General features: G+C 34.8%; 2 protein-coding genes across 5 annotated transcripts in view; both read left to right on the forward strand.

Annotated features, from left to right (window-relative positions):
• The first annotated feature begins 418 nt into the window (after positions 1-418).
• On the forward strand, positions 419-28,187 carry Ubc6 (ubiquitin conjugating enzyme 6). Of its 4 annotated transcripts, none has more exons than XM_089105663.1 (5): positions 419-479; positions 14,543-14,626; positions 15,476-15,556; positions 20,311-20,515; positions 27,895-28,187. In XM_089105663.1, exons 2-5 carry the CDS (start codon positions 14,583-14,585, stop codon positions 28,018-28,020), a joined length of 456 nt encoding a protein of 151 aa, XP_088961789.1. In that variant the 5' UTR covers positions 419-479; positions 14,543-14,582; the 3' UTR covers positions 28,021-28,187. The 4 variants fall into 4 exon arrangements, with proteins under 4 accessions (XP_088961789.1, XP_088961790.1, XP_088961791.1 ...); XM_089105664.1 differs by having other exon boundaries at positions 444-507; XM_089105665.1 differs by having other exon boundaries at positions 451-514.
• Positions 28,188-56,373: 28,186 nt separating this feature from the next.
• The window catches only part of LOC148940800 (guanylate cyclase soluble subunit beta-1-like), a 56,038-nt gene continuing 40,322 nt past the window's right edge, over positions 56,374-72,089 (forward strand). Inside the window, exons 1-2 of the mRNA XM_089105078.1 lie at positions 56,374-56,474; positions 67,815-67,980. The gene's annotated coding sequence lies outside the window, so the exon portion shown is untranslated. The remainder of the gene's footprint in view (positions 56,475-67,814; positions 67,981-72,089) is intronic.

Consider the following 72,089-nt stretch of genomic DNA (forward strand, 5'->3'; position numbering starts at 1 on the left):
TCTTCTTGCCAAGTAATTACCTCTAAAACATTATATGTTTATTGAATAGCAAGATATTTACTCTTTATCCTACAGATCTTTGAGTTTTGCTGCAAATGTCGTGTTTTCCCCTTATTTACATGTGGGATTATATAGGACCTATCTTTGAAATTATTAAGGACTTCAACAGACTCGTCTCTTTAGTCGCATTTTAACAATGTGTCAATCAAGGTGTTTTGCACAAGTCTGAAAATCCTTCCTGGTAAGAAAAATTGGCTTAAGCCGTTGGGGGGCCCCCAGAGAAAATGAACGGTGTGCAAAAACTTTTCGAAGGCACGCCACGGCGCGCTGCCATTGTTCCCTAAACATCAGCTATTCGCCTTCGAAAATAAAACCGGCGGGTGTCGGGCCCTATCTGGAACTATCGTTGAGGATTCAAGGAGCATTCTGGGAAGAAACAGAATTTCAATCCATGAAGTTTAGTCTCAACTGTAAATTTTGTGTGTAACTTTGGTGAAAGTTTCAAAAGTTTAGTGTGAATATTTTTTTTTCTTAAATAGGCTTTTTTAAATCTGTGGTAACAGTATAGAGCTACAGCTCTTCTAGGGGAGTACTTAATTAAAGTAGCGTAGTACCATTAGGCCTACATTCCTTGTTAAATTTCTAGGTGGCACTATAATTTAGCAAGGATGAAAGTGGAAACATCATTTGATGCCTTTTTTATGCTCTTTCATAATACAATATTACTTCTGTTGCAAATTGCATCTTGAGCCCTTAAAGGGGCCCCAATGGTATTTATATGACTTATGAAAGAGCCTAAAAAAGCATCAAATGATATTTTCACTTTCACCTTAGCTAAATTATAGGTAAATTTTTGGCAATTCATATTATTGACTTATGAATAAATTAAACATACTACTCAATGCCTTTTTTAATGCTCTTTCCAAATATAACAATCATTTTTGTCTGGAATGAATTTTACTCCCACCCCTATATATCCTAAGTCAGGGTATAATTGGTCATTAGAGGGCTAAAGTTTATTTCTGATGCAAATGAAAGGTAAGTTTAAACTTTACCCCACCCCCTAGGCTAATGTGCAAATAGCTATTTACCCCTAATTGGTAGGCCTATAGGGACTGAGACTCTTAGCAGGCATGCCTTTCCAAAAGCTAACAAACAAGTATGTGTGTGCCCAATAAAGGGGTCATGCCTATCCTGCCATTTACCCATGCCCCAGCCATTTAAACATTTGCCTCTCAATTACTTGGACTAGGCCTATCTGTCATGGCTTTTCTCTGTCTACAATTAGCCATGTCTTGATGCAACCTACTGCAAAATACTTGATAACTTCAATTCAATATTCAATTCTTATATAGGGGTGGGGGTAAAATTCATTTCTGACAAAAATGATTATTATATTTGTAAAAAGCATGAAAAAGTTATCAAGTAGTATTTTCACTTTATTTGTAAATCAATAATAGCCTATTAACTGCAAAAAAATTACCAAATTATATGGCCCACTGCAAATTTATTTTGAACTTTACCCCCTCCCACATCCCTAATGTGCAAATATATACCCTGAATTGGAATATATTCTGAATTGTTGAGGGCAAAGTTTCAAATTGCAAAATTCAGCTTTATTTTTGTTGATGGTATTTGAGGAAACTTGAGATAGTTTAAATTGAAAATCAAGTATTTTGTAGGTTAGGTTATAACTTATTTTTGTAGTTACAAAAATGAAATACCTTTGGGGCCCCTTTATTTTGCAACATAAGCAATTATTGTATTATGAAAGAGCATAAAAAAGGCATCAAATGATGTTTTTACTTTCATCCTAGCTAAATTATAGGGTAAAATTCTACTTTAGCAACTTTTGGCTATCTTGGAAAGTGGTTAGGCTAGGAAAATGAAACTTTCAGGGATGGGTCTACAGGCTAAAATATGTCACAGGAAGATATTTTGAAGTACCTACCTTGACTCCTTCTCCATCTAGTGGGTCCTGACCTTTAAAAGTATGTCTGTTATAAAAGTGAAACCTTGCAAAATAGATCTTCTGCTTAAATGAAGTACAACAAAGTTGTTTTCAGCTTCACAACTCTGCTCAATCCCAATTTATAATGTTTTAAAGATATGCAAATACATTTCATAAATTAAAAAAAACAACAACTTTGATATGGTTATAAATTCTACTCAAATAACAGGAATTGTATTTTCAGAACTAAAGCAAGAGAAAAAGAAACTGATACCTGAAAATTAAGGTAAAATATTGTTTTGTCAAAATTCCAATAGGTATAGACCTCTCATGTAGGCAAATTTCAGGACCCTCTAGAGAGAGAAGGAGTGAAGGTAGGTACTTCAAAAAACCTTCCTGGACATACTTTAGCCTGTAGACCCATCCCTGAAAGTTTCATTTTCCTAACCTAACCTCTTTCCAAGATAGGAAAAAGCAGCCAAAGTAGAATTTTACCAATTATAGTGCCACCTACAAATTTACCCATTCCTTAGCAAGGGTGCTGGCAGAAAATTTTACAGGGGGAGCCAGATGCCAAAATAATAGTGGTGGTTGGGTGACAGTTTAGGTGGTTTAGGGCATCAAACTACAACTTTATCCCAAAGAGGACAAATTTACAAACCAGTTTAGAAATCTGAAAAGCTTATTGAGTTAAAATATCAATAACTATATTTTAGGCTTCCCAATTGCAAAAAGAGTAATGCCACATGGTGGCAGTACTGGATTCAAATAAGTTGATTTGCTTTATTTGTTATTAAATTAGGCCATGTTTGGTGATCTGTAATTGCATATAAGTTATAATGAGGAGGAGGGGTGAGTCATTGTTTAGGCAGGGTTAGGATAGATTCCCACAAAAGTACATTTTAATGGACAAACTGCTTACTGCTTTATGAGGCTTCAGATAAATGTTGAAAGAGGTAGGGGAAGTTGGAATTAATTAATTGTTTCTCTGTACAGCTAATATGTTACATTCCCATATCTACCAGCACAGAGGTGGAAAAGGCAAAGCAGGTCATCATCAGCCCAGCCAGGAAATTTTTTTGGGGTGGCAAATACTGCTAGGAACTTGGTTTTCAGCAATTTTAAATGGAAATCTTTTTCTATTTATGTGAAGTACTTCAATGTGTTTAAAAAAATGTATATAATATATTTATTGATAAGAAAATCCTATTGTAAAGGTTGTGATGGCTTCAGTTATGTAGAGAATCAAGAGTTTCATAGAATGTCCATCCATACAAACAATAATACTCCTGTTCATCCAACCAAAATTCTTCAGTAGTAATATTAACAATGACTTTTCACCAAAATCACTATTCATCACCAATTTTTAAGTATATTCAAATTTTATCCAAAATTGAAATTGTAAAGTTAAACATAGGACAGTACTGATCAACATACAATTATTGATTTACTCATTTTAAAAGCAGCTAAACAGGGATATAAGGGACCAGTAACTCAAATTATATCTTAGTTAGGCCTGGGTATGATTTGGAAAACAATCAGAAATTAAACAAAAAAAGAGCTTTTCAACTGAAAGCAAGAACTGTTTTGAAACCTATTTGAACAGATTATTCTTGTATGGAGGGGGATGTCTCCTCCTTAGCTCCTTACTCTTTACTTTTAAGTTTGGCTTTTTTCCAATTTTTTTAATAAAAAGTACAATTGAAAAAAAAAAAAAATCAAATCACTAAAATACTTTTGTTTAATGAGCAAGTTGTTGAGTAGGGTGCAGTCTCCCTTATATACCGAGAAATTTAAATTTGTTTTAAGTTTTAAACTTGCTCCTTACTTTAGATAAAAAACCTTTTCTATTTGCTTAATTACATTTCATGAAACTGTAAAGTTTTATTAATACAATACTATTGGTAAGACAGAAAAAACAATCAATATTTCAATGATTTCTGTTTGGATTTTGATGAATAGTCAAACAGTTTGTGTTAATGACTTGTAAGTAAGGAGCAATCCAGATTAATATTAACCAGAACTATAAAAAACGGAATTTTGATGCCAATAAATATATCAAAAGAATTAACTTATTATGCATATTCAAAATATATAAGTTTCATTAAGTTTAGTCTTTCCCATTAAAAGTTACAAGCCTGAGAAAATTTTCAAAGAAAGGGGAAAGACTCCTTTGAAGTCATGGAATTTTAATGAAAATCACACTATCAGATTCAGCATATCAAAGAACCCTACCATAGAGGTTTCAAGCTCACATCTACAAAAATGTGGCATTTTGTAATTTTTGCCAGAAGAAAAAACATGGATGTGTTTTATTTTTCAGGGGTAATCTTTTCAACCCACTGGGCCTTTAATGTTGGGAGAGGGCTCATTCTAACAGAAATGAGAAGTTAAAATTCTAGTGCCCTTCTGGAATTCTACAAGAAATAAACATTATAGTGCCCTTTATAAGTGACCAAAAATAATTGGAGGGAAACTAGGCCTCCTCCCACACCACTTTTTCCCAGAGGACATTTCTATGGGGAAGGGGATCAGTCTGTGGAGGTGGAGCCCGGTATCCTGGCGTTATTTAAAAAACATTCAGAAAGTAAAAGAAAACAAGTTTTCTCAACTGAAAGTAAGGAGCAACATTAAAATTTAAAACAAACAGAAATTATTATTTGTATGAGGAAGTTTCCCCCCTCCTCAACACCTTGCTCTTTATGCTAAAGTTTAAATTTTGTCCCAATTCTTTAAAAACAACTCTTGAAACACAAGGGTTGTTTAATTAGAACAATAAGTAACTTTTTTTCAAAGTGCCAAAAAACTGTAATGTGAAGAGTGTGCTGTTTAGGAGAGGGGAAACCCCCCTCATATAAATAATTACATAATACATAAAACCCCCCTCATATATAATACAACATAATAACTTCTGTTTGTTTTAAGTTTTAGTGTTGCTCCTTACTTTTAGTTGAAAAAACTTATTTTTTTTTTTTTTTTTTTTAGTGAGGCTTAGAGACAAACATTTTTCTAAAGGCAATGGAAAAAGTATGTCACTTAAAGTAAAAGTATATGAACAGAAAAAAGTAAGTAATTACAAAAAATACACAAAACAATAACCTACTTGCAGAAACTAAGATATAAACTCCCAGCATTCAGTTCTGTTGAGCAATGCTGAAGTGTTACATGAATATTTTTTAACAATATTGACGGTTTTGAACTTGGTTATCAAACACCAAAATATTTAATACCTTTAGACTCAGTGTTTATAAAAAGTAATGCATTATCAAAGTAGTTTGTTCAAAGTTAAACATTAAAACAAAGATTAAGAATATCAAATAAAAATTTTTAATTCAATATTTTAAATTTAATTTTGAATACCAAAAGCCAATGTATTTGACCCCTTTATACACAACTACAAAAAATTAAATATTTTTCAAAGTGACAACTAGATAAATACAACTCACTCCTGAAAAAAAAAATTATAATAAAACACAAAAACGTATCTATTCAGGGGGAAACACGGAAATTCCCAGCATTCCATTCAGAGGAAACATTTCTTATTATAGTGGCCTCATATATCAGTTTGTGGGTACTCTTGTAATGCAAGTAAAAGTTGATGCAATATTCTTACCAAAATTGCCCCTTATTAAGTTGTGCTCCCTGTGTTTTCTATAATTATTCAAACTTTCTTGTGTTCTAATAACTGCACTAAATCCTAATAAATAAATACATATTTAGGATCACCATGAAAAGCTGATTCTTTGATTGAATGTTATCAATACTTAGGCTCTTATACTTTTATTTTTGACAAGGATTGTTATTTACTTACCATTCATTACTGTGAAGAATTTTTTTTTTTGCTCCAGCCAAATCATATAGAAAATAATGTTTGTGGAAAATTTGTTTAGCGTTACTCAGTCAAAAATTAAAATTTATATTTTCCTTATTGAGGGTCAAAGTCTATTGGCAGGCAGCCAACAATGGGGCAACACACAGTTTTTCCATGGTTTTCCCCTATTCTGCTCTATTTCCTTTGGTTTCCTTATAATCAATTTGTAGTTCGAAATTTCCAGGGGGGGGGGGCATGGCCCCCTGCCAGTGCCCATGTTCCTTAGCCTAATTTATGCTACTTTTGAATATAATGGTCATTACCCAGACAGTGCAACACCGCATCCCTTAGTGATCCCATAAAGAGCCCTAATATTGTGTTCTACTTGTAAATTTAATCTAGTTATAAGTATTAATGTGCATTTATGGATACTCAAAAGTAAAACTAGCCTATAAAATTTAGAAAACAACTTTAAAGACTTCTAAAATACTTATTTAGGACATATCATTCCTAATTATGTTTCATGTTATTTTATCCCCCCCCTTAACAGGCAAATATATAGCCCAGATTTGCCTATATGTTCTATGTATTTTGTTATAGCCTAGACTGCTTTACCCTTTTTTTGTCAAATAAATCTAATGGAAAGAAGCAACATTAATGAAATTAAGAAACAGAAAAATGGGCATTAGCATGAAATTGAGCCTATTGAGAAGGAAACATGCTAAGAAAACAATTTTTACATTATAATACTACTCTACTACTAGGGCTATGTTTACTTTTAATTCACTGTGAGATGGTTTGGGTCTCTGCTATGTCATAAGTTCCTTTACTGTCCTTATCCCTGACAGGAATATCCATGCTTATGTGACCTCTTAGTGCTATTGGAGTCATCAGTGGATCTAGAACAAAATCTTGGTGGCAGAGGCACACCTTTAGATGCATTCAAGCAGTTGTTTATCTCCCTAGAATTAAGGAGAGCCCAGTGTCTTTTTAATCTCAAGTGCTGGGTACATCATAGAAGTCTGCAGCTCTTTTATGACATTTGGGTTGTGGCTGACAAATGTTCTTTTGATGGTCCAAAGGCTTGTCAATGCATCTGCAGCAGCTAAGAGGGCACACTAGTGGAACTTCAGCTGGGAGTCAACTATGACACCAAATTTGTGCTCTTCCTCTGTTGGCATCAGCCTAGAGTGGCTACCTTTTCCAAGGCTGAGCAATGAGTATTGTTGCTTGTAGTTATTTGATCCAATGTTGAACACCTAATATTTTTAAGCCTTGTACTCTTGCAGCGACTTTTCTGACCAGTGTTCTAGGCTGTCCAGGTCTTCCTCCAGCAGACTCGTGCTTTAGCACTGAGAGGGTAAACTGGTGGAAATTTATCTGGTAGTCAACCTTGACAACAAGGCTGTGCTCTTCCTCTGTTGGTGTCAAGTTAGTGTCTGTGTTGTCCAATGCTGAGCAATGAGTATTGTTGCTTACAGTTATTTGGCTTAAGGTTGAGCACCTAGCATTTTTCAGCCTTGTCCTCTAGTAGCCACTTTTCTGACCAGTCTGCTAGACTGTCCAGGTCTTCCTGTGGGGGGACTCTTGCTTTATCACTATTTGCTGTCCCTGCCAGCCTGGGTAATCAGCATAAAAGGATATTTTATTCTTATATATAATCAGGGATATCACCAATATGAATATTGAACTGAGTTGGGTTGAGTAGAGTACCATGAGGTACTCCCCTCTTCGCTTGCTGAGGGTTAGAACAAACTAGTGAGCCATATGGGGAAGAAACAGTTATAACCTGTATTCTGTCCCTCAGGAAGGCCATGAGCCAGTTTGTGATGATTTCATTTAATTTCTGGAATTCCAGTTTAAGCCTCAGTCTCAGATGTAGGACCTTCACAATTGCCTTAGCTTGATCAAAGAGGAAAAGCTTTACTGGGATTGATTTGTCTGCAAGCAGATTATTGTCATTGTAGGCATTGATCAAGTTAGTGTCTATTGACCTGTCTTTCTGAGAACTGTTGACAGCTGGACAAGATAGATTGTTGCCTATCAGGTGTTGTTTGATGGCATCATTTATAAGTCTTCCATAAATTTTGAGGGAAAAAAAAGATCATAGTGATAGGTCTGTAGATCTTAGCATCTGTGTGCTTCTCTTTCTTGAAAACAGGTAGCATGCTAGCAGTTTGCCAATCTTTAGGCATCTGCACTGGTATTCATGGATGTCTGAAAAATGTTAGCTAATGTGAAGGCTATCTGGTTTGCCATTTCTTTCAGGAGCCTTGGATGGATTTCATCTAGACCTCTGGTTTTAGTTACATCAATCTTGGATGGACCCTTGCAGTAGCCTAATAAATGTAATTTGGGGTTGGAGATGTGCTTTGGCAGTAGGTTTGGTACTTGTCCATTGGGGTCTTCTTCACAGAAATTTTTGATAAAGGTTTGTTCACCTTATTTGGTATTTGGGTTCTAAGCATTTATTTATTTTTTTATTGAAAAACCCATCAAATCAACATACAACAAGACAGAGCACTTAAAAAAAAAATAAAAAAAAAAGACACAAACTATAACAAACTGAACCAATAAAGAAAACGAATCACTGATTCACTGAATGAGCAGATGGGACCATTTGTGTAGATTTCGGTGCATTTTTCTATTATGCTTTGCTATTCATCTAGCAACGGCGACGTCAGGGTCTGTGACTTTAAAATTTTCAATTACATGCAAATTCCTATACCATGGAGGTAGACCAAGCAAATACTTTGCAAAACGAAAATAGATTGCTCTGATTATATTCTGGTCAGTTTTAGTGGGAAGTTTCCTGAAGGGCGTGGCATATAAAATGTGAGGAAGAGCAATGGCGTTATACAAGCTTGCTAGAAGCAGCTGGTTGAATTGGAGTTTGCATGATACAACTGAAGCGTAATATGCTGAAATTTGTTGTTTTAAGCTGTTCGAGGAGAAGTTTTCAGGTATGATGGATAGACGAACCTATGGGTAAACCTAGATAAATGAGGTGATCCCCTGGCTGGAGAGAGCTAGGAAACAAAAATAGGAAAAAAGCTAGGACAGAGGTAGGAACACAAAAATCAGTTTTCCAATTGAATAGGACAATTTCCGATTTTGAAGAGTTGAACCAAAGTCCAACTTTAAGATATTCGGCTTCAAGGATTTCGAAGATATCAATTGCCCACTGAAGGGTTTGGCTAAGATTCAGGATGTCATCCACGTATCATACCAAAGACAAGTTAGCAGATGACAGAATCAGCGAAGATGGACATTGATGGACTTGTGCATCAGATGGCCTTGTGCATCAAGGACATAATTATTGAAAAGGTCTGGAGAGGTGACTGCTCCTTGATGCGCTCCTTTCTTGACTGGAACTAGCTGGGTGTGCGGAATGGGGGTCAAACCCTTGTCAGGAGGTAGCTTCAGTCGGATCCGTAATCTAGAATACAGATTCCTGAGAGAACAAATGACAGCTAGATTCAACCCACGTTTACCAGCCTTCAAAAGCATTGCAGCATGGATTAGAGAGTCGAATGCACGTCTAATGTCGTGTCCCGCCAAAGAAAGGCTCTCTCTAGAAGATTCGGCATCTATCAAGATATTAGCAATGACTGTTAAGGCATCAGCACATCCAGTTCCTTGCTTGAAGCCAAACTGATGCAGAGGAGTGTAGCATACTTTTTTGAGTTCCTGTATAAACAGTAACTCGAAGAGCTTGCACAGTGACGTAGCTACAGTTATCAGACAGAATGCTGTACATTGAGTTTCAGATTTTCCCTTTTTAGAAATGGGAGTCAGATCTCCAATGCAGAAAGAGGCAGGAACAATCCCTTGAGAGAAAATCATCTGCATAAGAAGAGAGAGATGTGCTGCAAAAAGTTTACCTTTGTGTTTCAAGTGGATTGCACTGACTTTGTTAATGCCTGATGAGCCTTTCCATTTGAGTCTACAGATGGCATCTTCAACAGAGCGGGTACTGACGATAAAATCTTCATCGGGATGAGAAGATAGAAACTGATCTAAGGCAGCCTCGTAAGATTGTTTGATGGAGGGGTCAGGAGCTGAGAACTCCGATTTGTAATGGGCATACCATTCATCTTCAGCAATGTCGGCTGGGGATGGTGAAGAAGGATTTTTTGCAGAACAAGAGACAAACTTGAAGATCATATTTCTATCTTGTTTGGCATGGGCAGAATAATGATTGACTAGATTTTTCTGATGCTGAGCCAGGGCCTTTTCACTTTCACTTTCACTTTCAACTTTCACTTCATGAAAATCCTTACGCTGTTCACAAGACCCATATTTGGCCGTCCACACTATTTCCATACTGAAACCAAAATTTTGCTTGACTACATGAAATAACGAAATCTGGATTTGACGATCAAATAGGAATAATTCCTTTTCGAATTTGTTGCTAATGAACAGCTTGTGTTTCTGCGAAGCGGAGAGCATGGCAGATTTCTGTGCAATATGTATCTAGACAAATTGAAACCTCTTTTTGAGGTAACTGGAGTGACTTCTGAAGGAGATGAAATGGGATGCTGATTTTATTCAGGACTGAATCTACCAACTTGATGAATAAGGCTTGATCAATTTTCGACCAGTTACAATGGTGTTGAGGTGCTGAAGGAGCAAGAGGTGTGGTTTGGTGATCAGAAGATGGCATACTGACAGAGCAAGTTATGGGAAGATGATTAGACAACTGATAATCAAACACAACCTTTACTATATCTGCTCGCAAATCTGACAATAATACAACGTGGTCCAGGTTGGAAGTTCGCGAGGACGTGTGAACATATGTAAAATTGGATGATTTATCTAAAACACACAAGAAATCCCTAAATAAGCCCTTAACTAGTTTTGTATGCAGTGAAGCTTGGGAATTTGGCTCGGACAGATTACAATTAAAGTCACCGGCTATAATGCAAGGTAAACCTAAGTGTTGAATTTTGTCTGTACATGAACCTAGTTTTTCACAAGATAGCACAAATTTACGCTCAGACTGGTCATTATTGTAGTCTGTGGGAAGATTCACACTAATACACACAGAACAATCCACTCTCACAGCTAGATAATAATCATTTGCTTCAAAGATACTAGAATGGAGAGCTGATTTCACAAACGCAATAAATCCACCCGAGGGTTGGCCTCTATTGTTCAGCTGTCTAGCAGGTACACAATAAGTTGTCATATCCTCAAGCTCAAGTATGTTCAGACCATGTTTAGTAACAAAATGTTCCTGGAGACAAATCACACTAAACTCAGAAAGGAGGCTTTCCAGAACCGGAAGTTTATTAATAAAAGAGCCGTTTATATTCCACAATAAAAGAGTTAGTGACAAGGTCATTAGTTCGAGGGTTTACGGTTTTTCGGGCACTTCACACTATAGCAAGTATGATCCTGCTTCTTGCAACCAACTCAAAAGGCTGCCTTCTGATACGGAATATCGAACGTGGATTTGTGATCAGTGGAGCCGCATTTGGAACATAATGAACCGTTCTTACAATCTGTGGCTAGGTGACCGATTGCGTGGCAATTAAAGCAGCGCTGAGGCAAGAACACAAACTCTTCGACTGGAAGGCGTCTATATCCAATTTTCACTGAGACTTTTAGAAAGGTTTCAAGGTCATTTTGTGTCGGAAAGTAGACTTTAAATGTTCGAGACTTGCCAAACCGTAGGGTTTTATTGCACTTGGAGATTAGCTCTTTAAGAGACTGTTCGTCTAGATCCTCCGGCACTCGCATGATCGCAGCTAAAAAAGCAGGTTCCTTGAGGGAGATGTTGAGCGACGGTTTTGCACATTTAGGTGCATCCACTATCTGGCTCGTGGTTTGCTTGGAATGAACCACGAGTTTCCACTCGGTATTAGAGCGGCGTAACTCGGTTATATCGCCGTCTGGAAGTGGGCACAGTTTGTCGATAAATGCTTTGCGTTTGCTTGGGCATTTTAAGTCTGTTGGAGGGTCTTTGAGTATCACAGAGTAAAGCGGCCTTGGGGGTGCGGTTTGGGACGATTGAGATTTATCTAGCAGGGTGACTGTAGAGCGGCTAGTATTTAGCATAACTCCGTCCAATTTTCTGGAGAGTTTGTTTACTTTGGACACCACTGTAGCGTGAAATGCCTCACCGATGGCAGGTGCTTCACATGGACTAAATATCACAAATTTTGGCATCAGGACATTTTGCTTTGCCGCAGAGACTAGCGACTTGCACATATCAGTAATGTTGTCCTCATCTTTGGCATACAAAACCATCCAGCTTTGAATGTCCAACTTGCTGTGAAGGGTCTTTTTAGCTTGTATGATTGTATCATGTTCGAAATAGTTTACTGTGCTTTTCACAATCTGATTGAATTTCACCCCTTCAGTGAGTGATCTGTTCAAAAAGTTCAGTACTGGGTTGAATACCAGCTTTTCATTCATCACTTTCACACAAAAACAGCAAAAGTCCACTGAATCACACAATACTAGGAACAAGGGAAGCGTCAGGACCTGCTCACCAATTCCCCGCTATTTAAGGGTAACTAAATACCGGCAGGTACATACAGCGCTTGCGGCAGGAACCCTCCCCTCTTCTACTTGTTGCCTAATATATGTTATCAGTATCACTGCTATGCACAAATAGTACAATCCTCTAAGGTAATTAAATCTTTCTGTCTGAATCTCAGTACTTACTAAGTCACTAAATTTCAAGGGAATTTAAGTTCAAGCAGCAAAAATGTCAATAGCAAGTAAATAAAATAAGCTGATTATTAATCTCTGTAGGGAATTGCACAGGTTGAAACCTTACTTTATTAAAAGGTTAATATCCAAAAGCAAGGTGTTAACACAACAAACTCTCACTCAAGACTGAAAGGGGACATTATTGTGTCCCCTTTTCCTAAGCTGAGACCTGGTATGAGGGCCCTGTGTGGGTTGTTGGAAGACACATATCTCCAGAAAACTTGGGTTTTCTATGCTATGGTTTGCCATTGTCTCTTCTTACTCAGTGAAGATAGATTTCACCAATGTTGTCACCTGATTTGTGTCGATTTTGTATTTGGCAAAATCCTCTTCTGTTTGAATTTTTATTATGTCTCGGCCATTTCTTTTCTTTTTGTTTCTTGTTTTTCTGATTTTGTCGAGGAATATAAGATAAAGTATAGTGTTTTAATCTACCATGATAAAACAACATTGCTATCAAATGGTTTTCGCAATGAACTGCAAATAAGGATCAATTTGGCCCAATAGTAGCCAAAACTCTAGAAAAGCTAAATTTTGATAACAATTGATACATCAAAATAATTGTATTTTTATTTTGATTCAAGCATTTTTCAGTCAAGAAATCTTAAAATATCCCACTATCAGATTCAGTATATCAGAGAAGCCTAGTGAAGAAGTTTCAAGCTTCTTTTTATAAAATGTGGAATTTTATAGCTTTTGCCCAGAAGAAAGATCATTGATGCATATTTAATTGTTGTTGTTTTTTCCCCAGGGTAATTGTATTAAACCAATGATCATAGAAAGTCAAGAAAAGGCTCAATCCAATGGAAATTCAAAGCTCCAGTGCCCCTTTTAAGTGACTAAAAAGATTGGGGGATCACTAGCCCCCTTCCCACACTCTTTTTCCTCAAAGACATCCAATCAGAATTGTGAGATAACCGTTTTCTCCAGTTTAATTGAAAGTCCAACAACTATGTCTCTGGGAATGACAAGGCCTCCTACTGGACCTGATGCTACACTGATTAACCACCAATTTAAGACATGCCAATGTAGAAAATTTTTGTTGGCATGCCAAAATGCTGCTGGTTTTTCCATATTAAGCTTAATGAGACAAGGCCATACTCTGAAAAATATAAATGGAAGAGAAACATAGTAGTTAGACTACTAAAGCAAGCTAGACATGTATGGACACCAAATGTTGGCTAAGTTGTCAGCCAGTGACCCGAGATAGTTCCATACAACTGTACAGAAACTAATGGGACAGCAGAAGTCTAAATCCATCCAGAGGGACCAGCAAGGAGAGAATATAACTGCAGAAGCAATTAATGCACTCTTTTCAAATATTTGCCGCCAACAGCATCCCCTTAAGACTTTGCAACAGAATGGCCCATTCAAAACCATCCCTATTATCGCAGTTTCCCAGGTCCAAGAAAAACTCGAAAACCTAGACATTAGGAAAGCCTTGTACCCTGGTGAAATTCCTATAAGGCTGATACATGCATGCTCCCCCTTAATGGCTACACCATTGGTTACGGTGTATAACCAGTGCCTACTGGATGGCATTTTCCCAAATAAGTTCAAAAAGGCATTTGTCACACCCTTTCCAAAGACAACATCACCAACCTCACCATCCAATCCCAGGCTAGTTTCAAAGACGCCCATCATTTCAAAGGTCTTTGAAGATTTTATTTTACAGTGGCTACTAGCAGAAGTACAAATTTTGGCTCTGATCTAAATTGAAAACTTTTTTCCTAAGAAGGTATATTCAATGTCCTGTCTCCCATTTCTGTAGCCTCTAAAAAGAGATTCTTGGAAATTATACACAAATTGAAAATCCTAGACTGTATTTTAAAGCTTGTATCCTAACCCTACCTCTACTTTCTAAACAATGACGCCTTTTCAAGTAATCAGACTTGTTGATACTGCACTTGATAATATATCAAGCTTGCCGTAAAATAACTTTTTTCTGCACCTCATAACCACAGTTTATATTTCCCAAATAGAATTATGCCTATGTAACTCTGCAAAGAGGCCATTATGTTCATTCGTTTCATATATTTATTTCTGTTCTTTCATAGAGACATTTGACAACTACCTTAACAGAAGTCATAAAAGAAAATGTCTACTCCTGCGAGAAGAAGATTAATGAGAGATTTCAAACGGTGAGTTCACTGTAATTTAGAGTACTTGTTTATCTAAACGTCAAAAAATAGCAGTTCTCATGACTTGCTGGGTTGATCAAGAAACCGCAAAATCACTGTCTAGCTCAGAAAAACATGACCACAACTATATAACACAGTAAACAGAACTAGAACTGAGTGTCTACTCATCAGATTCATAACTCCTTTCTAAGAGCAGTATCTTCACTTTTCTAAACTTTCTTTGATAGTCTTATTTTAGTACAGTGTTTGGAACCCCCAAACATATCTTTTTGTGAAATATTAAACATGCCTTTTTTCTTTCTGTATTTGATGCGCTTTAAAGAATAGTTAACAACAATCAGTTATTTAGATGTGGATTTCCAAATTTAGATTTTTTTATTCTTTTTTAGAAATATCAATAAAAAATGATCTTGTTGGGTTATTTTCCTTTCTTTCTCTCTCTTTATTTCGTTTACTTATTCCCCCTCTGTCAGGTCCTCCCCTTCTCTCCCTCTTCATGCCTTATCATAACTTTAAAGGTGGCTGCATATCTTTTAATTTATATATTTAAAAATGCAAGCATTATAAGAACTATTAAAATTAACTGTTCCTTCTTTTTAGGTAAAAATTCAGATTTGACACATGCGTTCTTTTTTCTATAAATAATTTAAACTTATTCAGACCCTGATAAGCATATCCAGTAGCATTTAAGTAATAATAAATAAGAGGTTTGAAAAAAAAAAGGAAAAGGGAAAAAAATAAGCAGATGATTTAATCTTTCATATTTATTTCTCTTCTTGTTTTTACCAAAGATATTATTTTCCATTAAATTTTGAAGAAGTTACTTACAGTGAATATACCTTTTTTTAGACTACAAGAAGATCCACCTGCTGGTGTAAGTGGTGCGCCCACTGACAATAACATTATGATATGGAATGCTGTTATATTTGGGTAAGTAGGTTATTCCTGTATGTATATGTAGACATAGCTGGAATTTAAGCTAAATAACTATTACTAATAATAATAACAAGTCACTGCAGCACTAAGCTGTCTGAGGCCAACACAGTTCAGCCTGGTCCTCCTCCATCCCAATATATACAAAAATTCATTTTTTACCTCCTAATAAGTTACAATTCTTTTAAATCCTTCTTTATGACCTTGTCTCATGCCATTTGGGGCACTTGTTTATTTTTGGTCCCATATGGATAGCCAAAAAAAATAATCTTTGATAATTTGTCATCGTCCATCAGTTTAACGTGTCCTACATATCTCGACCTTCCTTTTATTATAGTCCTTGAAAGTGGGATGAAACCACATTTTTTGTACAGCTTGTTATTTGACATATGATCAGCCAAACGGGCTCATAAAACTCTCAGTTGACAACAATCAATCAACTGTAGTGAAACGACAACTCCTCTGGAAAAGATTTAACAAATCTTCTTCCTCTGCCTTCTGATCGCCCACGTTTTAGAACCATACTTGACGGATGTCGGTACCTCAGCTTTCCGTAGTCTAGTCTTAGTTTTGTAGACTTATCTTCCTGTTGTTAGAAACCTTTTTCAGCTGTGGCAAAACCCTCTAGGCCTTGGCTACTCTACTTTTCAGATCTTCGCTGCATCCACCATCTTTACTAATAATACTACCCAGTTAAGCAAGGGTCAACATCATCTCATCTTCATTCAATCCTAGTCTTAAGTGAATTAGTTTTAGTATTATTTTTCCTAACTTTTCTTGAACTCTGAACCTCAAAACCTCCAAAAATTCATTCATTTTGCTAATATCTTATCTAGGACACTAAAATCATCTACGTAATTTAAGTCTAGGAGAGTTTTACCTTCCCATTTGATTCCATACTCTGCTATAAAGTCTGTAAAAATTATCCATAGAAACAGGGATAAGACACAACTCTGCATAACTCCTGATTTGACACCAAACCCGCTACTGACTGCACTTCTTACCTTAACTGCAGCAGTATTGTTGTTGTACATATCACTAATATTACTTTAATGTTTTTTTAGTGCTTCCGGGCTGTTGCCTACTGCACACGTTGAATAAACAATGTATCCAAGCACCCAGTTCTTCAAGATTTTCACAACTGTATCAAAAGCTTAGAGTCAGAGAGTTTTCTTGAAAATTACCAGGGCAGATCCTGAGCTGACAATTTATAGGGAGACTGTCCCTGTCTTCTCCTTGCCAACAGAGCAACTGAAATTTTTTGAACAACAACCAACATTTTTTGAACAATTAAAATTCATATCAATTATGCAATGTATGACAATAACTTTAGTACAATATAACAAAATAATAAAAGTCAAATTATATCATTCAACTCATTAATCTTTATAAAATTTCTCAGTAGCTGGATATACTGTTTCTGGCTCAACCAGGAAGGCCGGCAGAACCTACAATACACCTTAAAGAAAAAGCTTTAACATACTTAATTCAAACATTTTTCAAATATGTACACTGTCTCTCAAACTTTTTGCTGTACATTAAAATGTGGTCTACATGTTCATATACATCACAAAGTGGGGAATCCACATAACCCCATCTAAACAAGACATGCTTAGACCATGCATGACCTGTCCTCAGCCTAAAAATTGCAACTGCTATATTACGTGTCGGCTGTACCAATTCCAATGGTGGAGGTTTAAAATCATAAATTCAAAAAGGGGTTTTGGAACTGGCATGCAAATTTGTTACTATCTCTTTTAGTTAGGCACTATTTAAAGACATTCAGATACTCCTCAACTGTAAAGCAACACTGGATCCCACAACCAGAAGTAGCATCAATGTTAGCTAGTCTATCTGTATGATCATTACCAGGGATGCCAACATGGTATGGTATCGAGGTCAACACAATGACATAACCTAGCAGTTCAAGCTCCTGAACAATAGTCTCAACATGTAAAGCATTTTTATGGGCAGGAAAATGGCCAGCAACAAATAATTCAGCACTGAGAGTGAATCAGAACGAATTAAATAAGGACCTATGGGCAAAGCTTTTTTTTTTATTATAATAAAGAGCCTTCACCATTGCAATCAACTCAATTGAAAATATAAAAAAAATCTTCGTTTATTTTAAAACTGCAAGTAACATTCAGTGTGTTAAGCCCATTGGTCAGCCCATATAAACCAAATGTTTCTGATTACTATCCTCTGCTCATCAAGTTTCTTGCCTAAAGGAGGCATGACCTTAATTAACCTACTTAAATCCTTAGTGCTATGACTACCAGTCTCCTCAAAATTATCCACCTCTGGCAAAGGAAGGCCACATTGAGCTACATTTTTTACCATTTGGTAAAATAGTAATTATTACCATCAATAATTTTTTCTTTGATAAAATCATTTATTTTTATAATTTTGTTTAAAAAAATATTGATCTTCTGGCTTCATTTTTTTGTTTCTGGGCAAGTTATTCCAAGCTATAAGTATATTGCTCACTTTAATGTACTAAGTTAGATAAGACTGTGTTTTCTTTGGAAATTTACTGTCACATGATCCAATGAGCCAAAATCACATTTAAAGAAATACAAGCAGCTTTGACAGCAAAATCTAAATAAAAAGGCAAAAAAAGAAAAATAATAAAGCAAAAGAGGAAAGAGTAAACGCTTATTTGAATAATAAAGAATTACAATAGAGGAAAACAGGGTGAAAAGAACTAAAAAATTTATTTATTGAGATTCCTTGCGACCAAAGTAAGGAATTTCCTTCAATACTGTTCAGTAAGGGTCATAAGTTTTTTCTGCCATGTCCTAAAGATGCTTTAGTCGCAGTTTTTCGATCTATCGTCTAATACATAATAGAGCGTTTCATAATAGACTTGAGTTCATTATTAAATTGTTTTGAAATATGGGGATGCTGGGCCAGATGGTCTGGGTGAGAATAGGGGGGGGGGGCATTGCCCCTTGGATTTCGGAAATATCTTACTTTGGTATTTTCATTTAAAAAAAAGTTTCTCCTCTCCCCTCTAGTTTCTGCAATATGCCTTTTTTGTATCTTCATAAAAAGAAATTGAAGAAAAACACTTGCCTACCTCTCCCCTACATTTTCGCAAATTGGTGCCGTTGCCAGTCATACGAAATCCAACAGTAGCATGATACCTGGAACAACCAAGGATTTTGCAAAGTAGGTGGTTCTTTAACTGTCAGCAGGTATTTATCACGGTTTAAATCTCCAAATCATGGTATGAGAGGAAGGGAGGGGATTTGGATTATGAAATAGTCGTTCTGCTTGGTGATTGCTCCTACTATAGAACATGCCTTTTATAGCTATTGAATAACCAAAACCCGCATATTATATCGATTTTTTTTTTTTTTAAATCGAAATTTCTTAAGATAAAATTCCAGAATCAACTAAACCCTCTACTGACCACTGCTATTCTTGGACCTTTTTAGGGGTGGACTGCAACTCTCGTCCATGTCTAGCTATATAGGCTGAACATGTGTTGGACGTTTGTCGTAATTCTTTCTGTCTAGAAATTTAATACAATATGCAGGGTATCCTGCGTAAAATGTTACGAGTATCTTAAGACTAATGCCTTCAGCAACAACCAGTCTTTTGAATGTGGATCTATATCAGGAGCAAAGATGCAGTTGAATTTCCCTTGTGAACTAACTTCTGTAACAATAAAATTGTCACTTCATTGCGTTTGACAAAGTTCTGTTGTAATTGATTTTAAAAGTAGCATTCAGTGCAATCCAAGTTTAACTGGCTTTTTACAGTGGTTGAAATTATTACTTTTTTCGTTTAGGTTGCATTGGGTTAGGCTTGATTAGCTTGGGCTGATTAAAATACGAATTAAAACATTGAAAACAGGCTTGGAATCCTATTCACATTAATGCAACTTGTAGTTGAAAGGATGTCAACCCCCCCCCGTAGGGCTGGGGGTTGACATAATTTGCTCTGGAATTGGGAATGATACCATCTACAAGATGCTTTAAATTTGAAATCATATACTTCTATAAAAAGGGATATTACTTCTATGAAAACTGGTAAGCTTAAATGTTAAAGGGAAAGCGTGTTAATAACATGAAAGCAAAAGTTAAGTAGCTTCCAGGAAACTATTTCAAGCAGAACTTATTTCTTATTTCTTCTATATTCAAAATATGTAATGTTCTACAGCGGGTTGTAATTCAAAATTAAAAAATGTGAATCTTCACCAAGTTAAGGGGAATGTGCCAAAACAGAGGGAAAAAAGAATTGGGTTGAGTTCTAACCAAGTACAGCTTAATCTTAGACAATTCTTAAATTTAAAAAATAAAATATCCAGTTTTGATACTGCAAACGTTGGATTTAATGTATTTCAGTACAGGCTTCCGAAAAAAACTAAAATGTGTCATAGGAGTGTCATTAAACAATATTTAAAGACAAAACCAACTTTTTACTCCTAGTTTCTAAATAAGTAACATTTTTCAGATGTTGGAAGTTATAATTTGAGTTACCTTCAGTACCCACTGAAATGAAATTTGGGTTCATTAGATGTTGTGTTCTAAACTTTCCCCTGAAGCAGATCAAATTAAGAAAAATAATCTCAATCTCCAATGCTTAGTTCCTGTTTACTGTTCAAATATATCTCTTATTTTTGTTTAGCTATGTAAGCAACTTGAATGGATTAAGTTTTTTTTGCGGCAACTTACCACAGAGGATCTCAGGAGGGAATTCTTACCCTATTTGTTATTTTTACTGTCGTTATTTGTTTCCAGACCATACGATACCCCATTTGAAGATGGAACATTCAAACTAACAATTGAATTTACTGAAGAATATCCAAATAAACCCCCAACTGTAAAATTTGTTTCAAAGATGTTTCACCCTAATGTCTATGCTGATGGAGGAATCTGTTTAGATATTTTACAGAACAGATGGAGTCCCACTTATGATGTATCAGCAATACTCACATCGATTCAGGTAAATTCAGCTAGACTTTCAAATAGCGTTCCAGTTTTACCTTAGGTTAGCCATCAACTTACTGTTATACATCATAGAACCAGAGAATGAACAGGTAAGCCGGATAGCCCGTGGAGTCATAAACAATGTTTATAGGTAATAAGATTGTAAAGTGGAGTTGGAAAAAAGATTATCTACCAACTTGCGTTGCTTTTCAGTACTAAATTGTTGAAATAGTAAACTTGGTCGATAGCAAAAGAAATTTGAAAGTTAAAATAGAAATGATGGTAAATAGTTGCATGTTACTTTCGTTTACTTTTGTTATTTAAGAAAAGCCTTTACTTAATTAACTTAATTTAATTAATTTTTTATTTAAGAATAGCCTTTACAAATACTTCTAAGGAGGTATCTATTGATATTGGAAGAGGAAGAAAACCAGAATCCTGGTGCCAAGACCTTATAGATTATTGCAGTAACTGTGACTCTTGGGTCACGTTTATGGAGCAACACATCCAACTATATCTGTCGAATTGGGTCCGATCTCCCGTAAAGGTGCAATTAAAACCCTAGCTGCTAAATTCTTCCATATTTAATTAAAATTTATTAAAGTCATCCTCTGACACATACAGGTGACAAGAATGTAATCCTGCCCTCACAGGCGTTCGAAACAATAGTTACAATTGTTGACCTGGTTCGGAAGAAGCTGGCCTAGTAATTAGGTAGATGTAAAGGTATTTGCAACTCCATTCTTCTGTCTCCGTCCCACAAAGGCCTAATCAGAACAATAAAAAGCCATAACTATGAGCTTCGGACTAAATTACAACCCTTGTTGGTTTTGATCCAACATCCTTTTCTGATGGATATATTCGTAATAAGATTTATGACCCCCCCCCCCTCTTCCTCGCCCGGTAATATTGAATTTTTCTTGGACTCTGAAAAGTTACAACCAAGACACCAACTGTTCGTTCTGGGTAAATTTTGTTTAGATCCAATTGTTACTTTTAGCAGACATTATGAATTTAGTTTCCCCATTGTCCCACCCCAATTCTGCCTACAAAGGTGACGTTGCTCCCGATCCTCCAAAGTTAGTGACAAGAATTTAGGCTCCTTCCTTACAGAGGTGAAATTGGATATAGGCCAAGGCTTTCCTGGGATCTGAGAACGCCTTCTGGTAGATATCGTGGTGAAAAGAATTTGGTGCCCATCTCTGTTTCTTAAAAAAAATATTAGGTTGCTACTGGACACCCGAAAGGTACAACCCTAGAAGTTTCGGCTTATAACTTTCGTTATTTAGATGTGTTAACTATATGAATATAGGAACCACTTTCCTATGTTCCCCCACAGAGCCTTGATCTAACCCAGTCTCTACAAGGGCAAACCTAGAATACTAACTGTCATTTCTAGTTCAGTTGACGTCTGACAACACCTTCTAAGAGATGTGGTGACAAGAACTGGGGGTCCAACCTCCTTCATCGTAGTTGCAGCAATGGCTGCAACCCATTAAAGAGCAAATCATGGGGCATAGTAGGCGAAAAAAATGGGTTTTAAAAAAAACTGTCGCATGAAAAATGTTTCCCATTACGTCTAATTTGAAAACAATATATTTTATTTAGATCCATCTAAATTTTAATTCATAATTGCCAACAGATTTTTTGGAATTTAGATAAAAACATGAAAACCTCAAACATGATATCAAATCGAAATAGAAATTAAGCCATTGAAATCGCCACTGTTGAAAACACATATTTGGAGGCTTACAGTTTACATCTTGGCAATCAAGGGAAGTCACACTTTTTGCATGTGTAGGAGTCTTCTTTGATCCACCAGTGGTGATGGTATTGAACGATCTGTCGTAAAATATTGGGAGACGGCTTACTTGAGCGAAAATTTATGATTCTTCTGCCCTTCTTAAGTAGCAAAATAAATAGTGTCATTACAAAGGAACGTTTTCTACCATCTTGTGCTGGAAAACATCAATTTTGCCAAAATAAAACCAAAAAGCTCGAGAGTGTAAACTCTGAGATGGACAGCTGGAGTGATCGTATTAAACCAGAGGCAGTTAACCATCACAGTGGGGCTGCTCAAAAAAGATGATAAGCTATTAGAAAAAAAAAATTAAATATAGTGTGGTAAAAATTTTAATTTAGTATTCTACTCATAGGGCTATAATTAAAGAAAGGTTGAGGTGGCTAGGGCACGTTGTGCGGATGAAGGACGACAGATTGCCGAAGGTTGTTCTTTTCGGCCAACCGTCTAGGGCTAAACGGAAAGCAGATCGTCCTCGTCTGGGGTGGGAGGACGTCATAAAGAAAAATTTAAAGGAAATGGGAACTTCCTGGACGGGTATAAAAAGGGAGGCTTTGAATAGGTTGGGATGGAGGAGGGGCGTGCGTAGCTGTGTTGACCTCAGGTGGCTTGGTGCTACGGCGAGTTGTTAGTAGTAATAGTCAAATGAAACTCAGAGAGGAAAGAAACTAACAAAATGAAAAATAAAATCAAAAAAGATTAAAAAATGATGATTTTATCAGCCTATGGTAAACAATGGAGAAGGAAAAAAATAAGAAAATATTTTGAGAACGACCTCCGAAATTCCTGTCTGAGTGCTAAACAAAAAAAAAGACAAAGAAAAAAAAACGAATATCCAACCTTTTGAAGTTTACTCTACAAAGACAGAACAGACACTGAATAAAAACCAGGCAGGAATCAATGAAAAAGAATTTACCAAGATGACTGGGCAAAAATCTTTTGCCCTGCAATAGTTTTAGCTTGTCTAAAGTTCCGTTTTTCATCAGATGTGCAAATAAGTTCTTTTAAGTTATAATAGCCGAAAATATTTATTGGATCCTTCGAAATTAAACTATCCTAAATTGAGCTTAAATAAATATCTCCATTATTTCTAGTTTTTGCAAAGTTTTGGTTCATGTATTTTTTGTATCTCAATTACCTCTTTAAAAGTTTGTGGTACGCCATTTACAGTTGATATTAAGGTTGCCTCGTCCAAAAGAACTAGATGGGTCGGATTTACGAAAATATGCGAAGCCAATGTCAAATCAAATTTGTCATTGTTATTTTTTAATCTCAGGGACTTATCTATTGAAGTTATGTGCTCACGCAAACGTTCACCTAATTATTGATGGGTTCCTACCAATGTAGAACTCCTCAAAGCATTATGGAATTCTGAAAGCACCACGATCTCATACAGGATCAGTTTTATCCTTTCCTAAGTTGAAAAAGTGTTTAGCGTTTTGTTCGGATTTGAAAGAAACAGAGAGATTATGTTTTTAAAAAATTTTTAAGTTTCAGGATGTATGGTAAAGCGATGAAAGTTTTTTTCTCAATTGCCGGGGTAACTGAATCAAGGGGGACAAGCTCCCTATTTTGTTGTCTTATCTTTTTTAATCGTCTATCTATGATATTTTCAATGAGTTTGATTGGGTAACCATTGCAGAAAAGAATATCCTTGACATAATTTAATTCAGAATTTATATAATTATAGCAAAAAATTTTTTAAACTCTGTCAACTAATGAGATTATTACCTCTCTTTACACAGAAGGAGGGTGATGGGAAGAGAAATGTAGATATCGATCATTATGAGTCGGCTTTCTATATATAGAAAATTCAAGGCTAGGAGTGGTTTTAATAATCAAAACAACCAAGAAAGGCAGCTTACCTGAATCTTCGAGTTCCATTGTGAACTGGAGATTCAGATAAAAAAAGATAAAATGTGCCAAAAATTCTTTTCGAGATCCTTGTCAATGTCCCTGGAAAGAAAGGATTTCATAAACGGAATGAAACCAGAGCGAATAATTTAAGCGGAAACTATTCAAAGCAGACTGTTCTATGAAATCCATGTAAAAATTTGCCAAATAAGGAGACAAGACACTGCCCATGGATAAGCCCATCATTTGAAGGAAATATTTGTTTCGGAATTTAAATTTTTAAATTATTTAGTGCTGCTCATAGATTAAGAAGTAACGTTTTGTCACATTAAGAAGTAATGAAAGCTGTGAAGTAGACATGAGAAGTTGTAAAGTTCAGAAAAATATAGTTTTTAGAAAAGCATGATTTGTACTGCTTAGACGTGTAGTACATGGTTTTTTCTGTTTTTTTTTTCACATTTTTTTAAATTTAGTTGTTCCGTTAAAGTTTTGTTGCTTTATTTGATTTAATAGCTTTATTTGTTAAAGGTTTCTTAGTCTTAATTTATAAGAAAATTTTCGTTTCCCTTCTCCATTAATTAAAATTAATTGTAACTCTTTACAGAAATTGTACAATTCGGCAGTTTGCACAGTTATTCACAAAAGACATAAAGACACATATTAGATATGCTACCGTGAATGTCCAAAATTGGTAAATATCGACGTTCACTGGTGAATGTCCGAAATACCTTTTTTTTTTCTTGGTCAGCGTTCAAGTTTTGATGGTGACAGGTCAGGTTTGATCGGGTTAGGTTAGATTAGGTTTTTAACCCATTTGTAAGATTTATAACCTAATTTAACCTAACTTTAACGTTTACCATCAAAGCTTGTTTAAGACTGAAAAAGCTGACTCGCAAAGCTAATTGATTCCAAGTAGAGAAAAAGGAATGTCGGACATTTGCCGGGGAATGTCGACATTAACCAGATTTCGGACATTCACAGTAACAGATATATTAGACACTAATTAAGTACAATTTTTTTTTTTACTTTAAAAATTCCCTTTGTTTTAACAAAATCATTGAAAATACAAAAAAAACATCTCTCTGATTGAAAAGTATACCTCTCAATCAAAGAAACCTATTTTTTGGCATTTTCATTGCGTTTTTTTTTATTTACAAGAAAATAGGATTTTCAAAGAAAAATCCCCAAAGAATAACTTTTATTGCCTAAGCTTTTCCTAGCCTTTCTATACCCGATGCCTTTACCTAAGCTTCTTTTAGATTTGAGTAGAGTGAAGGCCTCGATTAAAAAAAGCCTTTGATTTAAGGATGACCTCGGGAATGGAAAATGCTGTGGATATAGGAAAATCCTTTGGGTAAAAAAATTCTTGGGTAAAAAAGTTCTTCGGACTAGGTAAAGATCTAGGGTAAATTGAAAAAAAAAGCAAGATTATTTTCTTTCAAAGATAAATTAGAAAAATAATCTATGAAAAGAAAGATAATTAGACTGATGATTATGTAAAAATATAATTAAAAGACAAAAATTAAAAATGTTAAAAATCAGCTTGCACAATCTTTTACTTTTTACGCCAAAAATAATAATAAAGAACTTTAATAAGACTTTGAGTAGATTGTTTTATTTGTACTATATGTTAGAATTGCTTGATAAAAAATTAGAAATTAAATAGAAATATAAATTAAAGGACAAAATAGCAAATGTTAAGGAGCGACTTCCACAGTCTTTTTACTTTTGAACGTAGCAATAATAATAAATAATTTTAAGATGACTTTGAGTAGATTTTGTACTTATACTATATGTTAGTATTGCTTGACAAAAAATTAGATACTAAATAGAAAAATAAATTAAAGGACAAAATAGCAAATGTTAAGGAGCGACTTTCACGGTCTTTTTACTTTTGAACGTAGTAATAATAATAAATAATTTTAAGATGACTTTGAGTAGATTTTGTATTTATACTATATGTTAGTATTGCTTGACAAAAAAATTAGATATTAAATGGAAAAATAAATTAAAAGACAAAATAGCAAATGTTAAGGAGCAACTCCCTCAGTCTTTTTACTTTTTAACGTAGTAACAATAGTTAAGAGCTTTAAGAAGACTTTGAGCAGATTGTTGTATTTATACTATTTGTTAGTATTGCTTGATAAAAAATTAGATATTAGATAGAAAAATAAATTAAAAGACAAAAATAGCAAATGTTAAGGAGCAATTTCCTCAGTCTTTTTAATTTTTAAAGTAGTAGCAATAGTTAAGAGCTTTAAGAAGACTTTGAGCAGATTGTTGTATTTATACTATTTTTTAGTATTGCTTGATAAAAAATTAGATATTAAATAGAAAAATAAATTAAAAGACAAAAATAGCAAATGTTAAGGAGCAACTTCCTCTGTCTTTTTACTTTTTAACGTAGTAGCAATAGTTAAGAGCTTTAAGAAGACTTTGAGTAGATTGTTGTATTTATACTATTTGTTAGTATTGCTTGATAAAAAATTAGATATTAAATAGAAAAATAAATTAAAAGACAAAAATAGCAAATGTTAAGGAGCAACTTCCTCATCGTTTTAATTTTTAAAGTATTATCAATAGTTAATAGCTTTAAGAAGACTTTGAGCATATTTTTGTATTTATAATATTTTTTATTATTTCTTGATAAAAAAATTGATATTAGATAGAAAAATAAATTAAAAGACAAAAAGAGCAAATGTTAAGGATCAATTTCCTCATCTTTTTAATTTTTAACGTAGTAGCAATAGTTAAGATATTTAAGAAGACTTTGAGCAGATTTTTGTATTTATAATATTTGTTATTATTTATTGATAGAAAATTTGATATTAAATAGAAAAATAAATTAAAATACAAAAATAGCAAATGTTAAGGAGCAATTCCCTCAGTCGTTTTACTTTTTAACGTAGTAGCAATAGTTAAGAATTTTAAGATGACTTTCAATAGATAGTTGTATTTATACTATAGGTTAAAACTGCCTGATAAGAAAATAAATGAATTTGCGTTGAATACAATGACACGCTGAGCAAAGATGTCACTAGTAATTGTAAAGTACCAAGGTCAGTGGAAATGAAATTGAATTGTTTGATTTGGTGTAATGGGAAGTTACACCAACATATCTACATTAAAAAAACATAGGAAAATTCTGGAATTCAACTTTCAGTGAAAGCGATCTCTATCCGGCTTTGGATACTGATGGGTGCCAAATTTAAGAAACAGAAGCGTAGGTGAAAACTACATGACAACAAACAGCGGAAGAAGATGTGGCTTTCCTTTAAACGTGTACTGGTCTTTGCTAATCAACTGATTGATAATGTTTGAATTTTTACAGATGAAAAGGTTTCAAATTGAATTAATTAACTTTGTTTTGTTGTTTTCATGGTTCAGCTTCGTAACACTGACGAAAAGATAGTAGTGGCATGAAAACTTTATAATTTTAATACAACCGAAAGGAAAATCGTTGGATGATCTTATTTTGATGCCCTTGGTACTTAGAAGAGAAAAATTTTCTCCCATTTGATGTTGCAAACCGCTTATAAAGACATCTTGGGCTCTCACTAGCGGTTGTAATAACTTAGTGACAGAGTAGTATGACCAATCCTTGAAGTTTTTGTCAAATCAAAAAAAGTTTCATATCTGATTTCAGGTTTTTTTTTAAATAAATGAAAATTTTCAATATGGTAGTCTGTGAATGCCTACTTGCTTCTGCTTGTATTCTGTACGTTTCTATTGTTTTTCAGTCGTTGCTGAGTGATCCAAACCCCAACTCTCCTGCAAACTCACTTGCCGCTCAGCTATACAAAGAAAACAGAAGAGAGTATGAAAAGCGAGTTAAAGCCACTGTTGAACAGAGCTGGGCAGACTGATTCAAGCTTAAACTCTTAGGTGTTTTCTTTTAAACCTCTAAGCCTTTTTATTATTTTTGCTCTTTTCTTAAAAGCTTCAGTGAAACGACGTCCCTTAGTCCGAAAAATGCTTAGACTTGCGATTTTTGTTGTCGTAATGGAATATATAATAAACATTTATTTCAGTATCTGGTTAGCATTTTTTAATGCAGGCGAGTTGTAGTAAGGGGAACTCAGTGGACGTGGAAGCTTTCTGCCCTGGAGGGATTCTCCTTTCTTTAGAAAGACTCTTTGGGGCTTGGAGGCTTTCTATTTTGGATAAACCTCAAGATTGGTACTATGGACAATAAACTTTTTTACATTGGCAACTGTTAAGCTTAGTTCTTTTTGAATTCAACCAAGATTCGCATGAGAATAATGCAAAATTTGCGCTTAGAGGCTCAGTAGTTTTAGAAATTATTTTGACTTTGATATGCTTTTTAAGAAACTTAGAGGCTAGTTTTGTTGGTGAGTTTGGCCTCAATGCTGACGCTCGTTGTCCATTTCTGTAGTTTGTCTAAACATTTAGTGTCAAATGAAATTGGAAATCATGGTCAGGCATCAGAAAACGGGCTCAAAAGGACGTTTGAAATTAAATAATCAAGTCGAAACTCTTCATATTGTTACTACTAAAGTTCAATAAGTAGGCGGTGAGTAGTGTTAGTGAGGTATTCAGCTGTAAAAATAAATTAAAAGAGGTTACGAAAATTGATTTATAACAATTATTTCAGAGCATTGGGTTGGCTTATCCAAGCTAGTGTTTTTTCCATGTCCTTTTAATCCATTGACTTTGCACTACTTTTTAAAATCACTTTAATCATTGTAGAATTGTCCTTGAAGCTGTACATTGTCTGAATGTTTTGTACTTTGAGGAAGACCATTGTTATTTATTGCTCAGCGGAATATAGCATGAAAAATGATTTAAAGTAATTTCTGATCAACTGGTTCAAATAAACTACATTGAAGAGCTACTTTCAACTATTTTTTTTTAGTTTTCTTCTTCATTAAAGTCTGAGCGGAATTGAACTATAAGCTGTCTTTCTTTTTTAATTCTATATTTCAAAATAGCTGTTTGTAACATTCTCTATTGGTTATTTCGCGCATAACCGTACTGTCAGTCTTTAAAAAGTACTTAAAAACATTTAAATTCAAATACTGTATACTTTAAAGAAAATGTTTGAAATAGCCTTTATAAATGGTTTAGCATAAATGAATTTTTTGATGCTTTCATAAACAATATTTGATTATTTAAACATGTTAATACATCCAGCAGCAAACTAGTTTTTGGTTCTTCTGCAGTGTGCTCAACACCGTCTTTACCAATACCGTAAATTGAAAGTAGTGTCTGTGCGCGAGAATTACGATACGAGGTTGAACTTTACTTTTGGGGAAGATATCCCCAATCATCGAAAATAACCTTTCAGCATATGGCAAAAATACATTATGTTTTTAAAGAGATGATCCGTTACTCATCTATATGCTTCTATATTTGCAAGGGTTTTGCTCTTGTCGCTAAAGAAGTTCAATACGTGAACTTATAAAGATAATGCATAAGCATTCTCGCCATTTTTCTAGTACTAGTAGCAGAATAGCAGAATCACGTTGAATATGAACACTTTATTTCGTCTTATATTTTTGAATATAAGACGAAACATTAGAAGTGTTTAACTTATCTTTTGAATATATTTTGGCTTTTAGATGTCTTACAGTAGTCAATTAGCATCTATTAAAACGTAAGGTAAGCTATTTTGATGCTTTTATTTAAATAGGATTTAAAGTATTTAATTACTTTTATAGTAATATATACTTCATGATTCGTTTATTAAAAAAAAAAAAAAATCGTTGCATATAAAACAGATTGTTCCAGCTTCAAGCATACATTTAAGCAACGAACGACTGGTAGCTGCTATTGTCTTTCTCGGGGTATTAGGAAATGTTTGTAAAGTCAATCAGTTTGTTGGACTAAACATACACCCATTTTGTTTTCTAAGCATCTTATTCAACATCCATATCTAATAAAATGGAAGTGGTAGAAATGGAATAGAAATTAAAAAAATATTTAGCTAAAGTTTTCTGCCATCTAGCTCAGCTCACCAGCAATAGATAGTTATTCAGGAAAATGAGGTATAATAGCAGAAAAAATGAATAGCATAAAGCAAAAATATTCTTGTAAATAATGGTGTTTCACCAACATACATTTATTTAATTAAAAACAGCCTTTTCCAAATATTTTGATTAGATTTATTATCCAGAATTATTCTCCGCGTCACTGTTGCCGATTCTCTGCTCCAGAAACTAGGCATTGGGTTCGGGTATTTTCAAACACGAATTGAAAAATACTTTCAGGGAAATAAATTGAGTATGGATTCCTAAATTTTATAGTAATAGACCAAATCAGTCTTTAAGCTCTATATATTTACATCCCTCATGCCAAAGTCGTTATAATTAGTGGAAAATCATGACAACATCAATAAAATAGTTATGGAAATCACAAGTGGATCCCTAGTATTATTATACTTTTTTTTTGCATTTATTTACTTTGTAATCTTTTATGCTAAGTGGTTTAGTGACATTTTATTAAGTAAAAAGTTTTATTAAGCCATCATTATCTAAAACCATCACAGTGATCATAAGCATACAATTTAGAAATTAAAAACGTGGGATAGGGATTAAGATTCACGCTATGATGAAGCTTGAAAGGCTTTCTTGGGAAATTTTACAATTTATTTCTAAAAATATATTATTTGGTCATTCAGAAATCCCATTTTGTTGCTGCTATCGACTCTTGGCTACTGACTTTTCCATAACATTCCATAGACTGACATAACCTATATGTCTAATTACAGCTATGGTCTACTTTTTCTACTACTTTACAGCTTGGTCATCTTTGTGCTGTTATAGGCGTTTTTCTAAATTTTATGAGCTCTACCAACATAGTAGTTGCCACAGTTACATGGTATTTGATAAACCCCTCTTTGGCGAGTAACTGGGTAATCTTTACCAGAAGTATTCTTTATCAAAGTTTAGGAAGTTCATGATTTCAAAATTATTGGTAAATACTACATAAAAATTATTTTTGTGCAAACTTTTGCTAATGTTGGTTGAACCCACCAAAATTTAGAAAAACGCCTACAACAGCACAAAGATGACATAACTAAAGCTTTAAATTCTAATAGTACAAATATTTCTTTTGATTCTGCTTTAAACAGTCATATCTTTGATAATCCTAGCCATAAAATGCTTTTTGAGGAAACTTCCCTTATTAGTAATGATTTAGGCATAAAATAAGTTTTTCGAGAGGCAATTGAAATTAGAATAAAAATAAATAGTAATACTTCTTTAAATAAGGATTTGGGGGAATATTCACTTAATACCTTATATACAAATTTAATTAAAAATAATTTAACTAATTATATTAAAAAGACAATAAACAATTCCACTCAACCTGTAACGGATACCCCTTCTAGGCTGGCTGCCAAAAAGGTAAGATTAGCTTTAAGAGCTTGTTTGTAAATGTTTTTTATTCCATTTGAATGGATTGTCTTTTTTCACTTCGCTTTGATGTACCAGTCCTGGTTAAACTTCCTTGAAAGAATGATGCTAGGGAGATATATATATAAAAAAATTCTATTGTCCTATTTGTTGTTTAGAAAACTAAGTTAAAGTAAAACAGTACGAAAAATAAGTTTTTCCAAGAAAAGCAAGAGCCATATTAAAACTTAAGACGAGCAGAAGCGAACTCTTATGATAATTCAAACTTAAAACGACCAGAAAGTACTGTCAAAGAACAATTGAGTCAAAACGAACAGAAATTCAAATAAATAATCACATCAACCGTAAGGATAACATGTGCTGATATATGAATAACTAAATCCTAGAACGAGTAAAAATAAAAACGAATACCCAAGTCAAACTTAATATTAATAGAAATTACTACAAGCAGAAGTTTGGGTACTGCCCTCCCCCTCCTAACCGTAAGCTTTCTAACCCGTAGCCTTTCCTGAGATCAATTCAAAGATGCCCTTTTGTCAGCCTGGATCCGCTTAGTGTCTTTTGATTCTGCGTAACACACCCTCAACATTTTTTGGAAGCTTAATACCCTTAGTAGTTCCTGAGATATGGCACTTTTGGGCACCTGGATGCAAATAGAGTCTTTACATTTAGTTTAACATCACCTCAGCATTGCCTGAACTTTTCAACTTAATAACCTTATCTATTCCTGAGATATTGCAGATTAATCCTTTTGAAAACCTTGATATACTTAAATTCTTTTGATTTTGTTCAGTTGTAGTTGCAGTCACAGTCACAGTCAAAATTTCTGTAGCTGTAGTCGCTGTTAAAAATAGTCACAATAGCAACTAGTTCGCATCGCAGTCGCAAGTAGATGCAAGTTGTCGGATCCCTAAGTAGTCGGAGTCACAAGCAGTCGCAGTCGTAAATAGTCGCAGTCGCAAGTAGTCACATTTGCACTTGCTAGTAGTAGTATTCATAGTCGCAAGTAGTTGCAGGCGCAGTCACGAGTAATTGCAGTCGCAAGTACTCACAGTCAAGTGTAGTCGCTGTCACAAACAGTTGCAATCGCAGTCGCAAATGGTTGCATTCTAAGTCACAAGTAGTGGCAGTCGCATTAGTAGTAGTAGTTGTAGCCCTGAAAACTTCACTTTAATACCCTTAGCAATTCCTAAGATATTGTAGATACACCCTTTTGATGATCTGGACGCATATAGTGTCTTTTGATTTAGTTGAACATCTCCCTCAACTTTCTCTGAAGTTTCACCTTTAATACCCATAGCTTTTCTGGACCCACGACCTATCATTCCCCTTTTCCCAATAATAAACTCCAAATGTAAACAAAGGACAAATTATGCAATTCATAACACTTGCCTCACCGCTGGGGGGGGGGGCGGAAGGAACCTGTCATCCCCGGAGGTATAGTTATCGGACTTTTTGATTCTGAAAAAATGGCTATCTCAAAATTAAAATTAATTTTAAAAAGGGATTAGAAGATGCTGGTTGTCCTCCAATCACGTTTCAACATGCCCTGATAGTTTCAACTTAATGCCCTCGGCCGGTCCTGAGATGTTGCTGATACGCTCTATTGACAACTAGAATGGTATATTTTTATTTTGTTCAACATTTAGAATGACAACTAGAATGGGTGTCTTTTTATTTTGTTCATCATCCCCCTTAAATATTTCCTGAAAGCTTCACCTTAATACCCTAAGTCTTTTTTGAGACCCTGGATCAAACATGCCCCCCCCATCCTAATGATTAAACCCTATGTGTAAATAATGGGCAACTGGTGTAGCTTACAGGTCTTGCCCTAGGGGCTGTGGGGGTCATGTCATCGCCGGGGGTATAGTTATTTGACCTTTAGGCTATTTTGAACAAAATGGTTGTCTCAGAATTTTGATCAGTGTTTTGGGTGAGGGAAGCTAAAAAAAGACATTTCAGAGAGGCTATTTCCCTCCGGTCACTTTTTACTCTAGGAAATGGTAGCCTACTATTTCCAATCGAATGAGCCGATCTAAACTTTCTATGACTACCCCTTCCATATGAAGTGGCTCTGGGAAAAAACAATATGTTTAACTAATTGTAAAAAGTAAAAACTAATGTTGAAATAATATGTTTACGCTAAAGCGTTGCTTCTGATTTTGGAAAAAAGGGTTTTTCCATTGCTGTTAAATTTATAATAACATCTATTTCAGTAATTTTTTTTTTTACACGTGTATGTACTTTCGCCACTTAATTGGATTGTTTTTTAGTTTCCATTCCTAAACGTTTAGGCTCAGAAGTCAAAGAAATAACTTTTGGAAAATAGCTCCAAACGACGAACTTAAGTTTCCATCATAAATCTTAAAATCAGTTGAGTTCCTGCGACGACAAAACTCAAGTAAAGGTATTACTTAACTCCGTCTGTGTTTTCAGTTATTTTTTTTGCTAGTAAAAAGAGTGTTTCGGCGAGTTTTTTTTTTCTCAGACCAGTGGGAATTCTGCCGCAGATATTATGATCTTTCAACTTCTAGAATGCAGCCATATATTCATAAGCTTAGACTACAAGTTTATCCACTTGTAAAGAAATATTCCGAGTTATTAATATTTGTGTATTAGCAGTATTTATTAATACTTTCTGTTCTGTTTACTTACAGTCTTTACTGGATGAACCTAACCCAAACTCACCTGCAAACGGATTGGCTGCTCAACTGTATCAAAGTAACCGTCGAGAATATGAAAAAAGAGTCTCTGTCATTGTTGAACTGAGTTGGCTTGCTGAAATTCCACCCCCTAATAACCTCCTTGTTACCAGGAGCCTCATGAACTCAACATAAATGCAGTGTTTTTGGTTTCCAATTATAAAAATTCCGACGTTTTTTCTCATTTACAGTCAAATAAATTGTAAAGTGTAGGAACTGCTTTTTCTCACCTAAATAGTATACAAATCTGGATCCTTAGTATATTCTTCGTCTTTTTAATTCACGTCTTTTTACCCAACTCTAGCCAAATCTTGTTTTGATATTGGCTATGAAAATTCTAAACTGAAAATTTTCAAATTTGTTGTGTTTTCCCTTAAACCTCAAAAGAAGACTACGGGAAATTCCCCATAGCTCACATTTTGGCAAATTCTGAAATATAAGAAACTCCAAAGGGAAAAATCTCAAAGAGAAGTGTATTATCCCTGGAAAAAATAAGGTCCTTTGGACCCTAAAAATATCTACTTTAGAAAAAAAATCACCAGAAGAATAACTGCTTAAGGGCCTAGCTGAAATTTCTAATAAATCATTCTCGTTTATGTATTGGTATTTTGGCACTAATTATTATCTGAAAGTGCAATTTGACTCATTTTAAGTTAAGCTTGATACGAGAGCGATCATAACGAAAATATGTTATAAATTATATGAGCCGCAAATAGTAAATTAATTTGGTCCGTATACAAAAAAAATAAAATAGAAGACCTTAAATATATTGCTGGTATGACTTTGGTGATCATTCGTTGAAAAAAAAAATACTCAACATAGTTTGGCCTTTGCCATCTAGGACTTGAGGATATGCTAAAGTAAAGTAATTTAAGTATGAGCTTTTTAAAATTCGATAAAACAAAATTAATACTACTGCTTTGGGCTTCACTGCAAAAATACTATTTGTCTTTTTTTTTGGGGGGGGAGGGGGGGGTTTCTTATGAATATTAAAAAGCTAGTGTTTGTCAAGTGCCTTGACATGTCGCGTCAAAAGTGGAACGGGAAGGTAGGGATGGTTGAATTAGAACAAAAACGGTTTGAATACACCGTAGGTACTATCAATGGTAGATGACAGAGAGGCGATGGGCGGAAGCATTTTTTTTTATTTCAAACATTTTAAAAAGTAATTTATGCAAAAAGACTAATTTTTTGAATGGATGAAAAAATAGACATCCTTATTGAAATATCTAAGAATATTGATTAATTTATTTTTTACAGCTCTTATGCAAGGCCCCATGATAAGAGGTGGTATGGGGGTATTTTTTTTCCGAAAGACTCTTCTCCTAAGAAAACAAAACTTCGGAACAAAATTGTGAACTCAAATTGTGAAATCATTAGTATTTGCATTTATCACATGATTCAATGATTTGAAATTATGAATTTATCGGGCGTATGATCCCTCATCTTCCAATAGAAACTTTCTTATATTGGATGAGAGTGAAACTATCCTTATTTATGAGTGTTTAGCTCCAAACTTTTGATCGAAAAACGTATTCATTGGACTTCTTGCTGTCACAGGATAGACATTTAAGAAAGTAAAAAGGTATTACAATAACAACAACCATCTGAATACTTTTTTACTTTCGCAAAGCTAATTTAATCAGACTACGAGTCTGATTAAATTGATTTAAAAAACAAAGTTTTTCCGAGGGAAGTAAGGAGCGAGGTTGAAACTCAAAACGGACAAAAATTATCACTTCACAGCCTATTTAATATATATTAATATAACTAGTATAAATAAACCAACTAATTATTTTCCCTGTGCTTTTATGATTATACAAAACTAGCGATTTAATGAAAGCACAAAAGTCAAGCATAAAAAACAGGATTACTGATTTAAGAGTCAAAAGTGAGTATGTAGCCTGATAACAATAAACGAATCTATAAAGCTTTTCATAGTCTTACACCAGCTGGGACATTAGTAACTTTCTGTATACAATAAAAATTATTTTAAAAACATAAGCGTACAACTAAATATTTTTTAATAACCCCGAAGTAATTGAACAGCGTACAGAAATATTGGATTGATTTATCAAGCAGCATTTTGCTCTCATCAGCTATAATACCAATGGTGGGTAATATACAGTCTTAAGTTGTAAGAAATATGCTTTAGTATCACTTGAAATGAAGATTAAATAGGACATGATATGAACTCTGGAAATCCGATTATTTCTCCCTATACAACATTGAATTTCAAGCTATGATACAAATTCTAAAGCTAGTCTATAGTATTAAGACTATCAAGATGGCTTTGCTTCGAACTTGTGTACAAACTAATCATGACTTGTCCTTTTAAGAACCGAAACGAGAGCTAGTCATTGAACTGAGCCATTGAGCAGAAGTGATACCAAATAAAACGTAAAAAATAAAGAAAATCCTAAAATGGTTTGTTGCTTTATCATAGGCAGCGCAATCGCACTACCTAAGTAAAGAACGATGTTGGCACAATGTATTATTTATTATTTTTTTTCCTTTAGACCAGGGCATTTCGTATCGAAAAAGTTGTCATAGAAACTTCAAAAAGAGCTCATTCGATTGAGCAGTGGAGTGGCTTTTGCCCTTTTAATAGTTGAAAGTGATTGGAAGGCAATTAACACCCCTTCCACATCCACCATTTCCTGAAACACATACAATCAAAATTTTGAGATAGCCATTTTGTTCAGCATAGTTGATTTCCAGATAAAAATTATGTTTTTGAAGAGGACACTCCCCCATAGCCCTCAGGACAAGGGTTGTAAGTTGTGCCCTGGGGGAATATAAGGTTTTTTATAGAAAGCGTTGTCGTAGAAACTTCAAAAAAGGCTCATTCGAGTGGAAATTTAAAGGGCTAGTGCCCTTTTAATAGTCGAAAGTGATTGGAGGGCAACTAACCCCCTTTTCACATCTAATCAGAATTTTGAGATAGCCATTAAATTCAACGTAGTTTTAGGTTCTGGAAATTAGGTCTTTGAGGATGACCCCCCCCCCACAGCCCTCAGGGCAAGGGTTCAAAGTTATGCCCTGGGGGCATATAAGGTTTTTATAGAACATGTTGTCGTAGGAACTTCAAAAAGGGCTCATTCGATTGGAAATTGAAATGGCTAGTGCCCTTTTTAACAGTTCAAAGTGATTGGAAGGCAACTAACGCCCCTTCCACGCCCAAAATTTTCCCAAACACATCCAATCAACATTTTGAGACCATTTTGTTCCACGCAGTTTAAAGTTCAGGAAATGATATCTTTGAGCGGGACACTCCCCCCACAGTCTTCAGGGCAAGGGTTATAAGTTATGCCCTGGGGGCATATAAGCTTTTTATTGAAATCTTTGTCGTAGAAACTTGAAAAAGAGCTCATTCGATTGGAAATTTAAAGGACTAGAGCCCTTTTTAATAGTCGGAAGTGATGTGAGGGCAACTAACCCCCCTCTCACGCCAACCTTTTCCCCAAACACATCTAATCAAAATTTTTAGACAGCCATTTTATTCAGCGTAGTTGAAAGTTTTGGAAATTAGGTCTTTAAAGATGACAACCCCTCCCTCCCCCCTCACAGCCTTTAGGGCAAGGGTTGTAAGTTATGGCCTGGGGGTATATAAGGTTTTTATTGAAAGTGCTGTAGTAGAAATTTCAAAAGGGCTCATTTAATTGGAAATTGAAAGGGCTATTGCATTTTTTAATAGTTTAAAGTGATTGGAGAGCGGATAATGCCCCTCTCACGCCCACCATGTTCCCAAACACATCCAATCAAAATTTTGGGATATCCATTTTGTTCAAAATAGTTGAAAGTTCTGGAAATTAGGTCTCTTAGGATGATAACCCCCTCAGAGCCCTCAGTGCACGGGTTGTAAGTTATGCCCTGGGGGCAAAAAATGTTTATATAGAAAGTTGTTATAAAAATTTTAAAAAGGGCTCATTTGATTGGAAATTGAAATTGCCCTTTTAATTTAATAGTCGAAAGTGAATGGAGAGTAATTAACCCCCCTCTCACGCCCACCATTTCTCCAAAAATATTCAATCAAAGTTTAGAGATATACATTTTGTTCAACGTAGTTGAAAGTTCTGGAAATTATGTATTTAAGTATGACAAACCCCCAGAGCCCCCAGGGCAAAGATTGTAAGTTATGCCCTGGGGGAATATAAGGTTTTTACAGATAGAGTTGTCGTGAAAACTTCAAAAGGGGCTAATTCAATTTGAAATTGAGATGGCTAGTGCCCTTTTTAATAGTCGAAAGTGATTGGAAGGTAACTAACGCCTCTCCACTCTCACCATTCCCCCAAACGCATCCAATCAAAATTTTCAGATAACCATTTTGTTCAACGCAGTAGAAAGTTCTGGAAATTAGGTCTTTGAGGATGACGACCCTCCCCCCAGTCCTCAGGGCAAGGGTTGTAAGTTATGCCCTGGGGGCATATAAGGTTTTTATTGAAAGTGTTGTCGTATAAACTTCAAAAGGGCTCATTTGATTGGAAATTGAAAGGGTTAGTGCCTTTTTTAAAAGTTGAAAGTGATTGGAGAGCGACTAACGCCCCTCTCACGCCCACCACTTCCCCAAACATATCCAATCAAAATTTTGAGATAGGCATTTTGTTTAACGTAGTTGAAAGTTCTGGATATTAGGTCTTAGAGGATGACAACCACCCTAACAACCCTTAGGGTAAGGATTTTAATTTATGCTCTGGGGTCATAAATTACTTTACTGAAAAAAATACAAATGAATGTGCATTGTCAGTTTAATATACATATACTGATATTTAGTAATCAAAATGTTAATATTGTTTATTTATTAAAGTTATAAATATGTAAAAATTTATACTTTTTTCAGCAAAGTGCAAGTTATGTTCCGGCCTTAGGGAGGCATAGGGGTTTTGAGCCCAACTTATTTTAATTTCTGCTCGTTCTGAGTTTGACTCGGTTATTTATTTTAATTTCTGTTCGTTTTGGGTTTCATTTATTTATCGATGCTGACTTATGGTAGTTTCACGCTTGGTAGATTATTTGATTTTATTTTTGCTAATTTTTTGTTTAATGGAGTTCTTTACTTTTCTTTGAATAACTTATTTTGTGGAAAAAGTTTTTTTTAATTAATCTTAAAAGGGATTGATCCTAAAAGAGATTGATAATATTTGGATTCTATAAAAAGTGTCCTTAATTGGTTTGCTTTTACTGTACCCAAATTCCTATATTATTTTGTGTTTTCAGTAAAGCGCTAGTTTTGTATAATCATAAAAGCTTAGGGAAACATAATTAGTTGGTTTATTTGTGCTAGTTATATCAATATATATTAAATAGGCTGTGAAGTAATAATTTTGTCTGTTTTAAGTTTCAACTTCGCTCTTTACTTCCCTCAGAAAAACTTTGTTTTTAAATTAATCTTTGTTCGTTTTTGATTAAAAGGTAATGCAGAAACAACGCTGCCATGGTGTTTTTTATATATACAGAATAATGTATGTTCGTTTTAAGTTTTAATTTCTCTTCCTTAGTTTCAGTTGAAAAACTTATTTTTAATATAATTTCTAATTATCACCGATCTAGGGGAGATAAGGCACCTCTAATAAATACTGCAAACATCATTGACAGCTAAGGAAAACTTTCAGTCTGTAAAATAGAGTTCATAATCCATACTTAAAAAAACAATACATGTTCTTCAGGAACGTTTGTTTTTCGATGAGCAAAAAGATGCTTTCGCTCGGCCGACTTTTACTGGCCTGAAAAGCCACAAAGAAGACAGGGTTTTAGAAATCCCTTACTGACGATAAAAAACTATAAGGCTACTGTAACAAAAGAAAGCTCTTGTAGGGCCAATTTAAAAGCTTATATTTATGCTTGATGACTTTTCATAAATTTGACTTGATAGCACATTCCCAACAAGTGCACTTTCGGTTGTTTCCCCAACTTTCTTAAATGAAACAAGTGCCTTTTTCAATGAAATGACCAAAAAAAGGTAATTTCAAAACCTAGGCAAGAGCAAAAACTAAGGGGGCAAGGACGTCCCTTTCCCTCAATTACTGCCGTTAGAACTAACACACAGGCTTCATCACAAAGTGAAGTTTGAAGGTTCAATTCAAAACTGTTGATCAATCAAGCTTAATTTTTGGTAGATGTTTAGTTTAAAGTTTTTAGTTTTAGTTAATTTGTTTTCGCAAAAAATATTTTACTTTTAATATGTCCGATTGATTTATGAAACTTACTATGATGGTCTGGAGGGAGAGTATATGTGAGGGGATCTTATAAACCTCCTGTTAAGGGTTTTGCACCATAATTATTGCAATGGTACTGTTTTATGCTTCCAAACTCTCCCACTTAAGAAGCGGAACCAAAAGTGCCGGTTTTAGTTCTATATGGCACATGTGGATGGTAAAATTGATAAAAAGAGCGTAGATATGATTAATAGGCTTAAATCTGCCTTCCCCGGATATGCCTTAAAAAATGAGTGCATCACGCTTACCGAAAAAGTGGATTATCTGAAAAGTAATCATAAGAAGAGACAAACCATGATTGAAAATTAATCCAAGCTGGATTCTGACGTATGATAAACTAATTTGAATTTTAGTGCTCTACTGACAGAACCATGCCTTTAATAATGTAATTTAATATATTGGTGTTTGTAGGACTTCAATTGTCTAGATTATTAAGGAGGAGTGGAGGAGGAAGTTGCAGGAGGTGTTCTTGCAAACCTCCAGTTAAGGGTTTTGGACCATAATTATTGCAATGATACCGTTTTATGATTCCAAGATTTTCCACTTAAGAAGTGGCACCAAAAATGTTGTTTTTATTGCTATATCTCACTTACGAATGGTAGAATTGATAAAAAGCACGTAGTTATGAGCAAAGTTTTCAAATGAGCCATTAAAATCACTCTAAAATGTTCTAGTAGCCCATTCACCCTAGCTTTTCCACTTGAGACATGGCACCAAAAGCTCCGTTTTTAGTGCCATTTGAAACTTGCAGATGGTGGAATTTATAGGAAGAACGTAAATATGAGCAATATTTTTTATATGAGCTATCAAAAATCTATCTAAGATATTCTGGTAGCCCGCTAGCCCCACCCCTCGAGAAAAGCTTCCAAACTCTTCCACATATGAAGCGGAACCAAAAGTGCCGGTTTTAGTGCTATATGGCACATTTGGATGGTAAAATTGATAAAAAGAACGTAGATATGAGTCATAGGCTTAAATCTGCCTTCCCGGGGTATGCCTTATGAAATGTGGGCATCATGCTTACCAAAAAAGTTGATTATCTGAAAATTAATCATAAGAAGAGACAAACCATGATTGAAAATTAATCCAAGCTGGATTCTGACGTATGATAATCTAATTTGAATTTTAGTGCTCTACTGACAGAACCATGCCTTTAATAATGTAATTTAATATATTGGTGTTTGTAGGACTTCAATTGTGTAGATTATTAAGGAGGAGTGGAGGAGGAAGTTGCAGGAGGTGTTCTTGAAAACCTCCAGTTAAGGGTTTTGGACCATAATTATTGCAATGATACCGTTTTATGATTCCAAGATTTTCCACTTAAGAAGTGGCACCAAAAATGTTGTTTTTAGTACTATATCTCACTTACGAAGGGTAGAATTGATAAAAAGCACGTAGTCATGAGCAAAAGTTTTCAAATGAGCCATTAAAATCACTTTAAAATGTTCTAGTAGCCCATTCACCCTAGCTTTTCCACTTGAGATATAGCACCAAAAGTCCGTTTTTAATGCTACTTGAAACTTGCAGATGGTGAAATTTATTGGAAGAACGTAAATATGAGCAATATTTTTTATATGAGCCATCAAAAATCTATCTAAGATGTTCTGGTAGCCCGCTAACCCCACCCTTCGAGAAACGGCATAAAAAGGGCCTTTTTTCGTGCCATACGGCACTTGCACACGGCGAAATTTATATAAACCACGTACATATAATAAATAGCTTTTGAATGATCTCTTAAGCATCTCTCTATGATGCTCTAGTAACCCACTAGGCCTGTGGAATAAAGGAGAAAAAACGACCGTCTTAACATTTTTTAAGTTTTAGTTACTTTGCGCTGTGGTTCGCTCTTTGCTATGTTGCAGCTATTGCTTCAACCATGACAAAGAGTTTATTGCAAATTCTCCTCAGAAACTAGTTAACATTAAAATTTGTGAAATCTAATAGATGGTAGAATTCTTAAAGACCTAGTAAATATAAGCAATAGCTTATAATTGAGTCATCTATCTATGGCTGTGTAGTAGCCTGCTAATGTTTCAGTAGCTTACTGATGAGCAGACGATTTATGAAACTTACTAAGGGGGCTGGGAGGGGACTGTACGGGAGGGGTTCTTGTGAACCTCTAGTTAAGGGTTCTGGAACATAGGTATTACACTTAAGAAGGTTTTCCACTTAAGAAGTGGCACCATAAGTTTGTTTTCAGTGCTATATCTCACTTACTAATGTAAAATTGAAAAAAACACGTATATAAGAGCAATAGCTTTCAAATGAGTCATTACACATTACTTTTATAAGTTATGCTAGCCCAATCACACTGTAAAACAAAAAAATTGTTTGAGATTCAACAAAAATTGTTTGTAATGTTTATCAACAACAAAATTGGAATTTCAACAGCTGAAATTGAATATTTGAGACTATTTTGGAATTCCATGGTCATTATTGAATTTCCAATTTGTTGAGAAAAAAAATGTTGAATTCCCATACCCGAATTGAATTTTCATTTTGTTGACAAAACAACATAAGATTCTTATTGGATTTCCATCTTTTTTACTGGATTTCCAGTTCTTGTATTGGATTTCTATCATTAGCGTTGTTCAATTTCCTAGGTCTACATTTCTCAGGATTCAGTTTATCTTTCTTCTTTCTGAAGCATCAATAAATACCAAAGAAAAAATAATCTTATTTATTTTACAAGAACAGAAAATTACAACAGAAAATTTCTCCCAAATAATATGACACCTCTTAACGGCTGCATTTTTTCATGGTGGAATTTAGTAAATCAATGGCGTAGTAGCAGGCTGACAGAAGACATTTGAGTAAGAAATATCTTCCAATGAGGAAAACAGTGATACACGGACCTGAAATGAAGATGAAGTCAAATCGAGGCGCAAATAAAAGAAAGATTTCCCCCTTTTTTCTTTTTGGATTGCAAACAGCGGTTTCTAACTGCGTTTACAATATTTAAACTTTAGTTTTTTGGGGTTTGTAGTAATCCCTCCGGCACTTCAAAGACGCCCATAGGGAAATTAACATATATTTGTTGGTTATGTTGATGTGATTTGATGGTTGATAGTTATATGATTTGATGGTTACGTTACGTTATGATGGTTATGCGATGGTTATGTCATGTTGATGTGATTTGATGGTTGTTTGATGGTTATATGATTTGATGTTTGTTGGTTATGGTTGATGGATATGTTGGTTATGTGATTTGGTGTTTGTTGGTTATGGTTGATGGATATATTGGTTATGTTATGTTGTTTGTTGGTAATTTCATGGTTATGTTATGTTGATGGTTGTTTGATGGTTATGTTGGTTATGTTATGTTGATGTTGTTTGATTGTTATGCGATTTGGTGGTTATAAGTGTTATGTTATGATGGTTATGCAATAGTTATGTTATGTTGATGTTGTTTGATGTTTGTTGGTTATGTCTGTTGATTATGTAATGGTTATGTTGATGTGATTTGATGGTTATGTGATTTGTTGGTTATGATGGCTATGTTGTTTGATGTTATTTGTTGGTTATGTGACTTGATGGTTGTTTAATGGTTATGTGATTTGATGTTTGTTGGTTATGGTTGATGGATATGTTGGTTATGCGATTTGTTGGTTATGTAACTTGATGGTTGTGTTGGTTATGTTGTATGATGTTGTTGGTTATGTGATTGTTATATGATTTGTTGTTTGTTGATTATGCGATGGTTATGTTAGTTATGTTCTTTGCTGGTTATGTTGTTTGATGTTGTTGGTTATGCGATTTGTTGGTTATGTTGATTTTGTTGTTTGTTGGTTATGTTGTTTGATGTTGTTGGTTATGTGATGGTTATGATATGCTGATGATTGGTGGCTATGTTTGCTGGATGTTGTTTATTGGATGTGATGGTTTTTTTGGTTATGTAGTTTGATGGTTATGTTGTTTGATGTTGTTGGTTATGCGATGCGATGGTTATGTTATGTTGTTTGATGTTTGTTGGTTATGAGTGTTGGTTATGTCTGTTGATTATGTAATGGTTATGTTGGTTATTTGATTTGTTGGTTCTGTTGGTTATGATGGGTAAGTTGTTTGATGCCTATGTTGTTTGTTGGTTATGTTTGCAGAGTATATTTGAAATAAATGGTGTTACTAGGCAAAATTCCCGCGTTGTTGTTCTATGATACACTCCCTTTGTTTTTCGGTGTCATCACGACAGCCATAGTATTGGATTTCTACAGGTACCATATGACACACCCTCTTGGTTTTTCTATGACACATTCTTTTGTTTTTTATGACAAGCTCTCTGCCGTCATGTGACACACCCTTTGAAATGCATATTATACCACGTGACACCCTCGCCTTTAAAAGGTGAGATAAGTGGAGCTACCAAACCCTCTTGCCGTCACACCTACGCAATGAGGTTACCGGTTCTATTAAAGGGAACCATCTAACCATCGCTCTTTCAGAGATGAGATATACATAAATACACTAAAAACTGTACATATAGCCTATATTCAAATAGGGACATATTCTGCATACTCGGATCGTACTATTTAAGGGGATGGACACAAAGAATTTTGAAATTTTTGTCCAAAGGCCTTGAAAATGGAATATTATTAACAGTATTGAATTTGATATAAAACGAGGAAACGAATTCAAGATATGCCTTCAAATGTGAGAACTTGTGAATTTATATTTAATGTTTACTGGGAAGAATGACTGATACTTCTGCGTTATACCCACTCTTTTATATCTCAAACTCAAGACGCGTTGAATAAACCCGTTTTTACGGTATGATTCAACCCACTGCTGTAGATGTATAGCGTGGTTTTAATTACGTATACGATATTTAGAGTGTTGTTTTTAGGGTTTTGGGCGGGGGGGGGGGCACCTAGGTTAGGTTACGTATTTAATATATGCTATGCTTTGCCCTCATACCCCCTAATGTTCAAATATATAGCCCAAATTTGTTTCTAAACTATTCTATAATAATCTTATTTTATTTTCTTTCATTAGCATTAACCAAATTAGCAGTATATAAAAGAGTGGTTATAACGCAGAAGTACCGAATAGCTTATCATACTTTTCTATTACCATATTTAACTTATAAACTCTTTTTAGTTACTGATACTCATAGTATAATAGATTTATAAACCTTACCTGTAATTTCTCTTTTAAGCAAGATGTTTTCTAATGCAAAAATCCATTATTTCATAAAACACTCTATATAAACAAGCCACTATTTCACAGTTGGCTGTTGAACAAACAAGCTTAAACTAAGATATGTTTGCAGCAACGTATAAACACATACAAAGTACTGACAAAACTCTCCAAAAGTGACCCCGCGTACCTCTAGCGCCTCTAGAGGGGAAATGTTGTACTACTTCATCGTTCCGAGCCAATAAATTATGCTAAGCGTGATTCAGACGATGACTGGGTGACAGGGAAATTATCCAATATTAGCAGGTTGAAATTAAACAGTAAATCCTGCGATATCGAATATGAAGAAGAAGTATTGTGCTTAGAAAACTGATTATTATTAAGTGCTGCCGGCTAACAACCAGAATGAGCGTTCGATGCTTTTTCGAAGGGTGCGATATTAATCGAGAAAATGCAAAAAGAAAAGGAGTCAAATTACTTGCTGTGCCAAATAACAGGTAGGCTATCAAATGTTTGAAATGTTTTTTGTTTTTTTTCTAACTTCAGAAAAATTCTATTCTATTACCACAATGAGATAGCTAAGAAACAGACATACCGTGATCTACTTAGAATTCAATGTTGTGGGCTATTAAAATATAAATTTAGAAAATTCCAGAATGGTGTGATTTCTGCCATCACTTAGATTCAATAAAACAAACTTTTTGAGGAGACGGAGGGATTCGGGATAGGGCCCCGGGGCCTAGACCCGAACTACGAGTGAGCCGAAAACTAGCAAATGCTGACCTAGTCTAGTCTCTAGGTTATAGGCTAATGAGAAATCTGGAAATGGGCAGTAGTTATATACGTTTTATTGGGTTAATTCAAGGCTTTAGCCTACTCAGTGAGAAATAGTGAGCAAACAAGAAAGATTAAGGGAAAGATTTTACAATTTACACTAATTATAAAGACGATAAATGACCGGAAAGTCACAGCTCTATTATAGCTCAATTTCAAATACTTTGGCTACTTACCCCCAAACTTATGGTCAATTTATCGGAAGGTGCATCTTTTAATGGTAAACTCCAGTATTTCGAAGTTTCAAAGCAAAAAAAAAGTTATGCAGAAAAAACTAGCACGTTTTAAGCCTCTCGAAATCCAAGTTTCGTCACTATATTTATTGTTTATTGTTTCCATTTCCTCGTAAGAAAGAGTATTCATTTGGAATTTTTTCCTGCATTCTACCGGTTTGTGCCTTTTCTTATTGATAGTTTCTAAAAAAGAGACAGAAATGTGAACTGTGTATCTTCTGAATTATTGGTTTTTTTTAACATCGATGATATTGGCTCTTGGTGGCCGAAATTGCATTCTCTTCAATGTAGCTCTAATTCTAATGTCCGAAATGAAGCGGGGCATTACTTTTGGATGAACTGGCATAACTCAACTGGTACGAAAAAACCAAATCTGACTACTTTTTATTTTTTTTTATTTTTTAGAGGTGGGAAGAATGACTCATAGCTCTGAAACGTGAGGATTTGCTGGAAAATTCGAATGGGGTAAAGAGACTCTTCATATGCACGAGGCATTTCAAGCAAGCGCATTATATGGCATCAGATATTAATAAGCTAAACAAAATCTTGATGCCAAATGCCATTCCGTTTATTTTAGTCAGTGACGGTCAAAGTAAGACTTTATGTCTGTTCATTAGCTATCACTGGTGTAGTTGGGTGAGAAAGTCGGGGAAATGCGATCCATGGGGAAAGTAATCCATTTGTTTTCCTACGAAAAAAAGGCTCTCGGTTTCATCTGCTCAATTTTTAACCTTTGAGACATCAGCTATTATGAAATAGTAGCATTGTGAGGGTGAAAGAGTGCAGCCGTCCCACCTCTTTTTTAAGGACAGTACGCCAAGTATAAGCTATTGCTAGATATTCGCTATAATAGATTCGCAACCTAATCAAATAAATGTTTGTAGCTGGTTTAACAAGCCAGGTTTGGAAGGTTCAGGCAACATTATTATGCACCAACTATTATCCGACTTCTTGAGAACAAGGTATTTATTTCATTTGGTGACTCCCTGCACTGGTGACATTGCCTTTACCGACATCAATAGCAACCAGTACAACCCGATTTCGGTGGAAGTTGTGAATGTTAGTGGTATGTGCTTAATTAGTTAGTTAACTTAGTAAATGAAAAAGTACCACTTTTGCTCATTAACAGCTTTTTTTTCCTCTCCCTCCTTATTTTTGTGAAAAAGCGTCACTGACGTAGCATTCTATAGAATCCAATTTAATCATAAGAATTCCTACCTAACCTAGAATGGTTATTTGTGTTCAATGCATCTTACAAAAGAAATGTGTGTATGCATCTTTGAATCTGGACCTTAGGTTTATATTTAGTTTTCTGTTGCTAACATGCTCGTATAGTTCTTTATTTATCGGAATATTTCAGCCTATCTGAGCATTTAGAGCACGGCTCAGTGCTGCACTGCGCCCACCTGCATATTCAGTCGAGCTTTTATGCAATATAACTTCTACACCCCTCACCACTCCCCCGCTCTCCCTCTCTTCTCTTCTCTCCTCCTCGTACATCGTTTTTTTTTCTTCTTTTTTATAGAAGTAGATTAGAGTAGATAAGATATGTCGCAGTAATAACACTAAGTTTTTTCCACTCTTACAGGTGACATTGCCTTCACTGACATTGGTAGCAGCTCACAGAACCTGAATTCCATTGAACTTGTTAATCTTAGTGGTAAGTCATGTTTAGTAAATTAGTTAATAAATCTAATAGTGCTCGTTATTGCTCATGCTCATTTACAGCCAGTTATTTCCTCTTTCTCCCTACTTTATGAAAAAGACATAATTAACACTTAGAAACAAAAAATATAACCGGTCATGATTTGAATATAACCGCTCATAATTTTGGCATTATTTTTTTTTCTGTGATTTGATGGAGGGAAACTCCCTGGATTCTATATGCATTAAATAAAAAAAAACAAAGTTTTAACTGAAAGTAAGGAACGACGTTTAAACTTATAACGAACAGAAATTATTCCTTATATGAAAGGGGCTGTCCCCTCCTTAACGCCTCGCTCTTTACGCTAAAGTTTTTTGTTGTTTAAAAAAATAGAGCTTTGAGAAAGTCAAACTTTAGCGTAAAGAGCGAGGCGTTAAGGAGGGGACAGCCCCTTTCATATAAGGAATAATTTCTGTTCGTTTTAAGTTTTAACGTCGTTCCTTACTTTCAGTTTAAAAACTTGTTTTTTTTTTATTTAATTTTTGAAAGTTTTTGAATTAATGCAGGTTTTGATTTTGGCTCACCGTACATGAATAATTAAAACAAAATTTGAATTAATTTTACTTTTATTTGGTTAAATGGATTTTTCGAAACTTGTTTAATTTTATTTACGAACGTTTTTATTAGTAGTAAATATACTCAACTTACGAACTAACTTACGTAAGGAACTTCTAAATTCATATATTTTTAATATGTATATTAGGGGGTTCGCCCCCTAGTCAATACCTTGCTCTTTAAGCTCAAGTTCGAATTTTTTTTTCCAATTCTTCAAAAATGACCACTGAATCACAAAGGCCGTTAGTTAGAATAAATAGTTCTCATTAAAGAGCTAAAAATTCGGGTGAACGCAATCGTGTATGCGATGATGGCTGTTCGGTTTAAATTTTGTTGAAGCTGCTGTTGCAGTTGAAAAACTTGTATGAAACCTAATAAAACTTATATATTTGAAATCAGCATTAAAATCTAATTGTTCCTATGCATCTATTTGTATCAAAATACCGTTTTCTAGAGTTTCTGTTACCATTGAGCCGGGTCGCTTCTTACTTACACTCCGTTACCACGAACTGGTTGATCGAAGGAGTAATTGAAGCTTCCTAGCAAAGAAAGTAAGTTAATGGTTATAGCTATAGTTTTGAAGATTATTGAGATTTTTGCCTATATTGTATACTCATTTTTGACAGAATAGTGAACGAATTCGCGCGCGTCTTTGCTACGCACTATGAAAAGAACAGCTTTCGACCTTCCCCTCGTTGTGTTTCTCCGTCACTGGAGTACGATAAATAGCAACGACCAATTGTAATTTTTTAAGCAGGATGCTGGCTGAGCCTTAACCTTGAATGCAAACTTTTCAATACTCAGGATGATATTCTAATATTTCAGTTTTATTTTCAAGGTGATGCTGTATTTGAATTGGAAGACTAGGTGAGCATGACCACTGATCTAATAAAGCTCTTGCCAATCTTGACCCCCCAAGTGTTATCTCGTGTTCGGTTCTTGACATCTGACCTTGCAGCTGCTATCGGTTCTGACAACGAACATGGTAAGATTAAGGCCCGTAAATTGTTGTTATATTTGTACCCCCCCCCCCCTAATTTACCCCCTGGTTTCATAGAGTATTCCTTTTTGTCTTGTTCATATACCCAATTGTGTTGCCTGTCCCAATTTGCTTACAGAAATACCCTAGTGTTAGGTGTTTTCTCTGACTATTCACTCACTAATTTAGAGCTAAGTCCCTTCTATCAGTCTTAGTTTTTAGATTTCATTTTTTAGCAGCATTAGTATTGCAGCAATCCTACAATATCCATCCATCTCATATATATATATATATATATATATATATATATATATATATATATATATATATATATATATATATATATATATATATACTACTACTACTACTAACAACTCATCGCAGCACCAAGCCGCCTGAGGCCAACACAGCTACGCACGCTCCTCCTCCACCCCAATCTATTCAAAGCCTCCCTTTTACATCCTCCCACGAAATTTCCATTTCCTTTAAATATTTCTTTGTGACGTCCTCCCACCCTAAACGGGGACGAACTGCTTTTCACTTAGCCCTAGATGGTTGGCCGAAAAGAACCATATTCGGAAATCTGTCATCTTTCATCCTCACAACGTGCCTTAGCCACCTCAACCTTTCTTTCATTATAGACCTAGAAAGCGGTATTGAACCACATTTTTCGTATAGCCTATTGTTTGAAATACGGTCAGTCAGCCGGGTACCCAGAACAATCCTTAAGCAATTTCTCTGGAAAACATGCAGCAAATCTTCATCCGCTTTTCGGAGCGTCCATGCTCTACAGCCACATTTGACCACTGGCATCACTGTAGCTTCTAAGATTCTAATCTTGGTTTGCAGACTTATCTTCCTATTCTTCCAGACTTTTTTTAACTGTGAAAAAACACCGTGAGCCTTGGCTATTCTATTTTTAACATCTTCACTGCTCCCACCATCTTTACTAATAATACTACCAAGGTAAGTGAAACTGCCCACATGATCAATCTTTTCATTTCCAAACGTCACCTTTTCATCTTCACTTATTCCTAGCCTTAGTGACTTAGTCTTCCTAACATTAATTTTCAAGCCTATTCTAGCACCGTGAACTCGCAAAACCTCTGAAACTTCATTCATTTTGCTAACACTTTCATCTAGGATACTTAAATCATCAGCATAATCTAAGTCCAGGAGATTTTTTCCTCCCCATTTGATTCCGTGGTCTCCCATTGCCTTTCCTGTGCTCCTTAAAACAAAATCCATCAAAGTAATCCATAAAAACGGGGATACAACACAACCCTGCTTAACTCCTGCTTTAATACACAAACCAGCTTCTAACCTTATTTCCTACCTTAACCTCAGCAGTGATTTTCTCGTACATAGCACTAATCCCTTTAATGTATTTATGTGGCATACCATACAAGGACAAGACCTTTGCTAAAGCTCTTCTATCAACAGAATCGAACGCTTGCTCATAATCTATAAAACTGAGAACCAAAGGTGTTTGAAAACTTAGGCACTTCTCAATTATTAACCTAAGAGTGAAAATTTGGTCAACACATCCTCTACCTTTTCTAAAACCGAAATGCTCTTCTCTTAAAACTTTGTCTACGGCATCTCTCAGTCTAAAAAGTATCATATTACTAACCAATTTGCTACCTACAGAGACCAGACTAATGCCTCGATAATTACCACACTCACTTTTATCACCTTTCTTATAAAGTGGCTTAATTAAGGTTTTCCTAAAATCGTTAGGTACTTCCCCTTTTTCAAAAATCATATTCACAATCTTCAATAACTTATTTCTAACCTCAGAGCCACCATATTTAAGAAACTCATTTACCACCCTATCAGCACCTGGAGCCTTATTATTCTTTAATCCTTTTAGTACTGTTTCTAATTCCTCCTCACAAAATAAATCTTCCTTCACATCCAAGGTATCACAAACTTTTTCATTTTCCTCTATATTTTTTCCTGCAACTCTATCTCGGTTAAGTAAATTCTCAAAATGTTCGGCCCATCTCGCTTTGGCTTTTTCCTTATCGCTAATTGCCACACCTTTCCTATCTTTAACTGGGACAAGTCCGGATTGACTACTACCTCTCAATTTATTAACGTGCCAGTACAATATTTTACTATTATGCCGTCTAGCTGCATATATATATATATATATATATATATATATATATATATATATATATATATATATATATATATATATATATATATATATATATATATATATATATATATATATATATATATATATATATATATATATAAACGTAAATATCTTTGCTTATCCTGCATTTGTTCTATATTTTATTCAGTAGTTCTGCGTTCTCTGCGCTTGATAGGAGGATAGGATAGGAGATAGGAAATAGTGCAGAAAGTGAGACAGGTATAAAATATAATGTCTTTGAGGCACTGTGATTTATTCTGATATTTTGTGAGTCAGTAATGCTTTGTTAATTAATATTGCCTATGGCTTTGTTAGTTTTCGTGTGTTAAAAGTTTCGATAGGGGACTTGAAATGGAAAGTAAAGAGGATATATCGATAAGTGTTTGTACATTTCTCTTTGCTCAACCCAGTTTTCTTTCTTTTTTTTTACATAGATCAGCTCCCGAATCCCAAGCCTCATCCCATGCTGAGATAGGTACGCCAAAAACTAGTCGCAAAATAAACGGACCAACATTAAGCACACCCAGAAATGCAAGAAATGCAAAAACTGATATGACCGACCATGCAATATTTTCATCTCCAACATCAACCAATTCAAATCAGTCAACCAACGGGAGGAAATATACACCACGAAAGCTGGCATTAAGTCGGACAATAAAGCGCCAAGAGAAGAAAATAAAACGATGTAAAAGGTCACTTATCGCGCTTAAAAGTACAATAAAAAATGCGAAGACAGGTTTTGAGTCCGAACAAGAAGCGTTACATTTTGTTGAGAGTCACCTATCCGGAATCGCGCTTTCTATATTTAAGTGCCAAATTAGAAGATCCATGATAAAAAGACGATTTACTGAGGAAGAAAAAACAACGGGCTTGGTGTTTTTTTCCTATCTCCGAACGGGTACAAAAAGTTGCTTCGTGAGAAAATTTTCTACCTTCCATCGGTGCGTACTCTACAGAGGTGCCTTTCGAGTGTTGAAGTGGTAGAAGGTTTTAACGAAAGTGTTTTTGATATGCTGAAGCTAAAAACTGCAGGAATGGATGAAACAGAAATATTTTGCACCATCGCCGTTGACGATATGTCTCTAAAACCTGGACTGCAGTATGATCGTGGCCGTGGTAGGGTAGAAGGACTTGGTCCGTTAGGACCCTTCAAATACGCTACAGTGGTCATGTTGCAGGGACTAAAACGCACTGGAAACAACCACTTGCGTATTTTTATAGTGTTTCAGGCCTCAAAGGTGAGAAACTAAGAAATGTTATTTTTGAGGCGATAGATAGGTGTAAACAGGTAAGGATTACCGTAAAGGCAGTAATTTCAGACCAGGGTGGAAACTACCGAGGATTAAAAAAGGATCTCGGCGTCACGAAAAAAATTCCTTTTTTTTCTTAGAAATGGTGAAAAAGTGTATTTCATTTACGATCCCCTCACTTGTTTAAAAGTGTCCGAAACAATCTCTTAAAGTATGATATCATTTTAAGTAAGCAGTGGCAGGCGTCTTGGAGAGACATTGTGTGTTTTTTTCAAGGTGGATCAACTTCATCGATTTAGGACAGAGCCAAAACTTCAAAAGCGTAATATATGTCCGACAAATGTCGACAAAATGAGGGTTAAAGTCGCTACTCATGTTTTCAGCCACTCAGTGTATGCTGGGATCAATTTTTACGTGAGTAAAGGTTTGTTACATCCGAAGGCCGCAGGAACAGCAAAGGTTGTAAATTTCTTTGATAAGCTGTTCGACTGCGTTATTTCTCTTTGATTCTTAGAAAAAAAAATTTATAGACGCCCAATTTTTAGGGAAAGCGCATCATTCCAGTTTTTGACGTCGGTCAGTTCATTTTTAGGCGATTTAAAATTTGTTAATAGTGTGGGGAAAACAATCTATTGCATAGAAGAATGGCAGCTGACTATTTTTGCCACCCCCGGTGTATCAGAAGATTTGATGAAGCATGGGTTTAAATATGTTTGCACGAGGAGACTTAACCAGGATAGTTTATAGCATTTCTACGAGTTACTACGACGCTCTGGGGGTTTAAACGATAAACCTACTACGTCGCAATTCTCCTGCCTTTACAAACAAGCAACGTTTAGAAGCTTTTCAGTTTTTTCAAATTCGACGAGGAATTGTGAAGCACTTTCTTTCCATCAATCTCTTTTATCCGAAGTTTTTTCATTAGTTAACCCTCATGCAAAAAGATTTGCGCAATTTTGACGCGATATCAGCGACATCCATGAGCCTCACGAGTTTGATTTTGATGAGAATGTTGAGGTTTTCACCTTAACAGAGGAATCAAATTTTGCATACGCAGTGGGGTATTCTGCGAAATAGATTCTGGAAAAGCATTCGTGTGATAAGTGTAGAACTGGGTTATTTGAATCAGGTATTTCTCTTTTTGATTCAGTGTTTGATTTCATGCGGATGAAAGCTTATGAAGAAGCCAATTCAGACTTCTCAAACCTTTTTGTTCCTGCAATCTCCTTGATTGAGTATTGCAAAAAACTAGAGTACATCATCCAGACTGAAATGACGCACTGCTGGAACGAGGGAATCGTACGGCGAGCATGGGAAAGAGCGTCCCTTATTCCCAATTTCGTGTGGCCTATTTCCTCGCGAGTGTTTTGTACAGTATTTTTTTCGAATGCGTATCTTCTACATCACTAAATTTGAAAACCAGAAGATGGAAAGAAGTGCTCTATGCGGAAAAAATAAAAGCAGCAAAGTTAAAAGGATTTACTTTTAAATATTTTTTATTCCGTGGTTAACTATATTTATTTGTTCTTATATTGTTTGAATTTGCTAAAAACGTTTTTGGATTATTCTAAAAAGAATTTTCTAAAGCAATGGTACTTCTAGCGTTTCTCGATTCTCTTAAAACTATTTTACAGAAATGAAAAATATTTTATGGAATGATTGCCAATTATGATTTTGGAATGGAAAATTATTCATTGAATTAATAAGTTGGGATTAGGTATTTTCTTGTTTCTTTTATTCTGTTGCAATTAAAAAAAAAGAAAAAATTGGAAGAACTATTAATACAGCGGTCATGTACCATTAGATTATCATTATCCATAAGATTATCATTATCCTAACTGTTCTTGAAACTCATTCCAACGTTTCGGGGTAGTATTTTTCACAAGAAAGTCATATGTTTGTTTTTATCAATCAATAGTAATTCCCCCTCGTCTTTTTTGCTTTTTAGCTTTTTCTTTGATCCGCAAGTAGCGATGATGTTCCACGAGAAAATCCGTAAACGCTTCGAAGGAGAAGTGAAAGAACTCTAGAGAATAGCATACTGATTTTCAAACGAAATTGTTTTACAACAAACTTCATCGTTTTCATTTTTCTTTCCATTATATAATAAAGCACTTTTTTATTCGTCTGTTTCGTATTACTCGTATATAGGACTAATCTGGTTTCAAATAAGCTCTGAAAAAGCGAGCTAAATTTGTGCGAAACGGAAAAAAAAAGTCTGAATCAGTTGACGAGTGCTCCGTACTATAATTAATTTTGCAGCACACAACAATAAAAATACATGTAAAAGCTGCTCATGAAACAAAGCATCCCATATGTGTGTGCTTTTTTTTGCTTTCCTTCCGAAGAATATAGTGGGCCTATATCAGCATATCCCGGCCTCCAATCAAGGAGCTTAGGGGACACACAAGAAGCAAATTTCGTACGGTTCTGAACCAAATTAAATAAAAGTAGATTCTATCAAATACTATCAATACAATTGACGCGGCTAATTTCTTTAATCCAGTTGCCATGCAATGACAGGAAAAAAAAATACTTTCGAAATAAATTATCATATTTTCAAGTTTTGACGTCTATAACATTGAGAAAAAGGGATAGATTAGAGGAAGATGAATACAATTATAATAATCAAAGCAAGTTTCCATTCGATATACCAGTATTTACGCGTAGCACTCTCAAATCGTAAATATAGGCGTGATAAATGGGTGTCGGTAAACATCACATAAAATCTAATAGGGTAGGGTGAAACTATTTCAAAATAGAAGGCATTAATTTAAATATGCTCCACAATAAAGCACCCTCATTTTTTCATTGTCCTAATTCTAATCACAAGCTTTATATCAGGATCCGTCTCTTTAATTCAGTACACATCTGATCAAAGCGTAATCACCTTCGGAACCGGTTCCGTAGGTGATTATCAAACTATGGAACAAGTATAATCCCCTACGGAACTTGAAAAATTTAGGCACCAGGTTCGCATCGTCTCCGGAGACGCGGACAAAGGGTCACTTTGTGTGGAGAGGATAGGTTTTGTCAGTACTTGTTGTATGTGTTTATACTTTGGTTTGCAGTTAGCTTTGTGCGTGGTTAGCTCTTATCAAAATAACTCATCAGAGTGGTCAAAAATTTGAATGTTAATCTGACAGCTAAAAATGAATGTTAATCTGACAGGTAATTATTCTTGGCAACAGAACGGGGTTAAAGAAAACAATAATTTTGAGTTTTTTTTAGATAATTTCTTAAGAAAAAAAGCAAAATTTTTAAATGGGATTCAAGATACGTCCAAGGAAAATATTAAAAAAAGTATTTATTCGGTAAGAATTCCCATGACAGTGCCCCTTACTAATGTTATAACAGTGTCCATGATAGATCCCATGAGTGCCCCCCGCCCCTCCCTAAGAAACTAGATAACTAGTGTCCTGATGTAAGTAACTGGAAATAAACGTTTTAGCCCTAGGATGCCGTTTGAGACATCAAGGTACATTTTTATGAAAAACTGAAACCTAACCTTTTAAAACATTCTACTGAAATTAAAGAAGTCTAATAAATTTTAAGTAATGTTACTATAAAACTACGGGGGAAATGATACAAGGCCAAAACATTTTTAACTGGTTCAGAAGTTCTTATTTGATTCAAAAGTGTTTATCTGTTTTTTCGGAATTCTGAAAAGTTACTAGAGATATATGCTATAGCTCTAGGATAGCGTTTAGACATGAAGGGTCTTTTTTCTGAAAACTTAAACCTAAGCTTCTTAAAATATTCTAATGAACTCAATAAAGTCAGATAAATTTTAAAGATTGCTATAGTCGTACTATGAGGGGAATGATACAAGCCCAAACATTTTTAACTGGTTCAGAAGCGTACAACTGATTCACAATTGCTAAACTGGTTTATTTTAAATGTTTTCTCATAATTGTTTGACAATATCATTCTCATATAACACAGTTTTATTATTCCGTGTTGAAACCATTTTCAAGACCATGGAGATCACATTGAATGATCTAATGAAATATACGAGGAGTGACCGTTTATTGATAATATAAAAAAAAAAATACATGATGTTTTCTACTATTGAAAGGTTAAACACTGAACCATCTTTAAAAGCTGATGGATATTTAATATATAGGGTTTAGAAATTTAAATATTTAGGGGCAATCATTGATGAATTATTGTCATGAAAAGAACATATAAATTCATTATCTATAAAAATTGTAAGTGGAGCTGGGATTCTGTATAGACTTAAAAATTTCCTTCCGCAAAAATTTTTGCGAGCCCTTTATTTTACTCTTGTTTATCTATATATACATTATAGTTGTTACGTTTGGGCTAATTCTTTTTCTTATAATTTAAAGAGAATTCAAATCTTACGAAACAGAGCTGTAAAGTCAATTTATTTTAATAAACTTGATATTAAAGAAGTTGTTCTTAAGTCTCAGGTGCTAACGGTGAGAGAAATTTGCCAGCTCCAAACTGCTGTTTTCATATATAAACACTTGAATGGTCTAGCACCCGCATGACTGCCGCAACTTTTCCTTTTTCATTTATCGTCATATTATCATGCTTATCCAACGTCGTCATGTACACATTTTTCTCTTGTCTCGGATATTTGTCACACGCACAGAGCAGCTTTTTCTATCAAATACGTTGGAATGAAATTATCAAACAGTATTCCGCTGGAAATAACAGATTCTGTTTCAGTTCCGTCATTTCGATGTAATTATAAAAACATCTTCTTTCTACTAGTACAAATAAATAGTTTTTAGGAGGATTCTCTCTTTTTTATGTAGTGTAAAGCGCCTTTTTTCAGGTTTTTTTTTCAGTTTGTTTGTTTGTCAATTTGTTGCTTGTCAATAATTAGTGATAGTATTTGTATGAATAGTCGAGTTCTCCAGGCACTACATTTAGACCCTAGGGATCATTTATCAGTCCTTTTTTTTCAAAGTTTGTTTGTTTGTCAATTTGTTATTTGTCAATAAGTAGTGATAGTATTTTTATGAATATTCGAGTTCTCCAAGGACTACATTTAAACCCTAGGGATCATTGATCAGTCCCTGGAGTTGTGTTTTATTTGTGTGTTTATATTGAATAAAGTCAAAGTAAAAAAAAGTCAATCAGGAAGCCATACAAGTGAAATTTATGTCAAAAATAGGTTTAATCAGGTTTCAAATTTGCTTGCACATGAAAGAATTCACACAGTGGAGCAGCCTTATAGGTGTGAGGTATGTTAGAAAGGTTTAATCGTAATGAAATTTTCGTAATGGAACTTACTCGAAAATTTCACACGAAAGAGAAGGCATACAAGTGTGATGTATGTCAAAAATGTTTTCTCATAATTCAAATTTGCATGTTCATCAAACAATTCATACAATCGAGAAGCCATACAAATGTGATTTATGTCAAAAACAGGTTTCAACAGGTTTCAAATGTGCATTCATATGAAACAACTCACACAAAGGAGCAGCCTTATGAGTGTGAGGTACGCCAGAAAGGTTTGCTCGTAATTCAACTCTGCATACTCATCAAAGATTTCACACGAAAGAGAAGCCATACAAGTTTGATGTATGTCAAAAATTGTTTTCTCATAATTCAAATTTACATGTTCATCAAAGAATTCATACATTAGAAAAGCCATACATATGTAATGCATGTAAAAAAACATCTTACACTACAATGGCAAAATCTCGACTAATATAATGAGAATTCTCTATGGTACTATCAAAGCTATACGTGATAGTATCAAAATCTTGCATGGTATTGTCAAAATCATGAATGGCATTAACTAAATATTTTCAGCTACAATCAAAACGTGTCTACCATTACCAAAATCTAAAATGGTGTCGTCAAAATCATGTCTACTATTAGCCAAATTTAACGTAGTACTATGAAATCGTGTCTGCTATTATCAAGTTTATCAAAATATTACCAAAATGTTGGGTGTTACTATCAAAATCCTGTCTGATATTATCAAACATCTTGCACTACAATATCAAAATCTCGACTAATATCATCAGAGTTATCTATGGTACTTTCAAAACCATATGTGATAATATCAAAATCTAGCAAGTTATTGACAAAATCTTGCCTGGTATATCAAAATTTTAAATGTTATTATCAAAATATTTTCAGCTACAATCAAAATGTGCACCAAAATCTAATATGGTGCTATCAAAATCATTCCACTATTAATAAAATTTAACAGAGTGCTATCTAAATCGTATCTGTTATAATCATGATTATCAAAATTTTTTCAAATATTTTCAAAACGTCACTGATATTATCAAACATCTTACTTTGCAGTATTAATGTCTTATGTTATATCACCAAATTTTGCTTGGTGTTACAAAATCTTGTATTGCATTATCAAAGTCTTGCCAGATATTATGAGTGTCCTCTCTGGTATTAGCTAAGTCTTGTAAGTTATTAACGAAATTCTACATAGTATTATCAAAATCTTACCTGAGATTGACAAAATTTTTTCTGGTACTATCTGATATTAACAAAATCTAACATGATAATATCAATTTCTAGTCTGTTATTATCAAAATCATATCTGTTATTATCAAATTTAACATGGTGCCGTCAAAAAAAAATATCTGTTATAATCAAAATCTTGCCAAGTGTTTCCAAATCTTGTGTGATATTATAAAAATCATGTTTGAAATTATCAAACAACTTGCGATGCATTATCAAAATCCCACATGGTATAATGAGAGTCCTCTAGGATATTTTCAAACCTCTCAATAGTATTATCAAAATCTTGCAAGCTATTAATAAAATCTTGCATGATATTAGGAAAATCTTACCTGATATTAAAACAAAAAATTTTTCTGGTACCATCAAAACATGGCTAATATCGTCATTTGTGACATGATGTTATCTAAATCGTGTCTAATATTACCGAATCTAATATAGGATCAAATCATATCTGTCATTATCAAGATTATCAAAATCTTGCCAAAAATTAACAAACGCTTACCAAGTATTACCAAACTCTTGTATGATATTACCAAAATCTTGTCTGATATTTTGAAACATCTCGCACTAAAATATCAAAATCTCGACTGGTGTAATGAAAATCCTCTATGATAATATCAAAACCATACAGGGTATTATCAAAATCATGCAAATCATTAACACAGTCTTGTATGGTATTATCATTTAATCTCGCAAGTTAATAACAAACTATTTTCAGCTACAATCAAAACGTGTCCGCTATTATCAAAATCTAATATGAGGCAATCAAAATTATTTTACCCAGGGTTGCCACCAGCTCTAAAATAAAATCCCGATTTTTCTTCTGAAAAATCCCAGAACACGGTTTTTAGACTATACAACATAGGATTGCACAGTGACAACGTAAAAATCAAAACGCATAGTTTGAAGTACGGTGAAACGTAGTTTCTAGTTGTAACTAACAACCAGTGCTTCCATTTCTACTATATTTTAGAGTAGACTACTTTATTTTGAATGCTTCTCCTCTAATATTTATAGACTTACTTTGTTACTTTATTTTTACTTTAATTTTGGGTTTTCCACTTTTTTCCTTGCCGAGCCTATGGATTTTTGTCACGGAAATAGAAATTGTGGATACAAAGAAGGGATTTCGGCAAAAATGATTGACAAACGTTCTTGTTTTTGTTGGACTTGGATAGACCCGAGAAATTTGAAACAAATAACCACCGTGGAAACAACGACGTGATAGACCAATACAAATAGAAGCAACTATGCACATTTATGACTTTAACATGCTTTAAAACAGTGCTAGAAGTTGTGAAGAGCCTTGGTCAAAATTGTAGTGCGTTAAAGAAATTTAGTTTGTTCAGTCTGTAAACCTTAAAAGGAAGGGTTCTTCATACCCTTCTCTAAGGTTTACCTGGGACTAGCAGCGACCACCCGTCTGTTTTCCTTACAAGGAAAAGCTACAAAGTTCACGGAGAAATGCAAGAGGATCAAGGAGATTGCCCAGAAATTTTACATTATAGCTGTTCCCAGCTTGTCGACTGATTTCCATTTGATCCCGACATTTACAACTTTGTAGAGATTGTAGAGCCAAAATTCGCATTGGATGGTGATATTCTATCGCTGCGGCTTTTTTGCTAAGGTCAGGGCACCCCTCTTGGGATTTTGGGCTGGTTGAAAAAGCGTGGTGGGCATTAATGCTGCTTAGTCCAGACAACAGTTTTCTTAGTGGTGGAAACCCGATTGATTTCTTGAATTAGGTGGCTTCCAGCAAGACGCCAAGTGGAGTGCTAAAGTTCACTAGCGTTCTTCATATCATCCGGTTTATTTTTGGACTTCCCTGCTCAAATGTCGTTGTGGAGAGACTTTTCAGCGTTCTGAAAACAGTAAAAAATGAAAAGAGGAATGGTCTCAAAAACGTAACTTTGGACTTTGACGATTTCTTTCAAGTATGGGAAGAAGCGTAAAGCCCCTCCTCGTTCACCAAGAGTTTAAAGAAAAACATGAAGTCCATGAAATTCTATGCGACTGCGTCCGAGTGCGTCGCTTTTTTAGGCATTGGGAAAGACGATGGGGACAGCGACGACAACGAAGACTTGGGGTATTAATCTTAGTAGTTGATGTTTTCTCTTAAATCTTATTTTTGGTAATTCTCATTAAATGTTTCTGAGTACATTTTAAAGTGCGTCTACATTTAGCATTTTCTGGAAAACTGGGAGGCAGGTAGCAATCTACACTATTTAAATTCGAATAATTCAAAAGATCTAAATGCAGGCATTGTCCTTAAATCAAGCTTTAAGTGATTAGTTTTTGATACTACACTCTGTTTCAAATTAACGACTCAATATAAAAAAAAAGTCAAAACAAAAATAATGCGCGAAAAAGCGACGGGTTGGATATCATTTATACTAATCCTTCGTACCAATTCAAATAAAAACGAGGGTGTTGTAAAAAATAGTGGCAAAGAAAAATAAATAAGTGAAATATATTCATTTGGTCCAGAATCCGAGATCTGGACCCGGAATCTATAAATGAAAACCGAACTTAACTAGTGGATAAATACAAAGCATTTTTTTAAACGTCAAAAGAAGATGTTTTATTACAAGTAAAAGGTCTTGAGTTGCAAAATAGATCGTCCTGAATAAATGCTATTAAAAGTCAGCCTAATAAGGCTTTACTTGTAACTTGGAAAGAAGTCAGAAAATGGAGAAACTTATAGAGATTTTGGTATTGAACATAGGAAATCAGTCGACAAGCTGGGACACAGCTACAATGTAAAATTTCTGGGCAATCTCCTTGATCCTCTTGCATTTCTCCGTGAACTTTGTAGCTTTTCCTTGCCAGGAAAACAGACGGGTGGTCGCTTCTAGTCCCAGGTAAACCTTAAAGAAAGGTATGAAGAATCCTTCTCTTCTAAGGTTTACAGATTGAACAAACTAAACAAACGAATGGTCTCAAAAACATAACTTTGGCTGCGACGATTTATTTCAAGTATGGGAAGAAGCGTAAAGGCCCCCTACGTTCACCAAGAGTTTAAAGAAAAAATGAAGTCAATGAAATTCTATGCGACTGCGTCCGAGTGCGTCGCTTTTTTAGGCTTTGGGAAAGACGATGGGGATAGCGACGACAACGAAGACTCGGGGTACTAATCTTAGTAGTTTGTGTTTTCTCTTAAATCTTATTTTTGGTAATTCTCATTAAATTTTTCTGAGTACATTTTAAAGTGCGTCTACATTTGGCATTTTCTGGAAAACTGGGAGGCAGGTAGCAGTCTACACTATTTAAATTCGAATAATTCAAAAGATCTAAATGCAGGCATTGTCCTTAAATCAAGATTTATGTGATTAGTTTTTGCTACTACACTCTGTTTCAAATTAACGACTAAATATAAAAAAAGTCAAAACAAAAATATTGCGCGAAAAAGCGACGGGTTGGATATCATTTATACTAATCCTTCGTACCAATTCAAATAAACGAGGGTGTTGCAAAAAATAGTGGCAAAGAAAAATAAATGAATAAAATATATTCATTTGGTTCAGAATCCGAGATCTGGACCCGGAATCTATAAATCAAAACCGAACTTAACTAGTGGATAAATACAAAGCATTTTTTTAAACGTCAAAAGAAGATATTTTAGTACAAGTAAAATGTCTTGAGTTGCAAAATATGTCGTCCTGAACAAATGCTATTAAAAGTCAGCCTAATAAGGCTTTATTTGTGACTTGGGAAGCAGTCAGAAAACAGAGAAACTTTTAGAGTTTTTGGTATTGAAAATAGGGATTTCTACAGATTTTTCACAAGCCCTTCGGAAATTGAAAAAAAACTGAAGTGGAAACACTGGTATATATAGTAAAAATCAATTTTGTTAACATTCCTGTTCAAATAGTAAGCATGTTAACATAGTTTCGGATTGTGCAGTACTATAATTCTACTCTTTTTTTTCAAACTTAAATGCTTTATTCCCACATTAGTGGAATGGAAGCCCTGCTAACAATTGATTGTCAATATTCCTAGTATTATTTTTGTGAAAACGTTCTGGTGGATTAGTAGGATTTACGACAAATATTTTAGGCCAAAGCAATTCACCAAAGTTCCAAGAAAACGTGTCGCCGCATACACGTTTCATTGTAATTTGAAATTTCCCGCCCAAGAATTGACGTCACGCTTCACAGCCATAAGCCTCGTCCAGACTATCCAATTTCTTGAAAATGGGACTGAAACCTGGAAAAAAGGAATAGTCGTCCAGAGTAGGTGTTTTTTCTTAAATCTTGTTTTTTTTCAGAAGATATCTTTACAAATTTATTAGCGCTATCCTCATCAAATCTGTTTTTCTAAGCCAAATCCTATAGGAAACAAATTTAGAGCCTCAGTTAGACAATTTGCCTCTTTTCAATTAAAAACCATCTTAGATAATTATTTTTATTTATCACTTATCGTGTCTAATCGTCTCCTTCTTTTGGCATTTTTTTCCAAAAAAGCTGTCCATGCTACCACTTCCGTCCCATTTTTCCATTTTTTGACCCTCTGATTCTTCCTGCCCAGAAGACGTAAAAATGGGACGGGAGATCTGTCTGCATTCTAAGATTTCCATCCCATTTTTCTAGAAAATGGATAGTCTGGACGCACAAATATTCAATATGGCTTGGCAAAAGGTAAAAGTTTCCTTTTATCACGTCTTCACACGTCCCTTTCCCTTTTACAATACCTGCTTTTCTGTTTAGCAGAAGTCTCGCCAAACAAGAAGCGGACAGCGAAACTATCATTCGTCTTAAAAAAGCATCCTTTTGAAATAAGTATCCTTTTGAACAGAATAAGTATAATGCCGTACGCTTTTTAGTTACCTTTACTGAGATTGACTTTGCCCGAGGCATTACACGGGGCAGAATGAACTACAATAACAAGAAAAGAAAATCCCTGTTGTTTTTGTTTTGAATTCGCCGTTACATTGGTGTTGAATTTTCAAAAGTTAAATCCCTAACGAAAAACTCGTTGCCTCAGTGTACAAGCGCAAATCCAGAGGGAACAAACAGAAACAGAGAATATTCGTGATATCGTACAGAAAAAAAATAGTAGACTATCAGCCTAAATCGTTGAAAATCTGTTTTTAGTAAAAAAAAAAATCCTGGTTTTTAGCAAAAATCCCAGTTTTTAGCAAAAATCCCGGTTTTTCTTACACAAAAATCCCGAATATCCGGACACAAAAAAATCTCGGACTACAAAAAAAATCCCGGAAAACCAGGATTAATCCCGGACGGTGGTAACCCTGATGTTAACTATTAACAAAACTTAACATAGTTATATCAAAATCGTGTCTGACATTATCAAGATTATCAGAAATCTTGTCAAATATTATAAATACCTTACATGACTTTATTAAAGTTTTGCATGATATTATCAAATCCTGTTAAATCTCACAAAATCTTGTCTGACATTTTCAAATTCTTTTGAGGTATTATGAGAATCCTTCCTGGCATTATCTAAATATTGCAAGTTATTATCAAAATCTAGAATAGTGCTAGCAAAATCGTGTCTGATACTATCAAACATTATCAAACATCACAAAAATCTTGTATGATATTGTCAAATCTTACCTATAATTATCAAATATCTTGCCCTACATTATCAATATCTCACATGCTATAATAAGGATCCTCTATGATATTATTAAATTTTTACATAGTATTATCGAAATCTTGCAAGTTATTAACAAAATCTTGCATAATATTATGAAAAGTTTACCTGATATTGACATAAATATTTTTCGGCTAATATGAAAACGTGACTGATATCGTCAAATATGACATGATGTTATTTAAATGGTTTCTGCTATTATCACATTTCACATAGTACAATCAAATCATGTAAGTCATTATCCAGGTTATCAAAATCTTACCACGTGTTACGAAACTCTTGTATGATATTATCAAAATCTTGTCTGATATTATGAAACAGCTTACATTACATTATCAAAATCTCGAGTGATATAAAAAGAATTCTCTATGACAGTATCAAAATAATGCATGGTATTATCAAAATCATGCAAATTATTAACAAAACCTTGCACAGTATTATCATTCAATCGGACATGTTATTAACAAAATATTTTCAGCTACAATCAAAACATTTGTGTGCTATCATCAAAATCTGAAATAGTGCTGTCAAAACCAGGTTACCTATTAATGAATTTTACGATAGTGCTTCAAAATCGTATCCACTATTATCAATATTATTAAAATCTTGTCAAATATTATCAAAACCTTGCGTGATATTATCTAAGTCTTGCATGATATTATCAAATCCTGTTAAATCTCACAAAATCTTGTCTTTCATTTTTAAATTCTTTTGAGGTATTATGAGAATCCTTCCAGGCATTATCTAAATATTGCCAGTTATTATCAAAATCTAGAATGCTGCTAGCAAAATCGTGTCTGGTACTATATACTAATGATGGTCTTTCTCGCGAACTCTTTTCCTACCCTGACTGGATTCGTGGAAAAATAATCTAACACGGTTGAAAAAATAACTCACTTGTACTAAACCCAAAAGTCACTTAAACCAAACATACTCCAACTCTGTTTCCAGAGTTAAACATCAACTCTGGAAACAGACTCCCTAAAAGGGGTCTCAAATTAGACTAAAAACAAAAATACCGCTTGTGTACCAACCACTTTCTGTAGGGATTGAACTTAGATAGGCCCAGGCCAATCCGCTAAAGTAAAGTTCAAATCCCAGGCTTCTTTTAAATAATATTATCTTTCAATGACCCAGATCAGGAAGACACAAATAAAATTTAGCTTGAAAGCTTACTTATTGCAAAACAACTAGAGCTTAGCAACGAAACTTTGACTTTTCATTGAAAATTATACAATAGGAAAATCTTAGAAAATGTAATCACGGAAACGAAAACAGGTCATTTATCTGGAAAAGAAAAGAAACAGGGGTGGAACGCAATACTTGACATGTTTTCATAATGTCGCTACCAGACGCAGAGAGTTTATTATAATAAAATGACGTTTTGGCCCTTCAGCAAAACGAATTGTATACTCTTCTATAAGCTTTGAAAATTTGAAGTCTATAATCACGCAAAGATAGATTAGAGAACCTTCACGCCTTCCAAAGATTATCTTTCTTCCTTCAGCTTTTAAGCAGTTCAGGTGTCATCCCGCATTCAACTGGGACGCATCACATGTATCCAAGATAACTTCTTACAAGCCAACCAGGATCTAAGACAAGCCAACTCCTGATCATTAAATTTCAATGACAAAAAATCAGGTCCCTGTTGCCTCCTAGGTAAGAAGTCAGAAAAATCATACACGGAAAAACGGGCAAATGGTCTGAGATATCATTCACCAATGGAGAATTTTACACCCAAGACAACGATAAAAAAAATATTAGCAAGCAAAGAAGTGGTACGGTAGTGTCAGTTATGCAAGTTGGAAAACATGCTGAAGGTAATGATCCACAACTGAGCTTAGATGAAACAAAATGAATAAATAATATTATATTGACATGGGTTAGAGCCCTTTCCCTTATCTTTACGGGGAATTTAAGATTTGTTGAAACTTAAGCATAACGAATATAGTATCTATAAGATGCATATATGTCAGTATTTATGAAGGTTTACTTGGAAATTGAAAAGAAATTAAAAAAAGACATAACTCAGACTTCAGAAGAAAAAAAATACCTATCAATGAATTAACAAGACCCAAAGTGAGCAGAAATTTTAGCATTTATTAGTAAAATTATAAATATTAAAAATAATAGATTCAAATTTAAAGAGTGCGGAAATTACTACAAACCGCAGTATGGCTAAGCCTTTTAAGCGCTAGAGTATCTTTTATACTATATTGACAACAGTTTTCGTCTCTAGCAGTGTGTTGTTATTTGTCATAAAATCAACAAAAAAGAAAATAATCAGCATCATAAATGAAGATTACTGAGAAAAACTAATGAAAATTGGCCGTTGGAGCAGCTGCAATATCGTAAATACTTATTTTAAAGTTTTTACCGATGAAGCCTTCGAGTATCCATTAAGAGTGTTTTCATTTGTAGACTGTAGCAAAGAGGCTGCATAATACAGAAGTTGAGGTTAAACTTTTGCCCAAGGAATCAGCAGATGATCACACGAAGTTTCTAATTGCAGATGTAAGATCAGAAGAGTCAGCAAGCAAAAGTTTGCTTGAAACCTGGAATGTGGAGTCTGAAATACCGAACGATGGTAATCCCTTTTTCTTTATAAAACATTTCTAGTTCGCAAATGTGTAATGAGTATCTGATACTCAGCTGATCCATCCCCGATCTTAATTACTAGTGTTTATAAAACTGTTAATCCTTCGATTAGAAGCATTAACATATATGTTCAATAAAAAAAAACTATTGAGGGAGGGGGCTCAATTGGATTTGTAGTGTCAAACAAACCTATTTGACAGGTTCTCTTTCAAAGCTCTTTCCTCCTTCAGGGTATCAATATGAATTGTGCACCCCCATGTTTGTTTTGCATTTAAAGATTTTAATTCTAAAGTGAACCAAACTTTAGCCTGAAGCTTAATCCAATAGCAGTTCTAACTGTTAAATAGCAACATTGTCTAGGCGCTGAAGACTACGATTGATATTACCGACATTTCTTTACAATGCTAGCTATTGGGATACAATCGCGTCGTTTTGGTGATTGTTTAAGACTCTTACATATTGTTTTTTTTTATTTGCACATTCCCGATGGCATATTTTGTTTGAAGAATTGCACTGTTGGCCCAATTGTGTTTAAAAATTGGTCTTCTTATTCATTTGTGCACCATGTTTGGTGCAAATATGGTGTATTTGATTTGGTACATATTTGGTCTTTAAAGAGTCAACATATCCAAATTCCCAACTTTGGGCATAATTTTTGTCTGAAACGGTTGGCACTCGTCCAATATCTTGTACCACCCTTCACTGGGCTTCTACAGGTGTATTTCTGTGGAAAATGTGTCAGTTCCGTGTGTTCAAGGAGGCACACTTGTGCCTCTATAAAGAGGCGACCCACCGCAATGTTAAGCGATTTCAGGTCCTAGAGGTCGCAGAGAGACGGTGGTAATCGCATTTTGTAGCCCAAGCTCAAACTAAGAAACTTGCAAAATTTCATCCTCCTCCGACTATCTTCATGGGGTAAACTGGGCCGGAAGTTTGGACCCTCCCACCACAGACCCCCTTTAACGTTGTCCGATTGGGCTGAAATTTAGAGGCTAAGCTTTCCTAAGGCCCGGAAGCTTATCCTCGAAATTTCAGCTCAATCCGATCACTCCTTCCCTGTTTTCAAAAAACCAAATATAGCCACTTAAAATCCATCATCATTTCTTTTTTTTTCTTAGCCACGCCTACAGGCCACAGTTGGCAACGGATCCGGGTGAATGAGGACTCATTCGAAGCAGAATTCGACCTGTTAGGGCCTTTTGATATTTTCAGACCTAAAAAATTATCCCCCGAATTTACATTTACGAAAAACCTCGTTTTCCTATATTAGCCCATGTTAATTTTTCCCACCACAACCCCCTTTAACGTTGTCTGATCGGGCTGAAATTTTGAGGATAAGCTTTCCTGGGACCTGAAAGCTTATTCTCAAACTTTCAATTCAATCTGATCACTCCTTCCCTGTTTTCCAAAAACCAAATATCAAGTTTTTTGGGAATTTGCTTGCGTCGAAAATAGCTTCCATTTACTAAAAAACAATTACTATTGTGTCTCTATAGTCCAGCGGTTGATACTCCACACTGTCAGGCGGAAAACCCGGGTTCGATTCACCGTCAGAGGAAATTTTTTATATACTGAATTTAAACTTTGAAAAAGAAACTCAGTTTCTTTTTTAAATTATTTGAAAAAAATTACGTTTTCTAAAGAGTTAAAGAGGCTGAGTTACAAGGTCGACCCTTAAAAGGTACAGGGATTAGGAGGCACAGTTGGGGGGCTGTTAAAGAGGCTGAGTCACAAGTTCGAACCTTAAAACGTACAGGGATTAGGAGGCACCCTGTACGACGTGATTTGAGTATTCAGGAATTAAAAGCCTTAACACAAGAATGTTCAAGAGCGGGGGGTTTGGGGAGCGGAAGCCCCCAACTTTAACTCCTGACACGATCAGCTAACAGTTAGTCAAGCAATAATAAGTAATAAACTGTACAAAAACGTGCAGAAATTATTTGAAAAAAACTACGTTTTCTAAAGAGTTAAAGAGGCTGAGTTACAAGGTCGAACCTTAAAACGTACAGGGATTAGGAGGCACAGTTGGGGGGCTGCAGCCCCCCAAACCCCCCGCTTTCGCAGCCTTTAAATATAAAAAAAATTCTTTAAACTGAAAGTAAGGAGCGACATTAAAACTTAAAACGAACAGAAATTATTCCGTATATGAAAGGGGCTGTGCCCTCCTCAACGCCTCGCTCTTTACGCTAAAGTTTGACTTTCTCACAACTCTTTTTTTTAAACAATAAAGTCTTTTTTTTAAACAATAAAGAGAAAAAAACTCTTTTTTTTCTTTAGCTCAGATTTTTCTTTAAAAAGATGGTTTTGTTGATTAATTGTCTACATTATTTCTGATTTTCGTCACCCGTGGGTGACACTTCTATATCCCTTAACGGTGTCTCTTACGCCTTGTATTTTCCTGATTTCTTTACCCCTTCCTCTAATTATAAATTCTTCTGAAATCTTTTTTCATAGACAGATTGGTAGGCTGAACTGATTGATCGTACGCGAGTGGAAAATCCCAGAATCCCTGTGTGGATGGAACCCTGCTCAACTCCTCAGATTGCAAAAACTGCGAACTGGGTCTGATAAGAGGTACAGCAGAGAAAGCGTTCTGTCTATTTTGAAGATGTCTTGTTTAAAAGATATGCTTTATTATGTTTAGTTTCGGTGTTTCATAATTTGTAATGAGTGATAGTCCTAAGATTAGGTTAAATGTAAGAAAAATCATGTCTAAACGATCATGTCTTATTTACAGTTTTTACCACGAACTGTTTAATGATCCTGCTAAAAATGAAGGCCAAGGATGTAAGAAAGATAGTAAGGCATTGGGTCTATGCCTTCCTCCGGTAAAAAAAAATATTAAGTTTACTGATTAATGTAAATTTGAGAGATTGTTCTAAGGCTTAGTGCATTTTTTTTAAGTAGGAACTCACTGGCAGCATTGCCGGCCTAGTGATCTGGAAGCCATGGTTTGAAGTAATGTCTATACTCTTTGGCTTAATTACAGTTAAAGTTTCTGTTTGCGTTCTGGTGCAAAATGTACGTTAACATTTTTTTGGCTAAATCAATACAGCTTAATTTATATAGGGTAGAACGTTTTCTTTGCCAATCCTTCATGCATTTTGAGTTACTACTACTACTACTACTACTACTACTACTACTACTACTATTACTACTACTACTACTACTAACAAATCACCGCAGAACCAAGCCACCTGAGGCCAACTCAGCTACGCACGCTTCTCCTCCACCCCAATCTATTCAAAGCCTTCTTTTTTACAACCGCCCACGAAGTTCTCATTTCCTTTAAATGTTTCTTTATGACGTCCTCCCACCCCAAACGAGGACGACCTGCTTTCCGTTTAGCCCTAGACGGTTGGCCAAAAAGAACAATCTTCGGCAATCTGTCATCCTTCATCTGCACAACGTGCCCTAGCCACCTCAATCTTTCTTTCATTATAGCCCTAGAGAGCGGTATTGAACCATATTTTTCGTACATCCTATTGTTTGAAATACGGTCAGTCAGCAGGGTACCCAGAACAATCCTTAAGCAATTTCTCTGGAAAATATCTAGCAAATTTTCATCCACTTTTCGGAGCGTCCATGCTTCAGAGCCATGTTTGGCCACTGTCATCACTGTATCTTCTAATATTGTAATCTTAGTTTACAGACTTATCTTCCTACTCTTCCAAACTTTTTTTAACTGTAAAAAAAAAACACCCTGAGCCTTGGCTACTCTACTTTTAACATCTTCACTACTCCCACAATCTTTACTAATAATGCTACCAAGGTAAGTGATGTTGCCCACCTGATCAATCTTTTCATTACCCAACATCACCTTTTCATCTTCACTTATTCCTAGCCTTAGTGACTTAGTCTTCTTAACATTAATTTTCAAACCTATTCTAGCATCCTGAACTCGCAAAACCTCTAAAATTTCATTCCATTTTGCTCACACTTTCATCTAGGATGCTTAAATAGTCAGCATAATCAAAGTCCAATAGACTTTTTCCTCCCTATTTGACTCCGTGGTCTCCAATTGCCTTTCCTGTGCTCCTTAAGACTAAGTCCATCAAATTAATCCATATAAAGGGGAATAGAACACAACCTTGCTTA

The sequence above is a fragment of the Artemia sp. Qi Xiang Cuo genome, chromosome 19 (assembly GCF_049724085.1).
Source record: "Artemia sp. Qi Xiang Cuo chromosome 19, ASM4972408v1, whole genome shotgun sequence".
Classification (NCBI taxonomy): Eukaryota; Metazoa; Arthropoda; class Branchiopoda; order Anostraca; family Artemiidae; genus Artemia; species Artemia sp. Qi Xiang Cuo.

Coding starts and splice junctions, on each gene's coding strand:
- Ubc6 (XM_089105663.1), top strand. CDS start 14,583: ATGTCTACTCCTGCGAGAAGAAGATTAATGAGAGATTTCAAACG. Junction 14,627..15,475: donor TTAATGAGAGATTTCAAACG/GTGAGTTCACTG, acceptor ACCTTTTTTTAG/ACTACAAGAAGATCCACCTG. Junction 15,557..20,310: donor TGGAATGCTGTTATATTTGG/GTAAGTAGGTTA, acceptor ATTTGTTTCCAG/ACCATACGATACCCCATTTG.